The sequence below is a fragment of the Gigantopelta aegis genome, chromosome 12 (assembly GCF_016097555.1).
Source record: "Gigantopelta aegis isolate Gae_Host chromosome 12, Gae_host_genome, whole genome shotgun sequence".
NCBI lineage: Eukaryota > Metazoa > Mollusca > Gastropoda > Neomphalida > Peltospiridae > Gigantopelta > Gigantopelta aegis.
The window spans coordinates 40,380,749-40,451,168 of record NC_054710.1 but is presented as its reverse complement, the minus strand read 5'-3'; the positions used below and the strand labels follow the sequence as shown (position 1 = coordinate 40,451,168).

Below are 70,420 nucleotides of genomic sequence, written 5' to 3'. Positions count from 1 at the left end.
GTATATATTTTACTTTAATGTATACTAATACTAGCCTACATAATGTTATATACTTATTAACATTAGATCTTGGCATTTAACAATTTTTAAAGATTTGATAATTTTTAAAAATTATTATTATTATTTTTTAATACATACTTGTACATGTATTTTAACAAATAACTCTTCTACCCAGAAATGTTACAAACACCAAGAATTTTAAACATTAATACATACATTTATGGTATTACACTTACAGAAAAATTAAAGTAATTAAAAAGGGCACTTCAAATGGGTGATGCAGTGCCAATAACAAAGTCAGCTACTCGTAGGTGACAAACTAGGTAACCACAGCCTTTTTCAATGAATACCCTGCGCCAATGTTGTGAACAGTCTGGCTAGGTTTAGAATATCAACTGTCACGACAGTTGGACAACTCTACAGTTGCTTTATAATTCCCCCCACTCCCAATCCGATGGGTGTGCTCAGATTGACAACTAATCAGTGTATGATGAGAATCTAGATGTAAGAGCAACAACTAATCGGTCAGTGGAGTTGTGTATGATGAGAATCTAGATGTAAGAGCAACAACTAATCGGTCAGTGGAGTTGTGTATGATGAGAATCTAGATGTAAGAGCAACAACTAATCGGTCAAAGGAGTTGTGTATGATGAGAATCAAGTTGTAAGAGCAACAACTAATCGGTCAATGGAGTTGTGTACGATGAGAATGGAGATGTAATAGCAACAACTAATCGGTCAGTGGAGTTGTGTAGGATGAGAATCGAGATGTAAGAGCAACAACTAATCGGTCAGTGGAGTTGTGTATGATGAGAATTGAGTTGTAATAGCAACAACTAATCGGTCAGTGGAGTTGTATACGATGAGAATCTAGATGTAAGAGCAACAACTAATCGGTCAGTGGAGTTGTATACGATGAGAATCGAGTTGTAAGAGCAAAAACTAATCGGGGTCTTTGGAGTTGTATACGATGAGAATCGAGTTGTAAGACCAACAACTAATCGGTCAGTGGAGTTGTATACGATGAGAATTGAGTTGTAAGACCAACAACTAATCGGTCAGTGGAGTTGTATACGATGAGTCGAGATGTGAGAGTCAGTGGAGTTGTATACGATGAGAATCGAGTTGTAAGAGCAACAACTAATCGGTCAGTGGAGTTGTATACGATGAGAATCGAGTTGTAAGACCAACAACTAATCGGTCAGTGGAGTTGTATACGATGAGAATCGAGTTGTAAGACCAACAACTAATCGGTCAGTGGAGTTGTATACGATGAGAATCGAGTTGTAAGAGCATTCAGACTAGCAACTGGACAGTCGTAAAAGTGGTCAGATTGGTGACTTGGCAAACTTCATCATGACAGTTGGTAGTCCGACCTTAGCATTAGGAGACAATTCCAATGGATCTTCACAGACATGCACATTTGACGGACACAACAATTAAAGAGACAGATCCTATTTTTTTAACACTACCAGGTATTTTTTTCACTAAATTAGATCAGTTTTTGATTATTGAAATCAGACTTTACTTACATTTAATTTTTTCAGATTATCCATTTTTGTACAATCAAAGGTCTCTCATCACCCTGTTGTTTGTAAAACTCCAAAACGCTTTTTCCTTAACTCTTAAAAACACACATACATGTATATGTACCAAGCTCTGAGAAGTAACGGTTATAAAAAGGAAATGTTTTATTTAACCACGCAATCAACACATTTTATTTACGGTTATATGGTGTCAGACATACAGTTAAGGACCACACAGATATCGAGAGGGACCGGCCTCGGTGGCGTCGTGGCAGGCCATCGGTCTACAGGCTGGTAGGTACTGGGTTCGGATCCCAGTCGAGGCATGGGATTTTTAATCGAGATACCGACTCCAAACCCTGAGTGAGTGCTCCGCAAGGCTCAATGGGTAGGTGTAAACCACTTGCACTGACCAGTGATCCATAACTGGTTCAACAAAGGCCATGGTTTGTGCTATCCTGCCTGTGGGAAGCGCAAATAAAAGATCCCTTGCTGCCTGTTGTAAAAAGAGTAGCCTATGTGGCGACAGCGGGTTTCCTCTAAAAACAGTGTCAGAATGACCATATGTTTGACGTCCAATAGCCGATGATAAGATAAAAAATCAATGTGCTCTAGCGGCGTCGTTAAATAAAACAAACTTTACTTTTTTTTAGATATCGAGAGGAAACCCATTGTAGCCACTTCATGGGCTACTCTTTTTGATTAGCAGCAAGTGATCTTTTATATGCACCATCCCACAGACAGGATACCACGTATTTTGAAATACCGATCGTTATACAATGGCTGTAACGAGAAATAGCCCAATGGACCCACCAACTGGGATCGATCACAGACCAACTGCGCATCGAATGAGCATTTTACCCCTGGTCTATGTCCAGCCCTCGGCTATTGGATGTCAAACATTTGGTAATTTTGACGTCGTCTTAGAGAGGAAACCCACAACATTTTTCCATTAGTAGCGAGGCATATGTTATATGCACCACCCCATAGACAAGATAAGATATACCACAGCCTTTGTTATACCAGTTGTGGCGCACTGGCTGGAGCGAGAAATTGTGTGAAAACAGATACATACTAAATATGTAACATTGATCTTTTTAGCTATTATATGACGTGTGTGTATCTGTATGAATGTAGTGGAATCGTCACCTAAAGTGTTAACGTTAACCCTGACATCACTATGATCTTCATAGTAACATCCATTCCTTTAAACCTGACTTCTCCAAAGAGGTTCCAAGGTGAAATGTATGGTCAAATAATATATAAATGAGGAAATGAAGAGTTTTAACAAGAAAATATAATTTATTTCAAAATGCAGTTTGCAAATGGTCTCTCTTCTCTCTCTTTTTTGTGTGTGTATGTAAAATGCCTTTATGTAGAATGGCAACACATGTAGTATGGTAACACAGAAGACAATATATCAAGGCTGTGACTAAACAGACTAAAACATATACCACAGTGACGTAATCCATTGACCACACACAATTACTAAATACAGTCACGGACAGATTTAGGTAACGCGGTAACTAAACACAGACTAAAACATGTACCACAGCGACATAACACAAAAACTAAACACAATTATTACCGGTATATACAGTGATCAATAAAGATTTAACAGTGACTAAATGTACATTGGCATAGCCTGGATTTTATCATTCCCACTTTTACATGTGTTATGGAGTGACAGGTCATTATAAAATGGTGGTAAGGAAAAACCCTACCAAGAGAGGTGTGATAGGGGAGTGGAGGGATGGGGGGTCATTTCTATGCCAGTGTGAAAATAGTAACTTAAATACAGTCACCTAACAAACTAAACAGCCAACATAACAACCTCTCGTTAAAGCCACCATCGTTATTAAGCAGTGTAAACCTTTTTTTTAACTTTTACTACTCCTCCTTTTGTGTTAAACATTGCAGACAAATTAGGCATTAAAATTTTAATGTACCGGGGAGGGGGGGTATATGAATTTATGTAAATTTTATGTAATCTACATTTTTTGGGGGATTCCATCTCATAATCTTATTCTTGTGACCCAAAATCTGGAATCCTGGAATTTTACAGCCTGCAACTATTGTTAAAATGATAAATACATGTACAGTATGTTTAATATGTCTTTTGTCATGTTAGTGTTTGAAGTAGCTCAAGATACATTTTATGTAAAACTAAATACAGTGGATATGTATGTCGGAAAATAGGGTCAGTGAACTGAAATGATGAAACATAATGGTTAGTAAGTTATTTATTGGTCAGGAATGAAAACCCATTGTTCCTAGCATTATAATGAACTCCACTTTTATTTTTTGTTCATAATGTTTAGTTTTGTTTAACAACACCACTAGAGCACAAAGACAGGGTTTCTGCCAGAGCGTAATTAATGGATACATTGTTATAATTATTAGAAAGGTTGTAAGATAAAAGCTGCCTAAAATTGTCAAAGTACATGAAATGCAGCGTTAAATTTCAAAAGATTTAAAACCCCTAGTAGGGCACTTATGGTCGGTTTTGTTTTTATTAGTAATAATTACGTACCCTGAAATGTTTTTTTGTCAGAAAGCCTGACTGATCAATTAAACAATAAATAAAACTAGAGTACTAATGCTAGTTTATCCCCCGTCAAATAATAAATTAACACCATTCAAAATTACCTTTATACAGTTACATAAAACAAAAACAACTGTCAAAGGACAATAATACATGTAACAGTGTAGCCACCATGACATGTTTCTGGCTAATAGCTCCCATTTTAATGATCATAACTGGAGATTAATTACATTTTGTTTAAAAGATATCAGTGTCTGTATAACCAATGTATTTCTGGTCATCCTGATGTTTGTATTAGCTAAAACTGGAGTTTAACTCAAAATAAGTTTGTATCTATTTTTTTTTTAAAAGAAGAAAAGTAGAATACTATCAGAGTTAGTGCAAACTTTAGGATGACCAGGCCTGGTGTTTATAAAACTTTTAGAGTCTAGACTCGAAACTCTAACCGAGTCTGAGACACTAACGTCATGACAACGCCATACAAATTGTATGTGTGTGACATCATTAGAGATGAAGTCTGGACTCTACAAGTTTTATAAGCACGGGCCCAGAAACATACTGAATAATTATACAGATACTTTTTTCTTTTTTTTTCTTTTCTTTTTTTAATGTAATCGGTATGTAATTTTATTCATTAACTTTTTCATGTCTGTGCTGGAATGACATCATGAACAGGGTTTTTTTGTGACAGCACACCATCAAAAATTGGTTTTGTTTAACGACACCACAAGAGTACTTTGATTTATTAATCATCGGCTATCGGCCATTAAACAGATCACCATTCTGACATGACAGTCTTAGAGGAAACCCACTACATTTTCCCCATTAGTCGCAAGTGATCTTTTATATTCACCATCCCACAGACAGAAAAGTACATTGTATATACCATGGCCTTTGATATACCAGTCGTGGTTAACTGGCTGGAACGAACAATAGTCCAATGATCAATGCTAGACCAACTGCAGACAAGTGCTTTACCACTGGGCTGGGTCCTATGTCCCCCTCGCCCCGTACACACATACACACCCCTAGCACATCATCATGTGCACATTACGAAAGGGTTAAGAAAACTATCAGCCGAAAATATGTTACAATGGCTACAAATGCAGCAATATCCCTTTATGAACACACAACAATCAATACTTATCAACACAAAATATATACAAAAATGCATTAAACATATACAGACACACATGCAATGTAAGTGATTCACGTGTAAGAATCAAATTAAGAAAGAATACCTCACCCAGCCTAATCTACTAGTACAGTAAAACAGCTTAAAACCAGACACCCATGGGACTAAGTACAAAATGCAGTTTTAAGGGGTAGAGAGGGGTTTTTTTAGGGGGAGGGGGTGTATTAATAATTAAAAAGGGACCATAAAAAAAACCCATCTGGTTTTGATTGAATTTCAGTTTACAGAGTCCAGTTTAAAAGGGGTTTCGCTGTATTTAAAACAAAAACAGTCTGACAACATAAAATTTAAAGCCAGTTAATGGAATAAAAAATACCACCCACCCATTCTATTTAAAATTGTAGTACATTGACAAAGTGCAGTTTATGATATGTTGCTAGAAAAAACAAGACATAAAACTACCACACTCCACTCCTCAAGTTTATTTGAACTGATAGATGATATATACTTCAAACACCAGTAACTGAATTCAACATATTCAACCACACAGACGAGAGAGGAAACCTGCTGTCGACATTCCATGGGATACGCTTTACAATTAGCAGTAAGGGATCTTTTATATGCACCATTCTACAGACAGGACAGCACATACCATGGCCTCGTCCAGAAAATCTAGAGGCCTCGTTTTACATAGCGATCTTTTCTGCCAATATAAGCTTAAGGTGATTTTATTCTGTAAAATGGGGCCCTGAGGCCTTACCGATATATTGACTGGGCATCAGGCTAGTGTGTTACCGTTTCACGAAGTGAACTCAGCCCTAAGATACACTTCAGGGGCCTAATTCACAAAGATCTCTTAGGCTCTGCTAGACAACAAAGCATCCTCTTTGCAAGTCTTTTAGCACTGCACTGCGAGATCGCAAAGTTGCGTGAGTTCAGTGAATTAGGCCCTGGTGATAACTGATATATTGACTGGGCATTAGGCTAGCACGTTACACCCAGGCTACATCCCGACATGAAAGTATTACAAGTTGCTGGTCAATTATCACTGCGCTAGTGTTTTGCTAGGGTAATTACTTCAACAAACCAACAGAGGGTGGATTGTCAAGTTTACTGCGGAGTCAATCAGGCCCTGTACATATTGCTTTCTTTAGACAATAAACAAATTGAATGTATAACACCCATGGAACTGATCGTGGATACCAAATCTGAACCTTAAAAAATAATGGAGTTACTGTGAACTTTATTATTAAAAAAACACCAGAAAACCCAACAACAAACAACAAAGAAAGGAACAGATTTTGTGTGATGTGTTTTCACACCTGATATATATATTCTTCAAAAAATAGTAGGGGAATCTGAAATATTAATATCAACTATTAGTCCACAGACATCCTAGTAAAGAACGTTCAGGTCTGTTTATCAACACACCTAAACAAATTCCATAGTTTGCACATGCATCAAGCAGTTGCCCCATACACGTGCGTGGGTGTCATTCTCGATTTTGACAATTTTCAGGAAGGTTCATTAATCACTGGAACATTATTTGTCAATCTTTTTCATTCTGTTGATCATACAGTTGTTTATGTTTTGCTTTTAGTCAGTTTTATTGCTTGAATTTGCGATTTACTGATAAAAAAACCGTCAACTTTTAAATTTCACTTCTGATCCCAATCGTCTTTCAAGATCTTTGGTGGTCATAAAACCTACTGTAATACTAAACTACCGGTTGTAATGTTTGCCCAATTAAAAAAAGTAAAGTTTGTTTTATTTAACGACGCCGCTAGAGCACATTGATTTTTTATCTTATCATTGGCTATTGGACGTCAAACATATGGTCATTCTGACACTGTTTTTAGAGGAAACCCGCTGTCGCCACATAGGCTACTCTTTTTACGACAGGCAGCAAGGGATCTTTTATTTGCGCTTCCCACAGGCAGGATAGCACAAACCATGGCCTTTGTTGAACCAGTTATGGATCACTGGTCGGTGCAAGTGGTTTACACCTACCCATTGAGCCTTGCGGAGCACTCACTCAGGGTTTGGAGTCGGTATCTCGATTAAAAATCCCATGCCTCGACTGGGATCCGAACCCAGTACCTACCAGCCTGTAGACCGATGGCCTGCCACGACGCCACCGAGGCCGGTCTGTTTGCCCAATTAATTCACTATTATTATATAACCATTCCCCACAGCTAATATACCGTACAATTTTGCGCAACTGTAAATTCGTATTGGAGTTCCCCTACTTTTTTTGAAGAGTATATAATATAATTTGATGTTTGATTTATAATGTGCAAATATAAACAAATTGTAAATATACTCTCTTTTTTATTTTTAACATTGAGCAGACGATCATTTATACTTTTGTTCACACAACAAAGCACAGACTGGTCTTTAATTATAACAGTTGTACAACACTGGTTGGAATGGTTAAAAAACAATGGAAGTACTTAAGATCAATACTTCGAACTGAAGCACTCCTATGAAATAGTATAACTGTGGTCAAACATTAATGCAACTTGTACAATGTACATCTCATTGAGTATTAACACGTTTTTGGCCAAATATGTGTTACCATGGGAATAAGTCTGCTATGGTCTTGTAATAGATGGTCATAAACATAATTAGTACTGTTACCATGAGAACGAGTGTGTGATGGTCTTGTAACACAGGGCATTGGTGCAGCTACAATTCTAAGGGGGGGGGGGGGGGGATATAACCTACTCTGGGTACTCTACAAGTCATATCATGCAACCACAGGCAAATATAAAGGGGGGGGGGGGGGTTGGAGGGTCATGGACCTCATTGCCCTCCCCCAGATACACCAGTGATATATGGTCATAAAGAGTGTTGCCATGGGAACATGTCCACAGTGATCCTGCTTTGTAGAGCCAAACTATTGAAACAGTCTTATGTTAAAAATGCCGTTGGGCTACTGATCACTTCTTTCTGAAATTAAATTCTAAACAATAATAAATTAAAAAAAATTCAGCACTGGCATCCATGTTTTGCTAATATAACCGCCATCAATATTTGATTTAAAATATGAATTCATTTGTAAAGCTATAATTTAGAAGAGATGCAGGTATGTAGTCACATCAAACAAACTCTGTTAAAGAAGTGCTACTAAGGTCAACGACAGTCACTCTTCGCACCCTTGTTTTGGCTTCGTACACAATAAATATAATATATATCTCACTGTAATTTCACTTGAAATCCATATTTCGTACAAGGTACAATTTTTTAATCACAAGATTTTCTTCAAACACATTCAGGTGCATTAGTAATGTTGAAACATTTTCAATAGCAATTTTGCATTGGAATTTTTCCAGCATTCTTAAAATGAAAACATGTATTCAGTTTATAGTTATTTTAAGGAGATGCAAACTGACATCACGGGAATACTGATATCATTCAAATTCAAAATTAGCTATATTATTACCATGCTTCACTGGTCTACTAACCTTGACCCCTGTCAAAATTCTTTAATGAGTTTTAAAAGAGGAAAGAAATAAAAAGTACCTTTTGTTAAATATATCAACCATTACTGTTGGACAAGTTTTATTTATTGTGTACGAATACAAAATGAATATGCACTGTCGTTGACCTTAAGTAACAAAGCCATTTAGTTGAAACAAGTATAGCAGAGAACATTTTCTGCAAAGTAAGGCTGAGAAAGAGAAATACGATAATAATGGTAATTGAACTTTGGAATAGAAAACATATTTTTAACTCAGGGTTTCTACCAGAGGGTAAAACGGGTATGGCGCCATACCCAAATATTTTGCAGATTTAATTTTTTTTTAAGTTACCCTTTTGACAAAATCAATGAATCATTACTGTATGCTTTTCTTAACTCTAACCCTGAATCAAACCCATTTTCTTTGTGGGGGAGGCCCCCCATACCCCCTGTTGACTGGTTGCATTCAATTCAATAGTGCCATACCCAAAACTGTCTTTCTGACAGAAACACTGTAACTGGATTCAAAAACCAACAGTGCATTCAACAAACATCATTCACCCATTACTCAACAACATCAGAGCCATTTCGGAAATAACTTCATATTTGGGGGGGTGGGGGGGGGGGGTTATAATCTTGAAATATTTTGTAATTCCTGATGGAAGTGTTGCCATTAAAATGCCCTTGTGTGAATCTCTACCCCCCCCCCCCCCACATATACAAGCACAGCCCCACCACCACACCCATCCAAAATTTTTTTTTTTTAATTCTGCAACAAGATGTACATGATTTCTTTTGATATGGTCAGCTACAATGAAAAGACTGTTCCACAAGTTATGAATGTTGAACAAGTTGAAACAATAATATCCTGGCACTATTCAGTCTAGATATGCTCAACACCTTTACAGGAACATTCCTGAGTTTGCTGCAATTTTTAAAATGTTATCGACTAACATAGACTTTTTAATGACTGTAATTACATATCATATATATTTTTTTCTGCAGAAAATATTAGTGGCTGTATATTAAACTGTTTCTGATTGTTCTATTTGTACTAGGTTCAATTTTATTTTCTTTCCTAAAATAAGACAAAATCCAGTTTGGGCTTCTTACAAATATTAAGACGACCAGAAACACATTAAATATTACCACAGATATTCTAAACAAGAAAATTTATTTAAGATGTAAGTTTAATCATAGAAATATTTTATTAGTTGGAAACATCTTACAATGCAGCAAACTCAGGAATGTCTCTTTAAATTATTTGGAGATAAAATCCAGCTTAGGAAAGGAAGACTAGAAACAGATACTGACACTGTTCTAAACCAAAAAAAAAAAGAAAAAAAAGAAATGGACTTAATATGTACTTTTAGTCAATAACATATGCGTACGAGACAGGGGGTGGTGGGGGGATCAGCTGTCCCCTAGTGCTGGAGCAAACCTTTAAGTTACAGATATTTGGACAAAATGTGCTAACCTGAGACCTTTTAACCATGTATTTCCATCATTCTTACACTCAAAATTAGTTGTAATTCATATAAAAATGCATAGTGATTAGTTTTCTTCCCTATATAGCTGTTTGGTAGTGATGCTAATATGAATAAATGTTATCCAGATTCTGGTATTTTCTTTTAATTTGGGCAAAAGTCAGCCCCCCAAAAAAACCCAAATGGGAGCCTGTACGGATATGGTCAATGAAAATGCTCAGATGGTCAGAAACATTTAACAAAGGCAGAAAACCCGGATCATTAAATGTTTGTTCACAATGGTGTTTACTACAGACTATAATGTTTTTCAAAAGTCATGCATTCGTAGCAAGTAACAGTGATAGAAATAAGTAAAACTGTTCACTTGTCTATCTAGAAATCTACTTGTTTGCTAATTATTTTCACGTGTCTAAATAATAAATGGTTTGTTTCATTCAAGTGCAAGAACAATGTTTTTTTACTGCTCAAACTGAAACTGCTTTGAAAACAGTTACTTGTCCATAGTACAAACAGAAAGGTGCTTATTTCAAACACCGAGTGATGGTATTCAGCATGTCAGGACTGAATAATGCCAACGTAATGAACTGACAACAGCACACAAAATTTATTTCAATACTATTTCGGTCTATCTCTATTTTAATGTTATCTCATGAATCCAATTTTTTTTTTTTTTAATCTGCACTTCATCCCACACAATTTTGTTAATGTTAATCCTGAAGTAATTTATCTCCCTTTGTGATGAAGTTAAAGTTATCCTCCTTTGATACCAAACAAGTTCATCTCCACTTTGGCTTAAGTTTAGCTATTTTCATTTGTTATAAACTTAGTTATCTTCCTTTGTGCTAGTTATCATCTCCTGTGATGAAATCAGAGTTGTCTTTCTTGGTCGTGATGATAAATTAATCTTCCTTTCTTATGAAGTGACCTTTCTTTTCCCATGAACATAAAAAGAGTTATCGTTCTTTGTAACATCACTGCATTTTGAGAGTTTCTCCTCGTTAAATTCTTATCACATGATTTCTGGCACACATCTCCATGGTGATACTGCAGTACATTCACACATGTATAGAATTAAATAAAACAATTAAATGAAGCTTTCGTTACAATTCTGAATGTTCCGATTTTTCTTGATCAACAGTTTCACTAGCATCTGAAAAAGAAATGAGGATCAATATAACCGATTATCCAAAAACTGACATTTTCAACATTAGCAATCAATATTTCCAATGGGGACCCATATCGTAAACAAATTAACACTCTCCATAACAAACAATAGTTAAACGTTTCTTTGTTTAATGGCGCCACAAGAGCACATTGATTTATTAATCATTGGCTATTGGATGTCAATAATTTGGTACGTTTCGGCATATAGTCTTAGAGGAAACCCGCCAAATTTTCCCATTAGCAGCAAGGAATCTTTTATATGCATTTTCCTACAGACAGGATAGCACATACCACAACCATTGGTATGAAAAGTAGTGGGACACCGAATGGGACTAAAAAAAAAAAAAAATCAGAGAATGGGACAAATGAAGCAGTTCAATCCAATGACTTATTAATCAATGGCTACTGGAAGGAAATCTTTTATTTAACGACACACTCAACACATTTTATTTATGGTTATATGGCATCAGACATATGGTTACGGTCCACACAGATATAGAGAGGAAATCCGCTGTCACTACTTTTTTCGATTAGCAGCAAGGGATCTTTTATATGCACCATCCCATAGACAGGATATCACATACGGCCTTAGATGTGCCAGTCATGGTGTGCACACTGGCTGGAGCGAGAAATAGCCCAATGGGCCCACTGACAGAGATCGATACCAAACCGACCATGCACCATCAAGCGAGCACCTTACCACTGGGCTACGTCCCGTCCACAGCTGCTGGTGGTCACACATAATTTTTGACATACAGAAAACCCACTCATTTTTCCACTAACAGCAAGGGATCTTTTATCTGTACTTTCCAACAGACAGGACAACACATACCACAGACTGAATTATCAGCCATGTGGTACTAGTTGGAATGGGAGAAAATCCAGCGGATCTGGTTTGATCCTACAACCCAATCACAGGACGTAGCCTAGTGGTAAAGCATACACTTGATGCGCGGTCGGTCTGGGATCGATCCCCGTCGGTGGGCCCATTGGGCTATTTCTCACTCCAGCCAGTGCACCACGACTGGTATGTCAAAGACCGTGGTATGTGTTATCTTGTCTGTGGGATGGTGCATATAAAAGATCCCTTGTGAAGTTCTGTATATATACGATGCAATGCAGCTTAACTGTCGAGTCGAGTGGCATCGTGTAGTGTATATTAATAATCAAGTCATCTGTGACGGATATTTATTCGGCCCGACAGACTTTTGGCACGGCCATTGTATAGTGTCAATATGTCATAGTTCACAATGCTATACAAATGTATGTCCAGTTGAGTCACGTCGTCTGTCATCTAGGATTTAGTGACATTAATCACCCCTCTCCAATAAAATAAAAATAAATAAATAAATACTAAACATAATGACAATGGAGCTAAAACTCACCTATCTGTAAAGTTTCATCTGATTTTTTATCATCAGTTTTTGGTATTGTTGGAACCACTGGTGGTATATCTGTTAAATTAAAAAAATAAAACAAAAATGGCATTTACTTCACAATACTCATAAATCACTTTCTTTCGTCATTTCAATAAATTTATTTTACATAATGACAACCCATTTTCGGTAATGACATCACTTTCTGCATTTCATCAAAGGATAACATTCAGTTTATATCAAGCTATTTCTTGTTCAGTCAGTGTACCACAATTTGTAGATCATATCAAGGCCATGGTGTGTGCCATGGTGTGTGCCATCCTGTCTGTGTGATGGTGCATACAAAAGATCTCTTGCTACTAATGGAAAAATGTAATGAGTTTCCTCTCCAAGACTATATGTCAAAATTATCAAATGTCTGACATCCAATAGCCGATGATTAATTAATCAATGTGCTCTAGTGGTGTTGTTAAAGAAAACAAACGTTGTACCACAAACGTTGAAACAGGAGTACTGGCACATGGTTAATTATTGATGCCAAACAAGTCATAATTCTGACATTTAGTCTCAGAGAAGGAAAAGAAGGAAGGAAATGTTTTATTTAACGACGCACTCAACACATTTTATTTACTGTTATATGACATCGGACATATGGTTATGGATCACACAGATATTGAGGGAGGAAACCCACAGTCATCACTTCATGGGCTACTCTTTTCGATTAGCAGTAAGGGATCTTTTATATGCATCATCCCACAGAAAGGGTCGTACATACCACGGCCTTTGATATACCAGTCATTGTGCACTGACTGGAGTGAGAAATAGCACAATGGGATCACTGATGGGGATCGATCCCAAACCGACCGCGTCTCAAAGAAAACATGCTACATTTTTTCATTAGCAGCAAGGGATTTTTTTATATGCATTTTCCCACAGGACAGCACATACCATGACCATTGATATATCAGTTGTGGTGCACTAGTTGAAATTGGGGGAAAAACCCAATGGGTCCAATCCTGCGACCCAAGCACCTCGGTTTATAGCCCATTCATTCGCTCGATGTGCGGCCAGTTTAGGATCGATCCCCGTTGGTGGACCCACTGGGTTATTTCTCGTTCCAACCAGTGCTCCACAACTGGTGTAACAAAGGCCATGGTATGTACTATCCTGTCTGTGGGACAGTGCATATAAAAGATCCCTTGCTGCTAAACGAAAAAGAGTAGCCCATGAAGTGGCAACAGCAGGTTTCCTCTCTCAATATGTGTGTGGTCCTTAACCATATGTCTTGAGTGCATCGTTAAATAAAACATTTCCTTCCTTTATCAAATAAGAATCAAGTAAACTGTCAGGGTTGCAGAAATGGAAAATATTTAATAGAGCCCGCCAAACCAGAACCAACTAAAATTTACTAGCCCGCCAGAATTTCTACTAGTCCACCAGTCTATAGAACAATATGTTATTAAAAATAATATAATATACAGTGTCTTCACTTCAAATTAAATATATATATAGATATATTTACAAAACATTATTAAGAACACCTGGTAAGTGATCAACATCACGTGGCAAACAAAATAAAAAAATGGCAGATAGACCGTCAGACTGGTAGCTGCATTTTTTAACTCGTTCATCAGAATTTGTACTCGCATTTGGCAAGCAGGCAAGTACTTTCTGCAGCAGCCCTGAACTATGTACGAGCAGAAAGCATGTAATTCTGGAAGACCAAAACAAACATACCTAGAGTCTCTGGAGGTTGGGTTGAGCTATCGGAATCGGGTTTCTCATTCGTCGATTCTTTATCAGATTCTGATTTTTCATTGGTGGATTTTTTATCCTCCTCCGTTTTATTGGCTGAATCTTTGCCACCATCTGAGACTGTCTCATTCGATTTGCCTTTCTCACTGGGTTTTGGCTTCGGTTTGTAATATTTGGCTTTATTCACTAAATATTTCACTTCTCTGTCGAGAGCTTGAATTTTTAAAGCAATGTCTTCCACAAGTAGTTTTGGATTTTCGTGGTTTTTCAGTTTCTTTTGTTCAGCTTTACTGCTTTTCAACCAATCCTGTAGTAACAATAGAAAAAAGTATAACAATAATGTAATCAATAAACACACATATTGTTTTAATTCTTCACCATTTCCTACAAGTGAATATGTGTACCATAACTTGTGTCACAATTAGGAACTATAGTGGACCGGGATGAATGAACTTTCACCCGGAAGTCATCTGTGTAGTGAGACCTAAGGTTATAACACAGAGAAGCTAGTCTGTTATGTTTAAGGTAGTACTAAACCCAAAAACGTCCGGCTGGGTCAAAGTTGGAGGTGCACCTGACTTTTGATAGAGAAGTGAACACCACAAGTCCTGTGATTGGTTATAAATGTGAGTGTGTTAGTTGTAAAAAAAAAAGAAGAGTTTTATCTCGGCTAAAAATGTATGCAATTTTATTTCATCTAGTACCACTGTGTCAAGTAGCCTTGTGCTTGGAACATGTACGGGGTACCTGTAAAAAAAACCAATACTAAAATTTTGTGCAAAACTAGGGGTTGTTGTAAAAACATCTGATTATACTGAAAATGAGCCATGAAAGGTACCATTTTGTTCAGTTAATACTTTGAGGTAGGGGTTGTAGTACTGATATTTATGGGTCATAGTTTGGTTAATATATTGCATATAGTGTTTTTAAACACAAACATTAACATGGTCACCTATGGGATTTTATTTGGCATAGTCTTACCGTAAAGATACAATCATGAGCAGTATGTGTCTCCTGCACACACCCATGCCCCTTCCCAAGCAACAAATGATAACACTGAATTAGGTAGTTAGACAAGACTTAACTAGGGAACTTGTTCTTTTCAAAGTTTTTTGTTTTAATATGAATCTGAGAAATTAAATGTCTTGCCTACCATAAATGTATTCAGTGTCACTGACAGATGCATCCATATACATGTTTTAAAAAATTTGAAAAACTCAAAAATTAATTTTAATTTAATTTTTTAGTTATAGAGATGAGCTCTAGATAGTGTATTTCCCCGTTTGAGTATCACAGACTCTTGGTTCACTCTGTTCTAATGTCATCAAAATGTGTTACAGATTTGTAGATTATCAAAACATGTCTACTTTGACAAGTTCAAACTAATTTAATAAATTTTAATTTTCTATTCATTAACATATACCGAGATGAACATTCATATATAGGGCTTCTAGATTATGGTAGCCCCACTGCCATGGCTAGTGATCTTCAATGTTGGGCTAGTAAATAACTACTATTGTCATGCCCGATGGCTAGTGAAAAACACAGAAGTTGTCAAATGCTGTATTTAAGTGAATATGAATATCCTCACCCCTAAATCAAAGGGTTTTAAACTCAATCTCCTTCTTTAGGTGACATATCTCATTATTCCTATTAGTAAAATTGTATTTACTTCAAGTAGGGCTAGTGAATTTTTAATCGTGCCTAGTAAATGTTTTAAATCATTGTTTCCATGGCTAGTGGATTTTTATAAAAATTCTAGAAGCCCTGATATCTGTAACTATAAACCAAGTTTAATTAGTCTACGACTTAAAGTTTATGAGAAACGAAGCTAAATGTGAAACCATTATACTAAGTTGAGCTAAATGCAAAAGTTGACGTCGTTAATGTTGCCGATTTTAATTTAATAAATTTCAAATTTTTTAATTTATTAACATCCAGTAAGATGAACGTTCATAGATGTATCTACAAACCAAGTTTCATTGATCTATGATTTACAGTTTGTGAGAAATGAAGTTAAATGTGAAACTTTAACATTAAAAAATAAGCAAAATTTGAAGAAAAGTAATACCTACCTTTCGGGGGTTTTTCTTAATAAAGGAGTGACAAAAACTGGTTAGCAAGTACTATTTAATGTTTTAGTCATCTCTGGACAACAGAAAAGTTCCTAGCTAACTACACACTGATAAGACTGGGGTGGACATGACCAAACTACGTAATCACATGTCGGCAATACTCACGACTGTGTTGGTGATGAGTTTTTCCAGCGTGGTTATTTCCACCTCAGTGAACATGGGATCTTCCAATGTGGTCAGGTTCTTGATGGTTGCCAGGAAGACCTTCGAATGGTTCAGCATCGACTTCATGGCGTCGAGAGCCTTGGGTCGCTCCTGCATCTCGCGGACTCGGATAACCACGTCCTTCGTGGCGGTAACGAGTTCCTTCAGTTTGTCAGTGTACGCCTGAAATATCACACAAATCAATTAGGATCCTTTCATTGAGAAATGGAAAAATGAAGGAAGGAAGGAAGGAAATGTTTTATTTAACGACTCACTCAACACATTTTATTGACGGTTATATGGCATCAGACATATGGTTAAGGACCGCACAGATATTGAGGGAGGAAACCTGCTGTCGACACTTCATGGTCAACCCTAACAATGAAATAAATAAATAAAAAATAAATAATACATTCTTTCTTCATTATTTGTTCTTGTTACAGTATGAAAAGAAAAACTTATTTAAATTACCGTCTTCTTTGCATCGTCGGGTTGTTCGTACAGCCAGTCGGACGCGGCAGCCAGAGCCTTGACGATGACGTCACGCTCCTCCTCCGTGGAACACTGCACATAGTCCTTCTGGGTGAACTTGTCCTGTGCGTCGAAGATGTATGCCTCCAGTTCGTTCTTCGCCGCCTCCAGCTCCTTCTTCTCCTGGTCCCTCGCCTTCAGGCTCGCCAGTCTTCAAAATAAATACAAAACAACAATTACAACCAATGGAGGATCCAGAAATTCCATTCAGAGGGGACCCCAATAACATGAGGCAGAATGCCATGGGAACTTTGGGGAAGGTTTGGTGGGGGATCATAATTAAAATGAAAATTAGTATATAATAAAAATATAACTGTTGCAAAATTTAGTGGTGGGGGGGGGGGGGGCTCCACTAGATCCGCCTAAATCTCATTGGTACCAAACGTTCTTAATGGGTTTAACATGAAGCGTAAACAGTAGTCTAGCTAGCAATATTGTCCTGAACGTCGAAATGACGTTTTGCTTATTCAAGAAAAGTAACTCTGCACGCTATGCGACAGGAAGTGATCGCTCGCACTCTGATAAGCATGATCGAAAATATCTCGGCTGATGCCAAAATTTCAAAACTTTTCCATGACTTTTCAGTTTTAATCAAAATTTTAAAAAATTTCAAGGCCCTTGAAAAGTATTTTGTAAATTTCAAAACTTTTTCAGGTTTTTAATGACCGCGGGAACCCTGTTCAACACCCAACGCCTGCAGTTGTACTGGTGTAGGGCCTCCACGAGTCCATAATATGGGACTCGAGTACTCGAGGGTCAAACTCGACCCGGACCCGAGTATCCGACATTTACACTAGATGATGATGAGATTAAGGAATAAATAAAATAGCATTATACATGTTAATCCCAGCAGTGAACATGGATGACAAATCATGCCATTGTATTGCGTTGCACACATTCTCATAACTCTATAATGTAACAGACTGAAAGCACATGACAAAACGACATAAAATATATAATTAAATGAGAATGCTCTTCCTTGTACGGTGCTTGAACCGTAATTGGATATAGGCATGTTAATATGTTATCCTATCCTATCATATCCCTTACACGGTACTCGAGTCTTGTGAATGGACTCGATTCTTGTACGGTGCTTGAACCGTAATTGGATATAGGCATGTTAATATGTTATCCTATCCTATCATATCCCTTACACGGGTACTCGAGTCTTATGAATGGACTCGATTCTTGTACGGTGCTTGAACCGTAATTGGATATAGGCATGTTAATATGTTATCCTATCCTATCATATCCCTTACACGGGTACTCGAGTCTTGTGAATGGACTCGATTCTTGTACGGTGCTTGAACCGTAATTGGATATAGGCATGTTAATATGTTATCCTATCCTATCATATCCCTTACACGGGTACTCGAGTCTTGTGAATGGACTCGATTCTTGTACGGTGCTTGAACCGTAATTGGATATAGGCATGTTAATATGTTATCCTATCCTATCATATCCCTTACACGGGTACTCGAGTCTTGTGAATGGACTCGATTCTTGTACGGTGCTTGAACCGTAATTGGATATAGGCATGTTAATATGTTATCCTATCCTATCATATCCCTTACACGGGTACTCGAGTCTTGTGAATGGACTCGATTCTTGTACGGTGCTTGAACCGTAATTGGATATAGGCATGTTAATATGTTATCCTATCCTATCATATCCCTTACACGGGTATTCGAGTCTTGTGAATGGACTCGATTCTTGTACGGTGCTTGAACCGTAATTGGATATAGGCATGTTAATATGTTATCCTATCCTATCATATCCCTTACACGGGTACTCGAGTCTTGTGAATGGACTCGATTCTTGCTAGACTTGGCCCGTGCTCGAGTACTCGAGTACTCATGGAGACCCCATACTAGACCCCATATTTAACAACACACTCAACACATTCCATTTACGGTTATATGGTATCGGACATAATATGGTTAAGGACCATGAAGATATTGAGGAGCGAACACCACTGTCGCCACTTCATGGGCTACTCTTTTCTACTAGCAGCAAGGGATCTTTTATATGTACCATCCCATACACAGGATAGCACATACCACAGTCTGTTTATTAATGTTTATTGCAATTAATTTTTGTGTATTTTTAATGAAATACAAGTGCCCAGAAAATGGTGAAATGCCCGAAAAGTGTTTGGTCTACCATGCCTTGCCAAATTTCTAGGGAAGTCACTAATCTTTTATATGCACCATCCCATAGACAGGGTAGTACATACCACAGCCTTTGATATACAAGTCTTGATGCACTGGCTGGAACGAGAAATAGCCCAATGGGCCCACCGACGGGGATCGATCCTAGACTGACCGTGCATCAAACGAACACTTTACCACTGGACTACATCCTGCCCCTTTACCATCAGAGAATTATCGGTAGATATCGTGTGCAAAACATGGACACAATAAGTAGTAAAATACACATATTAAGACATCCTGTTTAGAAAAATGTTGGGGTTTTTTTACAAATCTACAATAAATGAAATTTAATTGTTATTCTTTTTTAAGTGTATGTATTTCATGACATAATCTTTGCATTTTAAAACAAAAATTCACTAAAATGTTTTCAAACCTGATTTAACTTTTTGATAAATTCTAATAAAGGATGAAAACAATAAGAGTCATTTCCTACCTCTTTCTAGACTCTTTCATGTTATCTTTCGGGATGCCCGGAATGTCAAACGACTCAATCTCCACAGTGATGTTTTCTTTAATCGTCACAATCTTCGGCTTTTTAGCTTCCTCTTCCTCTTTCTCTTTTGCTTCTTTTTCCGCTTTCTTTTCCGCGTCAGATTTTTTATCTTTTTTATCCTTCTTATCCTTGCCTTTCTTCTCTTTCTTTTCTTTCTTGTCCTTCCGTTCGTTCGTTTTATTTGCTTCGTCTTTCTGTTTCTCCTCTTTGTCATCAGTTTTTTCTGTTTGTTCATCAGCTGGTTTTTCGTCACTTTTCTAAAATTACAAATTAGATTAACATTCAATTAATAAAATTATTATTATAATTATGTAACTGTGAATCAGCTGTATGTATATATATATAAATGTATGATCAGGATCAGTCAGTTAAATATTTGATTTTGAATTAGAACATTTTATTACACAAACAATAAAAGAACAACTTAAGTGTCCCTCTCCTATATACGTACAACACAAGTAAAACAATCTTACATAATTATATATAAACAATATATTTAAATGGCGAAAGTTGTCTGCAGAAAGAAGGACATGTACGAAATATTAGAAAGGAAAATTGTGATGCAAGAAAAGCCCAAAATGAACACATGCAGTCAAACAGTGTTTAGTTTTATACTGAGAGCTATGGATTGCTGGTTTTTTGTTTTATTGCTTATTGTTAAACCAGTTTCAACACCTCTTTCTCCGTCTTTTTCTCTCGTTGTTTCTCCTCTGGTGTATCTGTCGGTTTTTCCTCTTTCTTTTCCGACTCTGATGTTTTCGACTCAGTGGATTCCGACTCTGATGTTTTCGACTCAGTGGATTCCGACTTAGATGTTTTCGAGTCAGTGGTTTTCGACTCAGATGTTTTCGAGTCAGTTTTGTCTTTCGTCCCCTTCTCCTTACTCTCTTTGTCAGTTGTACTTTCCTCCTTTTTCCCCTAGCACCACAACAAAGAAAGCACAATGTTTTTTTTCTTACAGTGACACTTGTAGTAAAGGTTGGTGATGTAACTAAGATGCAATACCTTTTTAACCTTGTTAGACTGAACTTAAGAATTTTTAGTTGCACATTCAAAAATAAGATGGCATACCGATAGACATAACACTGTCCAAGCTGTTAGGAAATATTTGATTAAATGTCATCAGGCCGAATATTTTGTCTACTGATTTTTTTTTGGGATTTTTTTTTTTGTATATATATGTAGAAAACATTTAAGACCAAAATAAATAAATAAATTTTAAAAAAAGAAAGAGAGAGAAAGAAAAAAAAAAGAGAAGAAATTTGAGAAACAGTCATTTGAATTTAAGCAAGTTACAGTACATGAAAACAATTCAGTCAACTAGTACTAATTATCCAGCAGCAACTCCTAAATTTTCTGGTTAACTTCCAAAGTTGCTGGCCAACTCCCAGTTTCTGGTTAAAATCAACTCCCAGAGTTGGTGGCTAACACCAAAAGTTGCTGGCTAACTCCCAGTTTCTGGTTAAAATCAACTCCCAGAGTTGGTGGCTAACACCAAGAGTTGCTGGCTAACTCCCAGTTTCTGGTTAAAATCAACTCCCAGGGTTGGTGGCCAACTCCTGGAGTTTCTGGTTGACTTCTGCAGTTGATGGGGCTTTTTTCAAGTTTTCAGGGGTGGGAATTGGTGAACTGTAAAAAAGAGGAAATCTAGAGGGGTCCCGGAAATTCTTGAAATCCTAGGTTAAAATCTGTGCCATCTGACACATTTTGGAGGAAAGAACGATTAAAATGCGAGGAAATAAAATGTTCCATGAGAGGAAAACAGCTGATCCGAGGAGAATTCCCACCCCTGAGTTTTACTAAAACGCTTTACTCTGGTTACAACACCCATGCAGGTAATCTGTGAAACCACCCACCCATGTCTGGTTGACTTTACAGTTGGATTGTGTACTGTATGTATACAGTCGGTGAAACAGGTTGGGATGACTTTATTGTTTGTTTGCGTACTGTAACTAATACTGCCCACCCCAACCCCTAAAAAAAGAAAAAAAGTTTCGAGTTACAGCTATATTCTGAGCCAGTTGGTTTACCCAATTTAAACAGACTTTAAAACAGGCCTATTTCTATGGATATAATCACAGATAAAATGAATGAGAGAAAACATTACTACAAGTGACACTATAAGAATTAAACTAAAAAAGAGAACAAAAACATCAAAATGCAAAAATGAAAAATAAATCTTACATGGCAGTGCAAAACATAAAATGCAACAACATGCAAAATGATATAATTGACATATGCAATGAAGATATAATGACTTGCACGACAACTAATATATTAAATAACAACTAAATATTGACTTAAAACTAAGTATTTTATTTGTAAATATTGACTTAAAACTATGTATTTAATTTGTAAATATTGACTTAAAACTATGTATTTAATTTGTCTTCAACACTACTTTATTCAACAAGCTTTCTTGTGGTCAAATCATACTTGTTATCAATATTTTGACGTACAACTGAATTATGGAAACAGTAATTTTTCAGCATCCAAACCAGTTTGAAAAATATTTTATGCATAAAGATACAAAGTGCAGAAATCAATTAAAGACCCCAAAAAAATCACATCCATGTGCCAACCATTAAACAAACACACACCCTGCTCCCCAAAAAACACATTTTGAAGTAAAGTATTAAAAATGTAACAAAACTTAAAACAGCAAAATTGAAGGAAATGTCACTTTATGTTGTATGATCATATACCAAAGTCTGCTAGACAATAGTTTTGCCAGAGGTACTAAGTATTTTATGTATTACACATGTAGTGTTGTTTATATAGGATTCAAAAGAATTATCATTAATATCATGCAAAGCTATTAAAATGGCTTTAATTTCAATACAAAGGATAATTTAATATTTAAAAAAAAATTCTTCTTTTTTTTTTACTTTATATTTTTAATATTTGTGCAACAAAAAGATCATTTAAATTAATATACAGATGCACAAAAATTAAAGTTTATCTGTAATCACTAAATAGCATCGCTTCAAAAAAAATCTGTTACATTTTCTATAGAGGATCACACAGATTATAAACATCTGCAAAATTCACAGCAACAACATTCATGCATCAAGAAAAACCTTTTAATCCAGTTTGGACTTTTAAGCACGATTTTAAGAATTTTCCCATTTATTAATTGGAAATATTAATGCAACCTGCATTTTCTCACCCTTAATTTTCACATCAGCCTCTATTTTAGACACAATGAAACATGTACAAGAAATCATGTGAACAGCCTTGAATTTATATTCTTTTTTTCTTACCCGCTACATGTTTCCATTAGTTTCAAGGGATCTTTTATATGTACCATCCCACAGAGAGGATAGCACATACCACGGCCTTTGATATACCAGTCATGATGCACTGGCTGGAACGAGAAGTAGCCCAATGGGCCCACCGACAGGGATTGATCCCAAACTGACCAAACTAGTAGGGACACTTATAGTCTGTTTTGTCTTCACTGCGTACCCTCTAATCATTTTCTGTCAGAAAGCCTATCAATGGAATTCATTTTGATACTCACTTTTCTTCCGCCGATTTCACTGTTTAATAAAAGAGAGAACAAACAGTATGAATTACAACAGTTAAAACATTTTGTTTACCTCGGCGTCAGGTGTGTGATCCGTTTCCACGACACTGTCCTTCTTCTCATTCGATGTACCAAATAGCCCACCCAGAGCACTGCCAATTTCTGAAAAATACAACACACATTTTTTTGGAAAAACTGGCTAAAACTGCCCTACCAACATCAAATGAGGTTTAGTGATGCTTGCATTTTACTATAGCAGAAAGTTTGAGGTGCACCATCAAATAAAAGCATCTGCAGCTGTGATTGGCAGTACTATGTCATTGATTATCGGTGTACTGCATGGGTGTTGATATATATATATATATATGGGTGTGTTAATATTATTGGTGTACTGCATGGGTGTTGATATATATATATATATATATATATATGGGTGTGTTGATATTATTGGTGTAAGGAAATGTTTTATTTAACAACGCACTCAACACATTTATTTACGGTTATATGGAGTCAGACATATGGTTATGGACCACACAGATATTGAGAGGAAACCTGCTGTCGCCACTTCATGGCCTACTCTTTTCGATTAGCAGCAAGGAATCTTTTATTTGCACCATCCCACAGACATGGTAGTACATAGACATGGTAGTACATAGACATGGTAGTACATAGACATGGTAGCACTGGCTGGAATGAGAAATAGCCCAACAGGGATCAATCCCAGACCGACCACACATAGAGCGAGCGCTTTACAACTGGGCTACATCCCGCTCCCTTATTGGTGATGTTGATATTATTGGTGTACTTACATGTGTTTGTTGATATATATATATATATATATATACATATATATGGGTGTGTTGATATTATTGGTGTACTTACATGTGTTTTCTTATATATATATATATATATATATATATATATATATATATATATATATATACATATATATGGGTGTGTTGATATTAATGGTGTACTTACAGGTGTTTGTTGATATATATATATATATATATATATATATATACATACATATATATGGGTGTATTGATATTATTGGTGTACTTACATGTGTTTGTTGATTGATATATATATATACATATATATGGGTGATGTTGATATTATTGGTGTACTTACAGGTGTTTGTTGATATATATATATATACATACATATATATGGGTGTGTTGATATTATTGGTGTACTTACATGTGTTTGTTGATATATATATATATACATATATATGGGTGTGTTGATATTATTGGTGTACTTTGTGTTTTCTTGTAGTTACATGTATATTATATATATATATATATATATATATATATACATATATATGGGTGTGTTGATATTAATGGTGTACTTACAGGTGTTTGTTGATATATATATATATATATATATATATATATACATACATATATGGGTGTGTTGATATTAATGGTGTACTTACATGTGTTTGTTGATATATATATATATACATATATATGGGTGTGTTGATATTATTGGTGTACTTACAGGTGTTTGTTGATATATATATATACATACATATATATGGGTGTGTTGATATTATTGGTGTAGTTACATGTGTTTGTTGATATATATATATACATACATATATGGGTGTGTTGATATTATTGGTGTAGTTACATGTGTTTGTTGATATATATATATACATATATATGGGTGTGTTGATATTAATGGTGTACTTACATGTGTTTGTTGATATATATATACATATATATGGGTGTGTTGATATTAATGGTGTACTTACAGGTGTTTGTTGATATATATATACATACATATATATGGGTGTGTTGATATTATTGGTGTACTTACATGTGTTTGTTGATATATATATATATATATATATACATATATATGGGTGTGTTGATATTATTGGTGTACTGCATGGTTGTGTTGATATGCTGCTTATATCAGTTTTATTAGTCAATGTTAACATTATTGGCCATGGGAATTGATTTGGTCTAATGGAGCCGCATGGAGACTCCACACTCCACAGCTAGATGTAGTCTGTAATGAGCATTTGCACCAACTCAGTCTGACGCATCCATTTGGCACCAACTCAGTCTGATGCATTCATTTCCAATAATTCATCCTATGCATTCATTAGGCGATTGTCGAAAGCATTGTAAAGCCTGAAGTCACCACACCACCATTTTCCATAACATTAAGAACTACTTTTAGCAGCTCAACAGTCATCTTTGAAAAAAACATTTTAACATAAAAATCCCCCCCCCCCCCCCCTGCTTTAGATAGTAGTATTCAAATTACTCCATGTTTTGAAATTATTGACATTACTAAATAACAATTGTGCATGTGGTATATACCATCTCTTTTGAAGAACAGAAATGAGCAGACATAACTGGCTTGACATTTTGTGGTCTACATATATGAAATTTTAATTTTATGTCATTTACCTAATAATTGTACACGTTTGTATATATTGAAGTAGTAAGTGTATTTGAATGCATATAAAAGTAAATTGTAGTCGTTGTTTCAGACAGAAAGAAATTTTTGGATACAGTGCTATGGAATTGAATGCAACCACAGTTAACAGGGACAATGGGGAGCCTCCCTAAGAAAAAAAATGGGTTAGGTTTAGGGTTAAGAAAATCAGTGTCGTTAATTTTGTCAAAAGGTTAACCTAAAAAAATAAAATATGCCAAAAAAATTGGGTATGGCGCCATACCCGTTTTACCCTCTGGCAGAAACCCTGGTAGTATGACAACCTGAAACACCTTGAAACTAAGAGTAATTCACTAATGGAATATATTCAAGAACTGTATGTCACAACTCAAGTCTGATGTGATTGGGCGTACAGATTCTCACATATGTTAAGAATCTCAACAACTTACTTGACCAAGCTGATTCGTCCTTTTTCACCTCTTCTGGGTCCTGCATCTTCTCAAATACCGATTCAACCTTAAAAACAACAACCCCACAACAAATAATAATAAAATGTTAACACAAATTTCATACATCTCAGCAGAAGCTGAGCACCATTGGCATTAGTTTATCAAGGACTATAAATTTAAACCCCAGCAAATATCTGATGGACATTTTGGGTCGACGACAGGTACACAACTGAGATATAACAATCGAGAATTTTGAAGCTTCATCCCGAGTCTAAATTTCCTCCACCTCGGGTGTACTTTTTCTATCCCACATGAACACATAATGATGGAGTGTATAAATACAAATCTTATTATTGTGATATGGGTTTCATTTACTTGAATACCACAGTAAGCAGATTCTCTCTAACAAAACTGGGCTAGCTTTGCCACTCGACAAATTCACCAATTGACCATTTTAAATACACTTTGTTATTTTTCTTTTAATTTGGAAAAATAATTTCAAGTCTAAACATTAATATTTTGTTAGAAATAATGGTGGATTTGTGCACGTTTGGTAGTTTTATAAATAATCTGGAAAAACTTTCTGTATAAACAGAAAAGAAAGGAAGGAATTGTTTTATTTAACGACACAATTGTTTTATATGGTTAAAGGACACACAAATATTGAGACAGGAAACCTTTCGCCATTCATGAGATATTTTTTTGTGATTCGCAGAATGGATCTTTTATATGCAGGACCACACAGGACAAATACCACAGCCGTTGATATACCAGAGAGGAAACCTGCGACAGGGATCGATCCTAGACCAACCGCTTCATGAGAGCTTTACCACTTTACACTGAGAAAAAGCTGTGTAAATGAGGACAGACCTTGTCTAGATGCAGCAGCCCACTGTCGTCCATGCGGAAGTGCGCCTTGATGCCCTTGTTGTCAGAACTCTCCCCGTGTTTCTTGTACGCATCCTCCACACCCTTCAGAGTCACGTTCGCCAGGGTGAGGGTCTTAAAAGATCTGCAATCAAAACGAGCAGCAATGAAAACATGTGGGAAACTTAAAAAATTTAAGCGGTTCCTGTGAGCTTTTTAGAGAGAGAGAGAGAGAGAGAGAGAGAGAGAGAGAGAGAGAGAGAGAGAGAGAGAGAGAGAGAGAGAGAGAGAGAGAGAGAGAGAGAGAGAGAGAGAGAGACACACACAGAGACAGGGCCGGATTTAGACCTTAGGGGGCCTGGGGCACTTCAGGTTCGGGGGTTTTAACATAGAAATTAAATTACATGACAAATAAGAAAATGAACTAATTTTATAATTATTACATTTTTTATAAAGGAAGTCCTTAGTCCGGGGGACCCCTCTGGCAGGGGGATCCGGCCCTTTGCTCCCTCATAAATCTGGCACTGGAGTGAGAGTGAGAGTGAGAGTGAGAGTGAGAGTGAGAGAGAGAGAGAGAGAGAGAGAGAGAGAGAGAGAGAGAGAGAGAGAGAGAGAGAGAGACAAAGGGAGAGAGAGAGACAAAGGGAGAGAGACAGACAGAGACACAGAGAGGGGGGAGAGAGGGGGAGAGAGGGACAGAGAGAGACAGAGTAAGAGAGAGAGATGGAGACAGAGAGACACACAGAGAGGTTTTTATTGTTTACACAGAAACCAAAATAAGCAAAGATCCTTAATATGCACTTTCCAACAGACAGTAAATATAATGGCTTTTGATGTAATCATTGTGTGTGTGTGGCAAACATTTAGTACATCAACACATCATACCGTGGGCAAATGTTCTACCAATGAATTAATATTTCTTACTTTTGATCTTGCTCGGGTAAGAAGCTGAGGTCGCCGTAGCCGACAGTGAAGCTGAAGTCTGCGTAGTGTTTGTTGAAGGTCATCACCTTCTTCTGCGGGAACGGGTTCATGCGGCCAAACAGAGTGCGGCGGATTATCCTACCGGCATCCATAGTCTCCTCGGCGTTTCGATGTTTCTCAAAGTCAACCTGATCACAGACATGGTTGGGCATGAGAATTTTATCATTGATAATCTGTTATATAATCGGTTTGCATTAAAGTAGCGTCCTCATTATGCAATTTGTCGCACTGACTTGCCACATGCGATTTGTCATGAAAAATAGAACATGTTCTAACCGGAACAACTCTGACACAACTTGTCATGTAAGACTGATTTAGGTGTTCACACAGTATGATTCGATCAAATGTGACAAGTCGGTGCGACTAATCGCATAATGAGAACACCGCTTAACTTTAAAATTAACCAATCCATTAGAATTACTATATAACAACTTTATCACCGATGATCATTTATAATCAAATTGCACTAACCAACTGGTTAGAATTATATTAATTTTATCATCAGTAATCTGCTATTATCAGTTTTCTTCTATTATCAGTTTTCTTCTATTATCAGTTTTCTCCAATCATCAATTTAAAAAACACAGGCTTCGTAAATTTGTCCCTTAATGAATTACTTCAAAGCCTGCAAAAGATTTTTAAAATACTAACCACAATCGGGTAAATGGTTCCATCCTTGACACTGAACGTCTTCACTTTGAACCCCTTGCCGAGGTAAGCAGCCTGGTACACTGCCCCCATAGCGGCCGCTTCATCCGTGTTAATACTCTTCCCTAGCTCCTGTCTGGAAAACAAAACATCCATAGTTCCAGATATCCATAAATGAAAATAGTGAAAGTCTAATTCAGTTCACATGTTCATGTGGTTTACAGTTTTTTTGTCATTTAAAAGAAGGAATATTTGAAGAGTTCATTTCCAAAATGCAATATACACCAATTTTCACATTTTGGAGTTGGTGGTAAAGATATACTGATGTTAGTAAAATGCAAAAATATGACAATAAAAAGTTAGTTTGTTTTGTTTAACGACACCACTAGAGCACATTGATTAATTAAACATCAGCTATTGGATGTCAAACATTTGGTAATTCTGACTCACAGTCATCAGAGGAAACCCGCTACATTTTAGTCTGACTCTGACAGAGGAAACCAGCTACATTCTGACTCATCAGAGGAAACCCGCTACATTTGTCCTAATGCAGCATGAGATCTTTTATATGCACTTCCCCAAAGACAGGACAGCACATGCCACGGCCTTTATCCAGTTGTGTACTGGTTGGCCAGTATAACAATCAGCTGAATGGATCCACCAAGGTGGTTCGATCCTGCGACGCAAACACCTCAAGCGAGCACTCAACCGATTGAGCTAAATCCTGTCCCGATAAGAAAATAATGTTTTAAAAATAATGTTCCGATCGATACCTATTGAACAGGGTTTTAAAAACAGCTTCATGTTTGTTATACGAAACCCCTACATTAAAAAAAAAAAAAAACACACACACACAAAGCAACGTTGCAGAAAAACAATATTTGTCTTTGCCATCGGTTTTATTGAATCAGATACAGTCTAAGCATATTTTAAACTATACCGACTCCCAAGCCATTCTGTGCCAAGAGTTGATTATTTCAACATCTACAATGTGGTTCTCGCTGGGTGATAATTAAAGAAGTGGAGAAGATCCCCCAACCTTCGTAAAAAAAAAACCCACACACACACACAAAAAGTGGAAAACCATAAAAAAGCGATGAAGAACAAAAACAGTGAAAAGCTTGGTTACTATATATCGTTGTGTGTTGGTCAACTTTGCGGAAAAAAATACTCCTTATTTTGCCTGTCAGTATTTGGTACAAATAGGTTGGTACGAAATACAAACAGTCATCTTTTATGTACCATTAGTTGAACCGGAGATGTTGTCGGTCTGACATTCTCCTGACATTCATAGGCATTTGTTTTGCTGAAGCGATCAAAGTTTTAATATTACTAGTTTAATTAAGATTTCAAGATATATGATAAACAATAAATATTTTTGTAACGTGATCCTCTAATGTGGAATTAAAAAGTGGAATTAAAAAATGTCTGTTCATTTTATTTCAATCTTCATCGAATGAATCGATCACTTTGATATTGCCAGCTAATTGTTTCACTTTTGTAAAGGCTGTGTATATATTATTTGGCACCAAAGATAAATGATTTTAATGATGAACACTACCACTTCCGTTGTTTTTATAAGCAGTGATAGCTCCTCAAAAAATATTTTATAAAGAATTGCTGAATAAACAAATGACAGAAAGTACAAATCATCACTTACAACCAATTCAATCTGCAATTGAGGACAACATATCAGACGATAGTTAGTGGATACAAAAGAGAGAGCGACCGTTCTTATCACGTGACAAATCTGGCGCCAAATAAGTGGGGTTTTTTTTTAGTCTGACATTGCCAAATCGATAAAAAAAATTGATGTTTTCATTACTCAAATAAAATATTATTTTTATTGTGTGTATCATTACGTTACAGTAACTGTCGTAAGCTATTGAAGTTTTTCATCAGATGCTGTTTTCATACACACCGTGGGTTGTTTCCGTTGATCAATTTTTTGTGTGGAAAAAAGTGTGTATCTGGAAATAGTGGAGATGGTGCTGTAAAATATAGTAGGGTGGGGGGAAATAAAGAGGGGCATAGGAAAAAATAAAGGTGGGCGGCAGAACATTAAAGGAGGGTGGCAAAATGCTACAGCGGGGCTTAAATGGAGCAGCGAGAACACTGATCTAGTCGAGATAAAGATAACAAAAACCCACTTCCACCATCATAAGTTACTCCTACCTATTAAGCAGCAAGGGATCTTTTTATGCATTTTCCCATATGCAGGAGAATACATACCATGGCTTTTGGTGTACCAGTCATGGACCACTGGTTGGGACAAAAGAAAAAAGTCCATCGAGGGTGATCGATCATGCAGGGCTTCTCGAATTTTCATAAAATCTACTAGCCACAGGATCAGCGATTTAAAAAATGTACTAGCCCCGATTAAAATTTCACTAGCCCTACTTTACTTAAAAGTTAATACAATTTTACTAAATACTAGTAATAGTCAAATATGTTGCCTAAAGAGGAAGACAGAGCTTAAAAACACTAACATTGGGGGGGTGGGGGGTGGGGTTGGGTGGGCAGGAGATTCATATTTACAAAATAAGACTTAACTGCAACATGTGACCCAAAAAATTCACTAGCCATCGGGCATGGCAATAGCAGTTATTTACTAGCCCAACATTGAATATTACTACTCTTGAGTGCCTAATAAACATAGGGGCTGAATAAGCATAGGGTCTGGAAAATTTTCTAAAATCAATTAAAAGTAGAGTGCGGAATTAGCATAGGGTCTGGAATTTAGCTAAACTGTAAAAATTTCCTAGCTAATAAAAACAATTTGGTTTGACGTAAAAATACAAATAAGTGTTTTGGAAATAACAAAAATATACTATTGTTGTGTGTACATGTGTACATGTAATTTAGAAAACAAGCGGCTCAGAAATAAATAACTTGTAGTAAATTCCATAGAATGAAAAAATGTGTTCACTATAAACATGTTTCTATTATCTAACTGTTACAACTGTGTCACTGTCACAAACAATTAATTAAAACTTTAAGTGTGTTTGTACATTTAAATGAAATTATGATAATTAATGTGAGGCGAGATTGCAGCTTTGACAAAAAATCCAAAAGTTCCATGCAAGAAAACCAAAACAATCAGGGTGGATGGCAGCTCGCTAGATTCATCTCCTATATTTAACACATGGTCAATTATAACAAAACGTAATTTCATCAACTTAATTTTTACCAGTATCATTCTTTATTTTTAAAGCATAGGTGGGGACACTTATGATGCCAGGGTCTGGCATGCATAAATCTCAGCTGAAGATTCACAAACAACTTTGGTCATCGGCCATGCCAGCTGTTAGCGGAACTGGAACGCGTTAGGGGATGTAACTCTGCCTAATTTTTCTCACTAATTTCTAATAAACTCTATTTGCAAGTGAAAATAAAAAGGTTGAGTGGAATTTGTAATTAAAATGAGTGGAATTTGTAATGTAAAAAAATTTATATAAAAAGAGGAAAGAATGTAGATAAAGTTTGGGCCAGTTCCCCTTATCCTAAAGGAACTGTACTTTATCTACTCTAGTATACATAGCTTAACAAAAAGTCATATTTACCTTTAAGAATTTGGTACCCCGTCTTCAATGTTTGGTGAAAAGATGAAGTGTTGAAGTGTAATTGATTAATTTATATAAAGTCCTTGCATGAACTGTTGCATCGATTTACAGGCGAGCACTCAATCAAACGCATCCTAGGAATTTACCCAACCGAATAAAACCGAACCGAGCCGAGCGATAAAAACAAAATTGTGGCCAACAATGTTCGGAAACGTGTGTTTACATTTTGTCGTAGAGTAACATACTTTGTTGTGCCTTAATGGTTCAAATGATCAATTAAGCAGAAAAACAATGTATGTATATTAATAAATAAATAAATGTATTATCTGACCACAAAAGTTGGCATTTTATTTGACAACTCAGAAAATTGTAAATTCCGTTTAAGATTTGCAATTCCGTCCGCGATTCCGTGATCGTGGAAAATCGGTACCCCTAATAGAGGTTATATCATCAGTATATGGAAGCATTTGATAAATTAAGAATTGTAATAAGCATTGGGTGCTGAATTAGCGTAGGGGTTACATTTTTTTTTAGATGTAATTAAACGTAGGGTGCTGAATAACCGTAGACACCAAATTTTTTTCACAAATTTAATAAACGTAGGTGTACGTTTATTTGGCACTCGAGAGTAGCCATGGGAGTGAAGCTACCATAATCTAGAAGCCCTGATCATGTGACCCACCACACCTCTGGCGCATGCTCTACTACTAAACTATACCCCACCCCTACTGTACAATGTCCTTTGATGCCAAACACAATATTGATCCAGTTAACAAGCTTATATTACAGTCGGTCTGTTTACTAACAGCATGAAATGAATATTCTAAAATAGATTACACTTACAACAAAGTGAATTGCATGGAACATTACAAGATAAAATACATTTACCATATAACAGGATTCTGAAACTTGCAAGAACAATGATTTCATTAGTTTGTCGCTCGTTTTAACTGGTTTTGAAAAAAAACCTTTTTTGTTTGTGCATTAAATTTAGGACATTATTTACACACACATTTGCAATTCTCACTGGCTGGAACAAATATATTATCCATGTGGTATACATGTATGTATGGAACAGAAAATAACTAAAATCACCTAACCGAAACATTTCATGTAAGCTGATTGGCTAATTAATATTGTTATAAACTGATTTGGTGTAAGCCGATTGGCCAATAAATATAGCTATACACTGATTTGGTGTAAGCTGACTGGCTAATAAATATAGCTATATACTGATTTGGTGTAAGCTGATTGGCTAATTAATATTGTTATAAATTGATTTGGTGTAAGCTGATTGGCTAATAAATATAGCTATACACTGATTTGGTGTAAGCTGACTGGCTAATAAATATAGCTATATACTGATTTGGTGTAAGCTGATTGGCTAATTAATATTGCTATATACTGATTGGTATAAGCTGATTGGCTGATAAATATTGCTATGACTAATATTTTTTTATTGAGTTGTATATTTGTTTCATATATAGAGGCTATTTCATGGGGGTTTTCAAATATGATTTTTATGTCAACGAGTAATGTGTAAAAACCATATTTTCACGAATTTGCGAAGCAATGAGTGAAAATATGGTTTTCGCACATCACGAGTTGACAAAAATGGTCTATTTATTATATACATATTTCCTAATTTTTGACAATATCTTTCACTTCTTGGTAATATCTTTACCGTATCCTATCGAAAACACATAATGTCATGATATATTTCTTCCTATGAAACTTTGCTAAAAAATTTACTTGACCATAGACTTTTAAAAAGAAATTTGAACAAAATTGATCTTTATTAACATTTATTTAATAATACTGCGGTGCAAACATACCTGACAAAACAATCATCCAAAAATTCCCACAAAAACAAAACAAGTCGAATGCCGTTAAATTCTTACACTTACACTCGATGACACTACATTGTGTCATCATTATTTAGCTTCGTATTCAATTCATTTTAGATATTTTATCGTAATTGTACTTCGTATCCCTTTTTACAGTTGTTTAAATTACATTTTTTTTTTTTTCAAATACGATCAGATGCACTGGTAATCATTAAACTTAAATACGAAGACAAAGGGAGATAATTTAATCATGAACTTTTACAAAAAAGTAAATACGATTTCTATACTTTTCACAGGATATGACTTTTATGGTTTCCGTAGATCTATATATTTCATTGCTATGTATATAATAAATATATATACACGTTTTAATATGTGTTCAATGTTTTTGTTGACATAAGATTAATGGTTCTATAAATAAAGATAAACATGAAAACACAATGAAGACCTAAACACACAAGATGTTGAGTGTTAATTTGTTGTGTTTAACAAAACCACTAGAGTACATTGATTTATAAATCATCGGCTAAAGGATGTGAAACATTTGGTAATTCTGACAGTCTTAGACAGGAAACCTGTTACATTTTTTCACTAGTAGCAAAGGATCAATATATGCACCATCCCACAAGACAGGATAGCACATACCATGGCCTTTGATATACCAGCACTTGCTGGAACAGGGATCGATCCTAGACCGACCGTGCATCAGGCCTCAGGGCTATTTCCTGCCCCCCCCCCCCCCCCAAGATGTTGAATGAGGTCATATATTGAAGTGTGATTGAAACATTTTGATGGAAGGAAAGAATGTTTTATTTAACGATGCGCTCAACACATTTTATTTATGGTTATATGGCTTCGGACATATGGTTAAGGACCACACAGATATTGAGAGAGGAAACCCGCTGTCGCCACTTCATGGGCTACTCTTTTCTATTAGCAGCAAGGGATCTTTTATATGCACCATTCCTTAGACAGGAAGGATAGCACATACCACGGCCTTTGATGTACCAGTCGTGGTGCACTGGCTGGAAGGAGGAATAGTCCAATGGACCCACTGATGGGATCGATCCCAAAACGACCGCGCATTGAGCGAGCATTTTGATGGTGTCTTCTGACAAATCTACACACGGTAAATATAACATTAAGTTTACAATTAGTGGTCACTTCATTCCAGTAGCAACAACAGGGCTTTCTGTTATAATTAAAAAGACATTAGACAAAGTACGAACCTTTCTAAGGCAACCTGTTTCTCTCTGGATGATGTGACAAAAGGAAAATGGTTTTGAAAAGAAACAAAGGGTAAAATTTGTATACAAATTTAAGTTACATACATTTACATATACCAAACAATGACTGCAAGATTGCTAAAATGGCAGTCACGCAATGTAAATAGAAAATGTGCAAATTAAACAAAACATTATTATGCACCAAATCATATATTTATGGGCCCCTATCTTCTTCTTTCTTTTGTAATGGCCAGCCATATGGTCAGCTTAATATGGTCTGGTTGAAAATTAAACGGCTGAATTTATGAAGTATGTTTTTTTCTTAAACATGGTGATTCTCGAATGCTTGTCTTCAGAATTATAATAATTCCAGTGAGCTCTTTTCTGTGCTAGTTTTGATTTAATAAACTAGTCTGGGAGTGGCAGTCCTCTATGGAGCAAATGAATGAATGAATGAATGAATGAATGAATGAATGAATGAATGAATGAATGAATGAATGAATGAATGAATGAATGAATGTTTAACGACACCCAGTCTTTTGAGCAATGCAGAAGGATGTATTGTCTAGCAAAGGATTTCCTTGGGAGATGCTGTCCTCCTATAGTAGGAATCATTAGATAGAAGCATTATGCAGAGATAGTAAAGTTTGTTTGTTTTGCTTAACGACACCACTAGAGCACATTGATTTATTAATCATCAGCTACTGGATGTCAAACATATGATAATTTTTGACAGTCATAGAGGAAACCCGCTACATTTTTCCATTAGTAGCAAGGATTCCAAACCGACTGCGCATCAAGCGAGCGCTTTACCACTGGGCTACGTCCCGTCCCTGAATTTGGACATACATTATCACACATATATCTATACAATTGTTTGTTCATTGAACATTATGGACTTGTCGCAAACAACACAATAATAATGAATGGAAGTTGGTTTAACAACACATCAGAACACATACAACAAAACGTAGATATCTTGGTTACAGGGTGTAATATAGGAAGATTATGAAAAGTCAACAAGGAACCCAATCCTATGACCCAAGCACCTCAGGCAAGCTCTCCATCAACCAGTATATTCCACTCCTTATTGCTGGTTTCTGCATGTTATAGTTTGTCTTGTTTAACGACACCCACTGGAGAACATTGATTTGTTAATCATCGGCTATTGGATGTTTTATGCATGTCATGCTTGGGGATAACACATAATAAGTTATGAAGGTTATGAAATGTTAAAATAAACAAACCTGTTGACAAACTGCATCAATTCATCCTGGACCTTAGGCATTCGAGTGGCACCTCCCATTAGAATAACATCAGTTATCTCCCCCTGCCGAGAAAACATTTAAATTATACTGACAATACTGACCTCAGTGGTTTCCTTTCTCTTAACCAAATGGGATTAACCTTTGGGATACTGCAGGCGATATGTGCACAGATCAATTTATATTTCCCACCATTTTGCAAACAGAATTTGCACTAATAAAAACAATAGCCAATTTTCTTTTTCTGAGAATTTTCACTTGAGTTGACATATTTTGTCAAAACCTCATGAAAATTTTATAGATAATTGTTAAATTTATTATTTAATAATATATTTAATCATTTTATCAACAATTAAAATCATGAAATAAAGTGATATGACTCGAAGTTCATTTCCAAAACAATCTGGAGTTAGCAAAACAATGACTCAGAATAATGATAAATAAATAATGACCATTTGGTCAGAAATGTACACAAGTAAACCAAACTTTATCAAATGTTTTGGCGTCATTAAAAAGATTAACTGCTCTAAAATATCAAAAATATTATTTCAAATACTTTTTCTAAAGGAGGGATGTACTCAACACATTTTTATTCACTAGTGAAAAGGACCACACAGATACCGCTACCATGGGCTACCTTTTTCTATTAGTGCAAGGGATCTTTTATAAGCACCATCCCAGACAGGACAGTACATACCACAGCCTTAGTTACACCAGTTGTGGAGCACTGGCTAAAAACAGAAACAGCCCAATCAATCGTGCATTAGGCAAGCACTTTACAACTTGAAGGAAGGAATTGTTTTATTTAACGACTCATTTTATTTACGATTAAATGGCGTCGGACATATGGTCAAGGATCACACAGATGCTGAGACAAGAAACCTGCTGTCACCACTTCATAGGCTACTCTTTCCAATTAGCAGCAAGGGATCTTTTATATGCACCATCCCACAGACTGGATAGTACATACCACGGCCTTTGTTATACCAGTTGTAGAGCACTGGCTGGAACAAGAAATAGCCCAATGGGCCCACCGACAGTGATCGATCTTAGACTGATCGCACATCAGGCGAGTGCTGTACCACTGAGCTACGTCCCGCCCCTTTTACAACTTGAATTTATCGATTTGAGCACAAACATATTGCGGAAAACAAATTTCCATATCTCCCAAGTCCAAGGGTCACAACTGGTTAAACTGTCATGAAAGTAAAACTTGAGCTTCAACATTACATCTGAAAAACAAAATGTCCGAAAAACTATATGTGGGACAGACAGACGGACTGACGAATGAACAGACAAATAGAGGGGGACAGACGGAGACGAAACCTATAGTCCCCTATACTTAGAGTATCGGTAGAGGACCATCACAGACGTACCATTGTTATTTCTGAGATTTTGAGAGCTTCTTCCATGGGCTTGGTCACTTTAGTGAGCAGATCACTGCACAGTTCTTCAAGTTCCTCTCTCGTCACTTTGTGTCGGAAATCCTTCTCATCTAGTAATCCTTCAACCTGAAAAAAAAAAATCAAATTTAAAACATTTCACGGAGAACTAACTCCTTCAACCTAAAAAGTAACTCCTCATTATTACAAATAAATGGGCATGCCATGAATTGTACACAAAATTGAACAAGGGACTTTCAAAAATAAAATGTAAATTATTATTTTTTAGCTAAATAAGATTTTAAGAAATTATTCCCAAAATCGATCCTATGACAGCTACCACAGACTCACAAAGCTACACCTTGTTATTTTAACGAGATTACCTGAGCAAAATGATCATTGTTTGCACTCAGCACTTTCTTATATTTCAATGAATATATTCCTCAGATCGACCCCATGACGAACCTACACGGGGCCTGGTGCTTATAAAACTTGTAGAGTCTAGACTCGAGACTAGTCTGTAACAGTAACAGTGTATGGTAAGACATCATGGCAGTCTGGCCATAGCACAGGCCCTGTGTAATGAGATTACCTGAGTGTGACATCATTCGCACTCAGCACTTTTGAGTCAATGGACTTTTCAGATAAGCACAGGCCCTGTCTTTTTTCAATGAGATTACCATGAAGCTACACCTGGTTATTTTGAGTGTAACGATCATTGTTCGCACTCAGCACTTTCTTATATTTCAATGAATATATTCCTCAGATCAACACCACGACAGTCACCACAAACTGACTAACCTAACTGACTAACCTACACCTGGTTGTTTTAACGAGAGTCCATGAGTATAATGATCATTGTTCGCACTCAGCACTTTCTTCACTTTCTTATATTTCAATGAATATATTCCTAAGATCAATCCTATGACAGCTACCACAAACTCATGAAGCTACACCTGGTTATTTTAACGAGAGTCCATGAGTATAATGATCATTGTTCGCACTCAGCACTTTCTTCACTTTCTTATATTTCAATGAATATATTCCTAAGATCAATCCTATGACAGCTACCACAAACTCATGAAGCTACACCTGGTTATTTTAACGAGAGTACCTGAGTATAATGATCATTGTTCGCACTCAGCACTTTCTTATATTTCATTGAATCCCATATAGGTACCACAAACTGACGAAGCTACACCTGGTTATTTTAACGAGATTACCTGAGCGTAATGGTCATTGTTCGCACTCAGCACTTTCTTCACCCTGTCGCTCTCCTTCAGCAGTTTGGCCATCGCGCGCTCGTTGGTGAAAACATCCGTCTTGGTCTTCTTCTGTGCGTTGAATGCCTTCGCTAGGTGGTCGCGAAGACGCATTGAGATACCAAGACCTCCAAACGTCCGATCAAATCTGTAAACACCAAAACAGTTTCTTTAAATATTTTTTTATCTTTAATAGTAAAAGGTTCATGTGAGCTATTTATCCAAGAACAAAAACAGAGAAGAGATTTCGGGTGGTGCAAAAAAACAAAATCAAGAATTCCTAAAACAATATGGACAACCTTGCAGTTACAAATAGTAAAGGATTATCCACGAATGAATAAATGAACAAAATGTTCAATTGCACATGTATGAATGAACCAAATAGTCACAAAAAAGAAAGTTAAAGTTAACAACACCACTAGAGCACATTGATGTATTAATCATCGGCTATTGGATGTAAAACAAAATTAGTAATTCTGACATATAGTCATCAGAGGAAGTCCGCTACATTTTTCTAATGCAGCAAGGGATCTTTTATATGCACTTTCTCACAGACAGGAAAGCATATACCACGGCCTTTGACCAGTTGTGGTGCACTGGTTGGAAAGAAACATTTCAAGTGTTTTTTTCATGAGATCAACTCAAAGCATATTTTTGCAGCAATCATGTACCTAACGTGTATAATTACCTAAATCTGGCTAAACATTAGCATACATGTACCATTACAACTATACCTTCCTAACATATGCCGAGAAAGTTGCAGCGAACTTGAACAGTAAAAACAAAGAAACGGTCTACCTTAGAATAAGCGCGCGATAAATCGTGTTGGCCTATGCTGGACTACTGGACTATAGTCTGTCTTGCCTACGATGAATTGTGTTCCAGGTGTTTTCTAAATCTATTAGAATTTTTGTTTTAATAGCGTGTGACACACAGCTTGCTGGACTATTGCTGGACAAAACACAGAAAATAAATGCGTCATATTATTCATGCGAATAACACGAACTTGCATTTTTCGCATTAATTTCAGGATCTACAGTACCGTATATTGCCGTGTATTAGCCGACCTCTTAGTTTGACCCTAAACATCTAGTACAAAATCATCGGCCTTGTGTATAAGCCAAAGTCATCTTTTGTTCAGCTGTATGTTGTATCGATTTCAATAATACTGTCAACAAATAGACTTGTGCTTTTCTTGTTCATTATATTTGCTTTCCCTTTAATTATTACAAACACGGTAATCGCGATCGCAATCAATGCGGCAATGCTAACATCTACCATGCCGTGAAAAATAATTTAGAACTGATAAAGCATAACAGAAAAATAAATAATTCAAGCTGTAACAACATATCACTGCACACAAGTAATTAATTTATTCACTGGACAGCAAAAAGTAAAATCATTGAGGCATGTTTAATCCCCTACCACACACACACAAACAAAAAGATCATGCGGTCCGTGACTGCAGCTGTTCACTGTATATGGTATGGTCATGTGACAATAGTGGGAGTATTTATTGTCCTGAAATTTATGTTTTGTTTTTTCAATCGGTAATGTTAATAATGAGCTTTATTTATGGCATTACTTTACAGTTTAATGCACCTCCCAACAAAACAATAATATTAGAAATATAATACTTGTTTGAAGAAAAAACACCGTTTTGTATCTTAAATTTGCTATATGAAAGACTGGTCCCAGCACAGGTCAAACAAAGATGGCGGACAGTTGGAAAGAATACATTTTTACCATTGAAATGACAATAAAACAAGTAATTTTTTATTATTATTCATCAAACTTATAATTCATTCAAGAACAAAAAACTGCAGAATATTGCATGATGGGGTGTTTTATTTATACTGTGCACAAATTATTGTTAAATAATCAGTGAAAGGCTAAGGGTCTGGTCAAAATTTATAAGTCACGGTCGGGAGTATTTTTGATCAGAATTTTATGCTCCAATTTGTTGCCTCCGTGTATAAGTTAACTCTCTTCTTTTGGAAAGTGTTTCTAGACTTCAAAAGTCGGCTAATACACAGCAATATACAGTATATTGATGTCCATGAAATAAATACAATGTTCTTACCCAACTCCTTTGATTGAAAGCTGTGGGTGTGTGTCTACTCTGGTTCCCTCTTTGACTTTCACAACTTGGTAACCTGTAACAAACACAAACATACAGTGATAAGTAAGATTAGTTTTCAAGCTGGGGATATTAATAGCATTCAACTAATTTTTATCTTTTTTAACTAAAACTTTGTTTTATTTAATAATATATCTACAAACCTGTAAAAGCAGGGCTCACCCTGAACATTGCCAAATTAGCAAACTGCTCATTTTTTATAAAAATGGCGACAAAATTTGACCTAAAAAGAAAAGGAGGGGTGGGACGTAGCCCAGTGGTAAAGTGCTCACTTAATGTGTGGTCGGTTTGGGATCGATCCCCATCGATGGGCCCATTGGGATAGTTCTCATTCCAGACAGTGCACCACGACTGGCATATCAAAGGCCATGGTATGTACTATGAGATGGTGCATATAAAAGATCCCCCGCTACTAATGAAAAAATGTAGTGGGTTTCTTCTGTATGCCTATCAAAAATTACCATATTTGACATCCAATAGCTGATAATTAATCAATTAATGTGCTCTAGTGGTGTCGCTAAACAAAACAAACTTTTAAACTTTTGACTAATAAAACATTCCTTAAATCAACCAAATTTTAATAAATTTCAAGGAAATATACATTTCTGAAAATTAGCTACTAAAGTAAAAAATTTCCAGAGTGAGCCCTGAAATGTTTACGTTTGTTTTGTATAACACCACCACTAGAGCACACTGATTTATTAATCATGGGCTATTGGATGTCAAACATTTGGTAATTTTGACATAGTCTCAGAGAGGAAACCCGCTACATTTTTCCAGTAGCAAGGGATTTTTTAAATGCACCATCCCATAGACAGGATAGCACATACCACGGCCTTTGATATACCAGTCATGGTGCACTGCCTGGAACAAGAAATAGCCCATTGGGCCCACCAATGGGGATCGATCCCAAACAGACCGCGCATCAAGTGAGCGCTTTACCACTGGTCTACAGTAAAGTTGATGGGAAACTGCAGGTGTGTACCACAGATAACCACAAGAGACAAGCATGTATCACAGATTGGCAAAACATGGACTGGTATATGGATGTGGACAGTAAAAAAATTAAAGATATGAGGTGCTGCCATATTGCAAAATAAAAATAAGATGGAATTCAAAGAATAAAAAAGGGGGCAGTAGGATAAAAGAAAAATATACTATATAATTTTCTTTTAATGTACTTAGCATTTAAATCTCCTCACCAACAACAGTGGCTACAGTGCTAGTGGCTCCCATGTCGTAGAACATGTAATACTGCATTGTAGAATTGAAGTTCTTTCGTCGGAACACACCAAAGTTGAGTGCAACTGGAAGGAAAATAAAATTGATGATTAGTAAATCAAATATTCAGTATAAAGACCCATCACCAGATATGATGTGAAATCTATAATGTGAAATGTATACCAAAGTACTAAAAAGGACTCTCTACATATTTCTAGTTCTAAAATTGGATTTTACCTCCCAATAATTTCATATATACATATACGTTGAAACCTGTCTAAACCGGACCCTGAACATACCGAAAATCATGTAAATTCCATGGTCCCAAATTTTCTCTTACTTAAACCATGTATTAAAAACCTGATAAACCTAGAACCTTTCAATTTAAAAAATCGGACTGATTTTGTTAGACAAGTTCAGGGCTCGAAATGCAGGGTTAGTACATGCACCGGTGCATGCTGATTTTTGCGTGTGCATGTAACTTTTAAAACTGGGTGCACGCGGTGCATGCTAATATTTTTCAAGTACTGTGTATTACGTATACTAGTATCCTGTTGTCTACCAGATTCAGACTCAAGTTGTTGAATTTTGCGTATGCATTTCGTAATCTGTTCGCCACATGAAAACGATAACTTTTATGTTATGGGCACATCCATTTTGTATCCCATAATCCTACTTACAACAATGGCGCCCTTTCAGTCATTTCCGTGAAATATATTTGCGAAAATTGCCAGCAATATCTCGGTTATATCCATGAACGGTATTAGGGAAGGTGGTCGAGACTGACTTTGGGGTATCCACGCACATAACACAGTTCTTGTCGCCATTGACAAATTGAATTCCGCCAGATCTGTGATCAATACAAAGCACCGTAACTGCCTTGAACATTTTCGACCTCAGATATGGGCACTTGATCAGATGATTGTGAACATGCAGGTGCGTTATTCGCGTAGTTGACTCGAAGTCAGCCAGTGATTATTTCAATCGCAACTTCTCGTCGAATTCCTTAGGCTAATTTATATTATACCAACAGATCTTATCGAGTTAAAAAAGTTGATAACTTGCTTAATACAAAACACAAATATTCGTACGTTTTTGTAATAGGCCTATTATAGATTTCTGTAAGGCGTTTACTTTGGGTGAAATTTTCAAATTTGATCAAGAATCAGTAATAAACACAGTTGTATAACGTTCCAGTACTGTTAATAAATAAATATAGGTATTGCCGAATAATTCCGAATAGCATCGTATAAAAACAAAAAACGAAGTTGGCTTATTTTTGGTTCATGCAACTTTTTTTTTAGCATCCACCTGGTGCATGTAGATTTTTTTCTTCATTTCTAGCCCTGAAGTTTCACTGTGCACGTGCACGTGTATATACAGTGCTGTCCGGTGTATCGGCGCACCTATGCTTTCAAGGACTATTGTCTATGTGAAGATTGTAAAATATTTAATAAAATGGGTCTCTCACCAATGAAGAAGTGCATAATCTGAAATACACTACAAACTCTTTTATGTCTGTAGTAAATAAACATTTTAAAATGGTGCATAAATATAGGCACCCCCTTGTATCCAAAACGATTTGCATGTCCGGTGATTCGGCACAGTAGATGTAGATCGTTGACCCCGCTATTTATAAACCGCCCATGACCTCACTTTTAGCCCATAAACGCTACACTATTGTCCCAGAATTATTTTAGTACTTTTTTCTTTTGTCGTGTTAAAAATATTACTATGAAAATGAACGATCACATATGACCCATCTCATGATCAGTTTCGGAATCGTTTTCTTGAGTGGCACAGTACTGCAGGTGCATACATGTTCATTGTCATGCATGGCTAAGATGCCTACATGAATTTTATTTTTCTCGGGTAGATTGTGCACACACATGGATCTTATTTCGCTTCTATTTTTTATAACAATGTGACAGTTGTGAACTGGAATGACTGTCAATTAAGGTGTAAAATTTTCGTTTTGTTTGTATTTGCCTGTGTTTTCTTTTTCGGTTTAAATAAAAAAATAACCGAACAAAAATAATTCCATTTATACTGTTTACTATAATTTTTAAAATGCGGGAAAGGTGGTTTTAGACTGGTTTTAACATTCTTAATATCAATAAGGATGACCTACTTCGCGTTTATAAACACGAAAACAGGTGAATGATTTATTTTTAAATTATTATATAATTATTGATAATTCTAAAAAATAAAAAAAATTGCACCCGTAACAATAAATATGTTGATACTTGATTAACCACTGAAAAGGAAATTGAACTTTAGTTCGTTAAAAACTCCGACAACATGACAACTTCCTAAGCATACTCAAGCAAAATACCAAGTGCGCCGAATCACCAGACGCACCGATACACCGGACACGGTTGTATATATATATATATATATATTGCTATAAAAAAGAAATTGAGATAATAAAAAAAACCTAGTAAATATAGACATTGGTATTCTAAAAAGGGAAATGTATTCAGTTTTTAAAATGGCTGTCCATGAATTAGTCTCAGGGTAGTCACACCCCATCACTTCTCTAGGACTAGTTCTCTAGAAGAGTAATTTTTAGTTCCTTTTAGCTTGTAAATTTGTATGGTATCAGTATGGTAATATCTTAAAAGGCTTTCCATAATCTAAGTCAGGGGTCCAATTAATCACCCCCCTCAATCTTGTTCACTTCGATGTGACGGATGAGGTTTGAAGGACAACTAACGATACGTACATCACAGCTATAACACAATGCTGTTTCTTGTTCTCAACTTGCAAACTTGTTTTCAATAACACTATGGTTTAAAAATCTTCCATAAAATGATTAAATATTGAAAATGGGTAATAAATAGAATACCAAACTCGCTACTCGGCAATACCGTTTATCTTGCACTCATGAACTAATGTTGTCAGAGGCTTGGGAAGGACAACATCAATTGTGCAAGATAAACGGTATAGCCTCGCAGCTTGTTAGGTATTCTCTAACTATCACATGGGTATTTCTGTGCCAATAAAAGCACACAAAAACACACCTGCTGCGTTGTTGCTCATCAGCTGCAAAACGTTCAGTTTGACCATCTGGGCGGCGTGTAGCACGGCCTTCCTCTCAACCTGGTTGTAGTACGGGGGCACGGTTATAACAACGTCAGTGATTGGCTGTTCTGTGGGAGTAAAATAACAGATTCTGAGAGTACTGCTAAAGCACTTTATTATCCATATAGTTCAAGATATACAGGGAAATACAACCAGTATGACACACGTGTGTCATGATTTCATGTGCACAACAAATTAAAGTAAAGTAAATTAAAGTTTGTTTTGTTTAAAGACACCACTAGAGCACATTGATTTATTAATTATCAGCTACTGGGCGTCAAACATTTGGTAATGTTGACATATATAGTCTTAAGAGCAGCAACGGATCTTTTATATGCTTCATCCCATAAACAGGATAGCACATACCGCGGCCTTTGATATACCAGTCGTGGTGCACTGGATGGAACGAGAAATAGCCCAATGGGCCCATATGATGGGGATCGATCCAAAACCAAACATGCATCAAGCAAGCATTTTACCACTGGGATACATCCCACCCTTTTCCTTAAAGAATGTAAGAGGTACATGCATGAGGCTTTTGAAGAATTTTAAAGAAATTCTGTGACTTTATATGACAAAATGTATTAATGTTCCATGTCTTTTTAAAGAGATTTTAATTTTCCATTAAATACAATCAAAATAAATACAAACTATGTGTGCTGATTAACCATTTGTTGCAAAAAAAAAACCACCAAAGAAAGCCATATCGGACATTTCCGTAATCAGAAGTACATCAAGAATGTGATGAGCTGTTCCAAATGAAAAAAAATACAAGAAAGAATTTTTTTTTTAAATAAATAAAAATATACCAGCAAAAGCTTCGGCATATTCTTTTGCGGAGTCGAGAATCATTGCCAGTAGTTCCTCAGGACTGTAGAACGTCTCTCTGAAATAGGGTCAGAAACAGAAATGTTACAACACAACTTAATCACTGGCTACTGAATGTCAAACATTAGATAACTTTAATACAATCATCAGAAAAAACCCACTAAATGTTGCCATCAGTAGCAATGGATCTTTTATATATCAACGTTTCCACAGACAGGACAGCACATACAACGGCCTTTGATATACCAGTAGTGTGGCACCGGTTAGGATGGGAAAAGAAGACGACTCTACAGTTGAGGGTTCGATCCCACGACTCAAACTAAATCTTGCCCACATCATGCAATAAATGAGCAAGAGGTTTATTAGTAAAACCAGATTTTTATATATCCATTAGTAGCTGATGTATTACTAGATTTTAATCCCCTTGTGATCTCAAACCAATCAGCTATCAATACCTGAAAATTACTGCGATGTGCCGCCATTGTTGTCAAGTGAAAATACTTCCCGAAACCCACTTTTTCAACTCAAAATTCTAAAGTTTTAAAATATACGTACCTTGATTTTTATGTATTGTATTATACTTTTCACCCACAGCTCCTTACACTGTGGTTTTACATAAATATATATAAATAATATTTTTATATACTTACCATTTGTGACATCCAATAGCAGATGTGTATTTTTGTGCTGGGGTGTCGTTAAACATTCATTCATTCATTCAAAATTCTAAGGTATAATCCCATTAAAAAAACAAAATCTAAAGAAACAGGAAGTTGACTTGTCTTCCATTTCCTGTTAATAAATCACTTCTGGTGAGTGTCATGTGCAAAACTGCAGGAAATATGAATTGGGGAATGTACTGTATACAGTATGTCGACTGACGTGACTTCGGGCGAGATATCTCGCCTGCAGTAGTCAGAAGGCTAAAGTCCGCCTATTTGCTGTCTAAGATATGGTTATTTCATCACTTAGAGAGACTGCTGCTTCCACATAGGACCACGACACTCGGCTGTAAGTGAACATAATAAAGAATACATACTCGTCAATCTTGAACAGCACCGTTCCTCTTGTTTCATCTTTCAGGATATCGTAGTAAGGAAACCGTTCTTTGTACAACTGGACTTGTGGATCGTCAAAGTCACGTCCAATTACGTGTGTCAGATAGGAGAACGCTTTTCGAGGAAATCTGATGCCCTAAAACCAGAGATAAATAATAATGCAAGATAGGCAAAGACAAGTTCCAAACTTCTGAAAACTGCTGACCCTAATTTCTGAGATACATTACTTGTATGTTTTAAAATTTCAAGGATGATTCAAATTACAGTGAAACTCGTCTAAACCAGACACCCTCGGGACCAAGTAAAAAGTCCGGTTTTTAGAGGTTCTCTATGTACAGATATCTAAAAAGGGACCATAAAACATGTCCAATTTTGAGACAATTCTGGTTTACAGAGTGTCCAGTTTTGAGAGGTTTCACTGTATTTTACAGTAAACTGTTTTAATTTTATATTACTAACATTCTATATATTACAAAAATCTACATTTTTATTTTTAAAATACGACCATGGTTCACTAAATTTTCCTAGCTATATCAAGCATACTGACGTACTGTGTTGTATGCTTCGTTCGCGAACTGTCTTTCACCATCTCGGAAGGCAACAATTGTTCTGGTTTTTCGTGACGATTCTCTGAAAATATCAAATACATTTTAATACATTTAGTCATTGATAATAACTATTTTTACACAGACACATACAATTCCCCTGAAATGTAAGTTAAAGTTTGTTACTGTTTAACGACACCATTACAGCTCATTGATTTATTAATCACTGACTATTGGATGTCAAACATTTGGTAATTTGACACACAGTCAAAGGAAACCCACTACATTTTTCCATTAGTAGCAAGGGATCTTTTATATGTACTTTCTCAAAGACATGAAAGTACATAGTATGGACTTTGACCAGTTGTGGTGCACTAGTTGGAAATGAGAAAAAACCTATTCAATTGAATGGATCCACCGAGATGGTTCGATCCTGTGATGCATCACCTCAGGCAAGCACTCAACCGACCGAGATAAATCCTGCCCAGTTATAAACATTATAAACTTTAAGTAAACACAATGATCATGTAGAACAGTTTAATCAATTTAATTACAAATAATTAACATCTTCAGTCTATATCATCAGATAGGTGAATATTACTGGCACTTACAACTTCACCAAATATTAATACATTTTAGACATGTGCAGGAATGTATGCGTTCGTTGGGGTGGGATAGAGGGATGTGTGTGTGTGTGTGTCTAGACTGTCTCTAGCATCTATACTGTATAAACATGAAGTTAAATGCAGATCACAAGTACTTACGTATTTAAGACTATTTCCATGGGTACACCAGGCTGAAATGATATTATAAAACACATTGGTTATTGCAATAATTTTTCAGTTTGTTGAAAAATACGACATAGAACTGAAAAATTATTTGCAAGTTTGCTTTAACTAAAATACACTTTACACTACTTTTTATTTAAATGCCGTATCTTTGTACAATAATATCACACTTCCTTTTTGGTCACTGAGCTATGAAAATCTACTAATAAACATGTACCACAAGTTTTATCATAGATTGTTTAACAATATCACAGATTTTGATTGAAACTTCAAAGTGTTGTCCACACAAAAATTGCTGATGTGAATATTTTACGTCAGCTTTTACGTCAGCACTGCTGAATGCTGAAGCAATTAGCAAGGGCAGCCTCTTAACAATCACTGACAGTGCTGTACTTACCTTAACGATGGCAATTTTCATAAACTCTGCTCCCAAATCAATTGACATGACAGCCAGACCAACTGAGGAAATCAAAATAAATAAATTAAATAATTAAAAATGTTTTAAGTTTCTTCGTTGCAGAGGAGGAAATAATCTAGAAAACAAAATATAATAAAATACAGGTTTTTCACTAATTTTATCTTTTTAACACACATGTACCTAGTGATGGGAATCGGTTGGGATTTCATCATCGATTATCAGTTATAATCGGTTGGCACCAACCGATCGATTAGAATTCCATGACCGTAAGGCTGCTTTGAATTATAAGGACCATGTACCTATTGTCGTATGCACCCTGCAAATGGCTAATTATACCTTTATTAACTATTTAATATATTTTTTCTTTATGTACACATGAAAACAAACCCAAACCATAGTATATTTACAATAATTTTATCATGCAAACTGGAGGAACAGATACAGTTAACATTTTCCCCACACAATCGATTATATGATTTTTATAATCAATCATTACATCGTAAGAGCCAATCTGATCAATTTTCAATTATAATCGATCAGTGGAACACCACTACATGTACCTATTCAATATCACTTTTGTTTATGTACATGTATGCATGAAAACAAGCCCAAACCTCAGCAGATTTCAAATATATATCACCATGTAAACTATAGGAATAAATGCAGCTAATATTTTACTTATAATAATCTATTTCATATTTGATTATCATAATGCTAGAACCCATTTTCTATATAGTATTATAATCAATCAAGAGAACACATTTGGTGTATCGGATAATAATCACGATTTATATACTTTGTTAGCGGCCAAATTTCATGATTTTTGAAGACCTTTAAAATATTTTTTTCATGATCCTTTATAAGATCTTTAACAATCCTTATTAAAGATTAAAAATTCATTATTTCTTAAAATAATAAACAACATAATATTATATTTATACATAAAAAATACAAATACCTCTTTTTGTGTGTTATTTCAATCAGTGGGGAAGGGGAATAATTTTTAGCCATTTATCATTGTTTGTGTCTCAAAACAAAATTCTATAACTATTTTGCCTTTCGAAGCCTGGAAAATTAAACTTTTTGCTAATTAAAATATTTTTTTAGGTGTTCTAAGTCACATATGAATATGAACCCCAAATATACAAGTAACAAATGTATCTAAAAGACTTAGTATACGAGTAATGCAAAGTATATAAAAGACTGAGTATACAAGTAAACAAATATACCTGAAAGACTGAGGAAGGAGGCCAACACTAAGCTGACAACCATCAAGTGTCGACAGCTTGAAGCCATTCCGCCTGTTAACAGGTGCACCTGGAAAAATATAAACAGAACATATTATCATTGGTAAACTGAGAAAATATAAACAGAACATATTATCACAGGTAAACTGACAAATTATAAACAGAACATTATTATAGGTAAACTGAGAAAATATAAACAGAACATATTATCACAGGTAAACTGACAAATTATAAACAGAACATTATTATAGGTAAACTGAGAAAATATAAACAGAACATATTATCACAGGTAAACTGCCCTTCCAATTGAGAAAATCACCTCACAAAAACAATGATGAATCAATATTACTCAAATATACCATGCCTCAACATTTGTTGTTCACCACTAGAGCACATTGATTTATTAGTCATCAGCTATTGGATGTCAAAACTTTGGTAATTTTGACATATAGTCTTAGAGAGGAAACCTGCTATATTTTTCCATTAGTAGCAAGGGATCTTTTATAAGCACCATCCCACAGACAGGATAGTATACACCACAGTTTTGATATACAAGTCATGGTACACTGGCTAGAACTAGAAATAGCTCAATGGTCCCACCGATGGGTATGGATCCCAAATCGACAGCGCATCAAGTGAGCGCTTTACCACTGTGCCATGTCCCACACCAAAATTTGATAAAAACAAAAAAGTTATATTTTTGCATCACATGCACAGAATTGCCATTTAGAGATAAAACTGATATTTTATGTTAGATGTCCCGGGGATACCAGAATTTAATTTTGGATTCCACACTTCAAGAACCCAGTATCCAACCGGGATACCATATAATACTAAATTCTCAGGTGGGATACCAGATTTTGAAATGTTAGTATCCAAATGGGATACTGCCCAAAAAATTTAATCTCAAACACTGGGTGGTGAACATGACGTGTTGCTTTTGATTTAACAGCAGAAATTAGGGCACCGAGACAAAAATATGTTTGGTTACTAAAATCAGAAGAAGAAAAAACTTTCATAAATTATTTTGCCAAAACCTCAGTTCTTTATCAAATTATTATTCTCTTTTGCAATTAGGGACACATACGACTTGGGAGTGTATGGGAAGGGCATGGTGGCAAATCAGGTATGAAAGTATGGCGTTTTTCTTGCCATCGATAACATTTTGAAAAGTATCGATGGCAACTGTAAAAATTTAAGAAATATAACATGCTCAAACAATGTAATTATTTGGTGGATATATCACTTGCAAGAAAGGATTTGTTTAGTATTACTGATTTAATTTAGAAGGTTTTTTTTGGGGGGGGGGGTTCTGCTGCGACCACAAGTACATGCATAGATGCAATATGGTGTCTCATCCATTATCACTGCGTCAGGGACCCGGGACCTCAGGTCCATGAGATCCCTGACCTGTCCTTATATGTTTCAACATGCAACTCTTTCTTACAGTGTGTTTATATACTGTAAATCAAGAAATGTTAGCAAGCATAAAATATTAGCAAATTTAGTGAGGCCCATACAAAACGCTAAATTTCATGACGCTAAATTTAAAGAGACATACAACACACTGTTCAAAAAAACTTTTGTGCGATTGTTTTGTCTGTGATTAACTGAAGACACAACAATAGTTACATACTATTGATTAAACCAAAAGGATAGCAAACAACAATGTGGTTAGTTAGCATGAACATTACTGCAACTTTCTACTAAACTCAAGTTGTCTGTGTCCTGCTTAACATTAAGGTTTGTCAAATAAAACATGATTTCAGCTGATCCTACAACCTGAGCTTATTTGTTTTTTCAGTTTCTGATATGACGACCTCACTAAACTTCTATATTGCTAACATGTCACTTATTTGGATTTCGCTAAATTTTCAAATCGCTAATATTTTATGATTTACAGTATTCATTTAACCTGACTACTACCAGTTGACATACTGTACCGGTACACTATAAACTTGTACCCACTCAACAAGGTTTTTGTCAAAAATTAATCCAGTAGTCTAAAGGTTAAAGTACGACTGCATCTTATATTTCTTAACCAAACTATTTTACCATTAAGACCATTCATATAAAAGACAACTAATAAGACATGAAAACTGTTACATATATTATATATACATGTTCCAAAAATGTAATCCGTTAGCACTGTTTACCGAGGATACCATTTTGTAAATTGCCTTAAATAAATAAAAAATAGCATTTTTATCAATAAGCACAACTAGCAAACATAAAAACCTATGTCTTGATAAAACACTGCAGTGTTTTGTTTTGAAAAGTTCTGGTTGTATTCTAATCCACTAAATGTTTCAGCTACCGAAATTTGTGACTTTAGTAATATCTATGGCTGATGCAACAGTTCTTGACGTTCACACGTGGAAAGCCTGCTACATTACAGCCAATGTAGTACTCATTTGAAGGTTAGAAACAGAAATAAAGAAACAGTCATTTGCATAACAATTACCTGTTCATAAACATTGATATATACTTTAGAACCAACATGAGTGTGCACACTGAAACATTGCCATGTTCAATAAAATAAAATAAAAATTTAGGGCTACTAAAAAATTGCATGGGCAAGTGCTGATATGACCCGCCTGAATGGCAAGTCCAAAAAATTCAAAGTGAACACTGTGAAACATTGCATCGACCTTGATATTAGGCCTAGTAATCAATCCTAATTTTCGTCGACTCTAAAAACAACAACTACAAAAAGATGCCACGAGATCTGGTAAAACTACCAGAAGACCCGGAACATTGTGCGATTTTACAAATAATTTTCATGCTTCCGAGGAGTTCCGAATGAAAAGCTTCCGATATTGAGAGCCATTCGGCCGATTCACAAGTTTCGAATGAATCTAACAACACGTTGGTTCCGAGTATTTCCAAATTAATATCCGAGAACTTGTTGCAATGTAAGCCAATGGTGTCTTCCAGTTCCATTTACAAAGTAGAATTCAAAATAGGTGATCAGTGTTCTCGCTGCTCCATTTAAGCGGGGAACCCCGCCCCGCTATTCGATTTTTGCCCCTCTTTATTTTCCAGCACCTATCTCCGCTATTTCCAAATGCACTTTTTTCCACACAAAAAACAACGATCAGTCTGCACACTGGACATCAAAGGAAACAAACCGCGTTGTGTACAAAAAAGCAATTGACGAAACATTTACGACAGTTACCGTAACGTAATTTAACAGTATTTTTAACAGCCTCTATTTTGTTCAATATCTGTATCCATTTGTATGTTTGATAAAAGTTATATTTTATGTAAGCAATGAAAACATTTTTTTTTTTTTACGGATTTGGCAATCTCCGATTGAAAAAACCCCTCTTATTTGGCGCAAAATTTGACACGTGATCAGAACGGTCATTCGGTCTTTTGTTTCCACTAACTATCGTTTGTTATTTTGTCCTCAGTTGCAGATATAATTGGTTGAAACTGATGATTTTCACTTTCTGTTATTCTGTTTATTGAGCAGTTCTTTATAAAATATTGTAAACTTTTCATTTTGAGGGGATATGAACGCTTATAAAAACAACGGAAGTGGTAGTGTTTATCATTAAAATCATTTATCTTGAGTGCCAAATAATATATACACCGCCTTTACAAAAACGAAACTAAATTCATCGATTCATTCGATGAAGATGGAAATAACAAAAATGTATCTGACATTAGGAGATCAATTTACAAACATCTTTATTGTTTTTTGTATATCTTGAAATCTTTATTAAAAATAATAATATTAAAACTTTGATCGGTCCAACAAAACCGGAACTGCCCATGAATGTCAGACCGATATCATCTTCGGTTCAATTAAAAGACGAGTTTTTTTATAAACCCCATTGCACTTTTTTGTAGGCAAAATAAGGAGTATGTCTTTTCTCAAAGTCTACCAACACACAACAATATGATAACCAAACTACTTCCCCCACCCCCCCCACTTTTTTTTTTTTTTTGCTCTTCGTTTATTGGGTTGTTGTTTTTATTTGTGTTTTTTTGAAGGGTGTGGTACCGACCAGCCGCCCTCCTTTAATTTTCACCCAGCGAGTACACTGGTGAATTATTTTCATGCATTCACTCTTCTGTTGTCAGATTTCAAGCCAGCTGTACAGCAGAAGTAAATGATGACGATATCACTGTGGATGATTTGAACGTAACTGTTGGCTAGCTGGCCGAGCGTTTCTGTATTAAATACATCAAATGTTCTCACACAACTGATGAACACCATCATATACCTCCAGTCACCCATGCCAAAATGTGATATATTTTTTTGTAATAAAAAGTTTTCCCTACCTACCTACCATACAAAAAATTTGGCATGTAACAGGAATCATACTTTTTTTTTTTTACTTGGCCTTATTGATGTCATATTTTACCAATAAATTAAAACTATTTTGCTTTATTGTTGTTCATGGTTTTGTTTGGGTTTTGTTTTTTTTCATTATTATTACAGGGAACATTTTGTTTTCAAAATCTTGATTAGCGACATTTATTAGCAACTACAATGTGCAACTACTGTTTAATATTTTAAAATTGTGTAGCGATCTCTGAATCTTGCATAGCCAATCGCAAAGCGATACTGAACAAAATGTTCTCTGTATTATTTTTCGGTTGACAACTCTAAGTGGAGCTTCGACAGTATTTTCGTCTATGAACTCTTTCTTCTTTTCTAAATTAAATTTTCTAGGGGAAGGAGGGTTTTCTATCTTGACTTCGATGTATCTATGTAATTAAAGGGACATTCCTGAGTTTGCTGCAATTTTTAAGATGTTATTGACTAACAGAAACTTTTGAACAATTGTAATTACATATCTGATATCAAATATAGGAGAAGCCACGGTGACGTCACGTTTTGATCACGTGGTACCGCGTGAGCGCTGGTAGGCAAGAAACCAGTTGACAATACTGGCATTAGTAGTAATGAACAATCGAATGTTTTTCCGTCAATTAAATCAGTGTAGACTAGTTTTGATGAATGGTATTTTGTCATGGTAATTTCATACGTTGTTGTTAGATGCACAAGTCACTGTAATAAGGATTATGAAATTAGTTTCATCAAATACAGTGGAAGCGAAACGTTGAACAGTTAAAGCTGACAACAATCAACTTTGCCCATCCCACAACGGAGATCGTCATTTTATACAAGGTTTGTTGTATGTTATTCATTCGTAATACTAATATACGTCAGTATTTATTGAAATGAAAATTGAAAAGATAATAAAATAAAAAATAATAATAATAAAAGCCCCCACCAAACTGACATGGAAACAAAGATATTCTGTGAACAGTAGGCCTACCAAGTCAATCGACAAACAACGTTTTATGTAACTTTTTGTTTGTATTGACAGATCCATTATAGTGGGTAAAACAAAAATCTGAATATATTTTATATTGTATTATGCCATAAAATATGTAGGTGGCTGGAGTATTTATATTTTTAATTAAATAACAGGGAGCTGTGTGTGTGTGCGTGCGTGTGTGCAATCAAGCATATATATATTGTTTCATATGAAAATGGTTCTGAAATATTTCCATTTATTAATTATATTATATGTTAATTATAATGTTTTACTTTTTTTTTATTGAAGAAGTGATCCACAGGTGTATTTGTAATGTGTAAGTTGATTTTTTAATAATAAAATAAAAGGTATAAACATTTCAGGGTGGGATATCAGATGTATTAAATCATTTGTTTGGGATTAAAAATAAATAAATACTAATAATAAAACTGGATATTGATCCACAAGTTGGTGATAGCCACCATATTTTATTAAAAACATAAATTATGTTACATGCATTTATTATATAAGTTATCTGAATTTGTTTGCAGCAAATAAAGAAAGAAAAGGGGAGCTGATTGTATTTATAAGTATTATTGTCATCAGTGACAGATGTCAATATGTCTTCACAAATACATTTATGTGTATTCGAATATTTCAATAATATTCAATATACACAATATAAAACTTTCATACTTATATATCATAGAAATTTACCAATTTTCTTATTTTTTTCTAGGTATCAGTGATCCCTGTTTGTGGACAAAAAGAGAACCGGCAACTCTAGGATGAAAAATGGACCTTTCACGATGAATTAAGGGCATTCAAGTTTTAGGGTGAATTAAGGGATGCTAAGGAGAACACTGGTATTAGATTCAGCGATTCTTTTCTACAGTATCTCATGTTTCTGTGCATACGAAGGATACCAGAACCTTTTTCACTGACTTTCCAAACTACCATATGCAATATTATTGGGGCTATTCAGTATGTGATGATGACATTGATAACACTTGGATTTAATCTTTTTTTACCAGGATCTCTATTTTCTAATAAAAACAGACTTTACAAAATCAATAAAATTATATCGAGAAACAATAGACAACACATATTTATTATTTTCTTTTTCTATTATCATTATAAACCAATGATCAAATGATATTTGCATTGTGTTAATGTGTGTCTTACATTAAAACATTGTATTGTTACCATTTACAGTAATTTGTTGTTTTAACTGGTTTATTAATCAGGTTGAAAGTGATAGCCTTTGAAACTGTGCCTCTTGTCAAAGGTAACTGACACTGTTTTAGATTTGAAAGGAAGGAATCTTTTATTTAACAATGCACTCAAGTCATTTTAATTACGGATATATAGAGTCGGACATGTTTAGGGATCACACAGATAATATTAGGGAGGAAACCTGCTGCTGTCACACAATGGATTACTCTTTCCGATTAACAATAAGGGACCTTTTATATGCATCAGCCCACAGACAGGATAATAAATAGTGTAGCCTTTGTTACACCAGTTGTAGAGCACTGGCTGGAATGAGAAACAGCCCTATAGGACCACCAACAGGAATCAATCCTAGATCGACTGCGTATTAAACTATGTCCTGGCCTGCATGGGATTAGGCAATTAAAATATTAATGGCAATTTTTATGTATATATATATATATATATATATATATATATAAAAAATAATGCTACAAAATGTTCTGAAGATGGAACCACAAAGGTGAGGGACCAAGTAAATTTGAGATGTATCCGGTTTAAAAGGCTAAGTTCTGTACTAATATTTAAAAAGGGACGCTGTAGCTAGAGGGAGCAATGTATGTGTGGTCATGGAACATGTATGGAAACTAAATTTAGGTTCCTCCATTTTAATACAATGTGTTAATATGTATCCGATATCAGCAAGTTTAAGGAATAAAAACGGACTTGATAAAATTAATAGTTTTAAAGTTTTTGTAAAGTTTTCTAATAAGATACTTGCTTAAATTTATTGTTGATGAAAAGCCTTACAAATGAACCAGTAGACAAGTCTGATGTGTTATATATATATAACTACTGTCTATATATTGTCTACTGGTTGTTCATTTGTAACAAATGTTCATATATATATATATATATATATATATATGTGTGTGTGTGTGTGTGTGTGTGTGTATGTGTATGTGTATCTATATGTACATATATATGTATATAGGCCTACTCGTTTTATTTTATTATTTTTATTTGTGTGTGCGCGCGCTCGTTTGTAATGCTTTACTTGAAATATGGACCAGACGCTTTAAAAATACATGGACTAAAAATATTTATTCAGGTGAAAAGAAAAAGAAAAAAAAGGAAGTTTGCTATAGTTTTGAACTCGGTCAATCGTCAAATTTTATGGGTGGAAAGAGTACATGTATCTCCTCCATACAGGAGCTATGTAGAATAGCATTCCCGTGCTACAAGCGGTAATTTAAGCACGTGTTGGCCATTCTTTGCTATTCACGCTACGCTAGTTCGCTTTGTTACTAATGGCCATTATGATAGACTTCTGCCTACCAGATGCGCGCGCATGCTGATACGTGACGTCACTTCCCTAAACACATGGCTTCTCCTATTAGTGGCTGTATATTAAACCTAATTTTGATCGTTCTAATATTTTTACTAGGTTAAATTTCATTTTATTTCCTAAAGTAAAATATTACTTTTTCGTACACATGAAATTATTTGAAGACAAAATCCAGTTAGGGCTTCTTACAAATAAACTGAAATATTAAGATGACCAGAAACACACTGATGATTTGACATTCTAAACAAGCCAATAAATTTAATTTGTAAGTTTAATCTAGAAATATTTTATTAGTCAGAAACATCTTACAATGCAGCAAACTCGGGAATGTCTCTTTAAAATGAGATGTACTGCACAGAGCTCAGCTGGGGGCTGTTATAATTACAACACTCATCGACTTCAGTCTTCAGTCTGCCCAGCACACATTTCTGACTACACGTGTTTGGACGCTCTTCAAAAACCAGACGTAAACAAAACAGCACGAAATCATGCATTATCATGATTATGTGATTAACACCGCGTTAAACAATTAAACATCAAAATCAAACTCACCTGTCTCAACCTCAAAAATAAATATGGATGAAAATACTGCAATTAACACCCTAGATAAAATAATTCGTATTTTATCTAAGCCAACATGCAATCAGCCGGTAAAATTTACACAGTGTGTGAATGTGGCCCTTTTTGATTGGTTTTTTCAGCAATTTCCTTTTTACTCAACACGTACACATCCGGTTTGTTGTTTCTTATTTCGATTTTAAAATTCTGAGCACCTCCAGAAATATTCGCAAGATTGGGCAAGACGTTTGGACTGGTAGTCTGGTACATGCATATTCATTGATATTTAATGAACATACATGTTTGTGATGTGGTTTAGGGGTGGGATGGCTAATCAAAAAAGAATATTTTTCAAAGATCAGTATGCAAGTGAACTAAATATAACTAGTAGTACACTGTCAAACAATACATCTCTTTTTAGTAGGGGCGGAACGTAGCCCAGTGGTAAAGCGCTTGCTTAATGCGCGGTCGGTTTGGGGTCGATCACTGTCGGTGGGCCACATTTACAAAGTCTGTTTATGTCTTACACGCGTGTTACTACACACATTTACAAAGTCTGTTTATGTCTTACACGCGTGTTACTACACACATTTACAAAGCCTGTTTATGTCTTACACGCGTGTTTCTACACACATTTACAAAGCCTGTTTACGTCTTACACGCGTGTTACTACACACATTTACAAAGCCTATGTCTTACACGCGTGTTACTACACACATTTACAAAGCCTGTTTATGTCTTACACGCGTGTTTCTACACACATTTACAAAGCCTGTTTATGTCTTACACGCGTGTTACTACACACATTTACAAAGCCTGTTTATGTCTTACACGCGTGTTACTACACACATTTACAAAGCCTGTTTATGTCTTACACGCGTGTTACTACACACATTTACAAAGTCTGTTTATGTCTTACACGCGTGTTACTACACACATTTACAAAGCCTGTTTGTCTTACACGCGTGTTACTACACACATTTACAAAGCCTTTTTATGTCTTACACGCGTGTTACTACACACATTTATAAAGTCTGTTTATGTCTTACACGCGTATTACTACACACATTTACAAAGCCTGTTTATGTCTTACACGCGTGTTACTACACACATTTACAAAGCCTGTTTATGTCTTACACGCGTGTAACTACACACATTTACAAAGCCTGTTTATGTCTTACACGCGTGTTACTACACACATTTACACAGCCTGTTTATGTCTTACACGCGTGTTACTACACACATTTACAAAGCCTGTTTGTCTTACACGCGTGTTACTACACACATTTACAAAGCCTGTTTATGTCTTACACGCGTGTTACTACACACATTTACAATGTTAAAGAATATGCACTTGCGTTTAAGAAAAAACAGGCTTTGTAAATTCGGTCCACTGTTGTTTTGTTTAGAGGACACTAGAGCACATTGATTTAATTATTAATCGTCGGATATTGGGTGTCGACAAGTCTGTGATAAAAGCGAAACTGCCAAGCATGGATAGACCTGCAGAATTCTTTGCAACGGGGGTTCTAAAACTATTTTTACATGAGAAAAACATGTTTTGCGCTTAGAAGTAAGCACTTTAAATTGATAATTATTTTTGATACTCCAGAATCCCCTTGGGTTCGCTTCTGATTTCTAGTAGGCCTGAAAAAATTTACATGTATATCCAGGGACGGGGGGGTGGGGGGGGGGGGGTGGGGGTGGCGGCGGTTCAACTCACCGGAGGGAATTAGCGCTATAATTTTGCTTAAAGTAAACACTGAGGCAATAACATAATTTCTACTAAAAAAACCCTATCCCTTAGATGTAATTCAGGGGCGGATTCAGGATTTTGTAATTCTAAAACGGCTTGTCGACTTCCAGGGCAAATGAACAGAGCATTAAAAGGGGCATTTCAAACGGGAAGGGTATGTGTGTCACGAGACCCCTGTGACCTCCTTCAGAATCCTCCAGAGCAATTCGTCAACTCGTGGCTAAATGACATAATAAATGCATTGTGTCGGGGTTGGATTTAGCTCAGTTGATTGAATACTCGCTTCTTGTGCTTGCGTCGCAGGATCGAATCACCTCGGTGAATTAATTAAAAATATTTTTCTCGTTCCAACAACCAGTACACCACAACTGGTCAAAGGCCGTATTTTGTGCTTTCATGTCTGTGTGAAAGCTATAGTGTATACAAAAGATCCCTTGCTGCATTTAGAAAGATGTAGCGGTCGGGTTTCCTCTGATGACTATGTGTCTGAATTATCAACTGTTTGACATCCAATAGCCGATTATTAATTAATCAATGTGTTCTAGTAGTGTAGTTAAACAAAACAAACTTTAACTTTAATAAATGTTTCCTATCCACAAATTGTGAATTATAAATACCTATGACCTGGTAGTAAAAATTATTTTAGAGCCATCAGTATCTTTAAAACTCCAGATAGTATAGGGCCTAAAGATTCGTTAGTCCTGGAAGCAAAGTAAAGTTTGTTTTATTTAACGACGCCATTGATTTGTTTATCTTATCATCGGCTATTGGACGTCAAACATAATAATGGTCATTCTGACACTGTTTTTTTTATTTAGAGGAAACCCGCTGTCGCCACATAGGCTACTCTTTTACGACAGGCAGTAAGGGATCTTCTATTTGTGCTTCCCACAGGCAGGATAGCACAAACCAATGCCTTTGTTGAACCAGTTATGGATCACTGGTCGGTGCATGTGGTTTACACCTACCCATTGAGCTGTGGCACTCACTCAGGGTTTGGAGTCTGTATCTAGATTAAAAATCGCATGCCTCGACTGGGATCCGAACCCAGTACCTACCAGCCTGTAGACCGATGGCCTAACCACGACGCCACCGAGGTCGGTTGTCCTGGAAGCAGTTACCACGAACTTCGTTCTGCTTTAAGATGCACGACTCAAGTCAGTGTTCAAAATACTACCGTCCCGAACAGTTTTTGGCGGTCAACATCACCACGAGCCGGGAGATTTTATTTTTGTCTGTTGGCCCGACGGACCGGTAACTATTTTATGTTCCGGTCGTTTATTCGAGGATCGGCGGAATTGATAGTTTATCTGATTGAATGTCCGGCAGGAACTTCAGCCAATAATTTCGACTCCTGCAAGTTATGGGAAATTAACAGAAATCGAAAAGAGAAACCCATTGTGTGGTTTCCTATTTCATTATCTGTGTGGCCATCAAGCATATAATGTTTATATAAACGTAGATAAAATGTGCTGAGTTCGTTGTTAAATAAACCATTTCATCGTTATAGTTCGTCTACGACTAGGTCCACTGAGAGGCGGAAACTACACAAATACCATGCTTTGTTTACATCGGAAATATGAAAGTAGCATTTGCGTTTGCGCAGCACCACCATTAAATGAACTGGCTAATCAACGCGTGGTACTTACAGTAGTTTTTGTAACTTTTTGCAAAAGAATAATTATAATATCCATTATTGATTGTTGAGACAACGTTGTAAGAATTTTGTTTAATTACTCTCTCAGGGTTGTAGAATTTTATAAAAATCCACTAGCCATGGGATCAGTGATTTTAAAAATTCACTAGCCCTACTTTAAATAAATACAATTTTACTAATTGTAATAATCAGATATGTCATCTAAAGAGGTGTATAGAGCTTAAACCCCCTTAGATTTGCGTGGGAAGAGGGGACAGGATATTCACATTTACAAAATCATCCTTAAATGTGGCATTTGACAAGGGTATTTTTCCACTAGGCGTAGGGCTAGTTATAATAGTTATTTACTAGCCCAACACTGAATATCACTAGCCATGGGAGTTGTGCTACCATAATCTAGAAGCCCTGCTCTGCAATCGGATCATGTAGTTTTAAGTTTAGAATTAATTTAATGAATCTAAATCAGTAAAACCAGAAACCAGGGTCTAACCCATAACCTTAAAGGTTACACACCACAATTTATTTTTGTAGCACTTCAATTCAGGTATTTCTGTCTGCTTTACCACATTTATAAATAAATAAGAACAGTCTATTTACTGTCACACCTATCAATATACATGTAGTAATAAAATCTAATAAATGGTTTTTTTAGGCATTAGTTCGACCTGTATCCCCCTTTCAATGGTTAGGGTAGTTTTAGGGATAGGGTAACTAAGGGTTAGGGTTAGTCTTTAGAGCCTTTCATATAGAGGAGTATGGGTCGAACTGTTTCTGTTTTTTAAATGCTTGAATATTGTCTGTAAAAAAACAAACAAATGACAATATGAGCTCTTTGTGGAAATCAGAATTTATGTGTGTGTAGTATGCATACTTATCTTCAATATAACTGATACGGTAGGACACTTTAGGATAATTTGTAAAAACAATATTGCCAAATGTCAATAAACAATAAGAACTCTCTCTCTGTCTCTGTCTCTGTCTCTGTCTCTGTCTCTTTCTCTTTCTCTCTCGTGGAGCCACAGGTCAAGGGGCCTGTTATTGTACTCAGAAGGGAAGGTAACATTCTAAATGCCATGTTTGAACACCCTAAAAGTCAACATTTTCTTGTGTTATCCCCTCCCCCGTCCAACTTTCAAACACACTCTGTGAAAGAGATCTTGATGAAATATTAAAATGAGTGTAACTGTATGTTGGACACCAAATAGCAGTAATTTAAAATGTGCTGAGGTGTCATCAAACATAACATTCCTTTTCTTTTATGCTGACTAAACACCTTAATTTTTTCACAGATTGCCCGAGATGGATCAGGAAAGAGCCAATGTTTTGTTTCGAGAAGGAGCCATGTTGATCTTTTTGGATGTTCCTGAAGGTACTGAATTCGGAATTGATTATAACTCGTGGAACGTTGGACCAAGCTTTCGAGGAATTAAAATGATACCAGCAGGTGTTCATTTTATATACTACAGGTAGGTCTTAGATTTATATGACCAGTATATTTAGCCAGGGTCTCATGTCTAATGGAGTTGTGTGAAAAAATAACACTAGTAAATCGTACTTGAAATATGTTTTCAGTCTGGACACCAAATGAAGGAAGGAAATGGTTTACTTAACAATGCACTCAACACATTTTATTTACAGTTATATGGTTGAGGACCACACAGATATTGAGGGAGGAAACCTGTCATCACTTCATGGGCTATTTTCGATTAGCAGCAAGGGATATTTTATATGCACCATCCCATGGACAGGATAGCACATACCACGACCTTTGATGTACCATTCATTGTGCACTGGCTTGAGCGAGAAATAGCCCTATGGGCCCACCAATGGGGAAATATATCCCAAACCAACCACGCATCAAGCGAGTGCTTTACTACTGGGCTACGTTTCTCCCCAAGACACCGAATGATGCAGTATAACACTTAAAATTAATTTATTATAACTGATATAATTAAAGGAACATTCCTGAGTTTGCTGCAATTTTTAAAATATTATCGACTAACGGAGACTTTTTGACGACTGTAATTACATATAAAATATATTTTTTTCTGCATAAAATATTAGTGGCTGTATATTAAACGTGTTTCTGATCGTTCTAATATTTGTACTTCGTTAAATTTCATTTTTTCGTACGTATGAAATTATTTGAAGACAAAATCCATTTTGGGCTTCTTACAAATATTAAGACGGCCAGAAACACATTGAATATACAGACATTGATATTCTAAACAAGAAAATATATTTAATATGTAAGTTTAATCGTAGAAATATTTTATTAGTCTGAAACATCTTACAATGCAGCAAACTCGGGAATGTCCCTTTAAATATATATAGTAGGAATTTTTAACACAGAAATTAGGAGTTTTCAATGCCACTTTCTTTTGGGAAGAGACCCATGTTCGGACCCACATAGCGCTTGGATAAATCATTGATGATGTAAGATTTATGACCGAAGATAAAATTTAAATTTTTAGAACAAAATATTCGCAGACCAGTAGCTTATGAGGTGGAAGTAGATTTTTCTCTCTATTTAGACCAAGTTTTGAAATAACCATATGTTAAGACACTAGTGCTGCAACGATAAACCGGTATACCGGTACACCGCGATAATTGATCAGCTCGATACAAACCGCGGTACAGTTTTGCGTATCGCGATTTGTATACGCTATTTTTGTTCCTTGTATCTTATTTGACTTGAAATAGGCAAACAAACAAACAAACAAAAACCACATCATTTTATTAATTGGTGATGACAGAAAATGTAACAATCACGTCAAGCGTAGTCGGCTTACTTGTTGGCATACGAAGTGATAGGTCGGTTATACTTGGTTCTAACTTCTAAACAAAACGTGTTAAAAGTCCAATGAAAATAACCAGTTAACAATAATTACAAATAAATGTTTTGTTACTTACACATTATCATTCATTGTTCATTTACGTTGGAATACGGCTACGGCTATCATCTTCAAAGAAATAAACCAACAAATGAGAATCACACTTTGCTGTTTTTCACTGAACTCTGAATACTTCGGCCGATCGTTCAAAATACTTCGGCCGATCGTTCAAAATACCTCGGCTAATAACCTCGGAAAAGCCCGATAGTAAGGATTTCCGAATGTGACAATTTATAAATAGTTTGACACCGTCACACCAGTGTTCTAGTAGACTAGTATTGTGTTAAAAAATAAAAATATGGCCTAAAATATTTAGCCTGACAGCTGAAACTAATAAAGATCATTAAAAAGTTATGGCTTCTGTTTTTATTACAAAAACAACCCATAAATATTAAATTTAAATAATATCAACTATATTGCAATACATATTGCAATACAGTTTCTTATATCGCAATATATCGCAATACGGTTTTGACCGTATCGTTGCACCCCTATAAGACACCAAATACATGTAGCCATAGTTTAAAATATGCTGCTCAAAACGTGTTATTAAAGAAATATTCCTTTTCTTTTCTCTTTTCTTCTTTCAGTGCATGTAACAGTACTGGTCAGGTGGCTCCAAGAACTGGCTTCTTTTACAATTTCCAGCCTCATGAGATTGTCGTCAGGAAGTGGAATAAATACAATGAAGGTGAACAAACATAGGAAAACTGTGCACTACATGTATCAGGGGGGCCAGACATAGCCTAGTAGTAAAGCACTCGCTTGATGCACGGTCGGTTTGGGATTGGTTCCCGTCAGTGAGCCCATTGGGCTATTTCTCAATCAAAAGCCATGGTATGTGCTGTCCTGTCTGTGGGATGGTGCATATAAAAGATCCTTTGCTACTAATTGAAAAAAATGTAGCAGGTTTTCTCTCTAAGACTATGTCAAAATTACCAAATGTTTGACATCCAATAGTCGATTATTAATTAATCAGTTTTCTCTAGTGGTGTCTAATTTTTGTTACATTTATCACAAAACAAGTTTTGTTCATAGAGTTAGTGTTTATCCTAGCTTGTTTTATTATAGAACAGGGCTAAACATTGACACAAATTTCTGAATCCGATTTGTGCCAGGTTTCGCGCAAGCATAAAACATCCAAATCTATTTGGCTTCATGTGAAATATTTCCATAAATTTATTAAATTTAATAATCAGTGAGTAAAACAGAATTTAAAAAAAAAAAAAAAAAAAAAAAATAGTATGGTAGCTATTCAGAATAATTGTTCAGTCATTTTGTTCTAGTACAGTGGTAGTTGTAACATAAAATTTTAAATGGGAATATCTTACGAATGGATTGTAAAATGTTACTGTAGTTTCGTCTGTTCTAATTTAGATATAGAGGAAGAATCGGTATCGCCTGAGGAGCTAGAAAGATACGACTCCAACAAAAAGGAAATGGATCGTTTTCTCGGCCCATATCCATATGAAAGGTGAGGTCCTGTTTCATGGTACATGGCAGAACTTAATTTGGTTATAACATCTGATATGCAACCTCGGCAATTAAGAAAATGTCTACAGCAAAACACATGCCTTGGGAAAATAATCAATTATAGTCCACAGCAAAAATAAGTTCTGTGAAGAATTAAAAACTCCACGTCATTGCAGATTGCCATGGGCAGTTGCAGTATTTGGATATACACTTTCTGTCATTGATCTCTCTCTCTTTGAATGGCTTTGAAAAACTAACTGCTTTAAACTATTTTAGCGTTTGCAGAACTTTACAAAAAATGGATTTCCATGACAAATTTTATTTCTCCTCCCTCTCTCTTTCTCTGTCTCTCTCTCTCTCTCTCTCTCTCTCTCTCTCTCTCTCTCTCTCTCTCTCTCTCTCTCTCTCTCTCTCTCTCTCTCTCTCTCTCTCTCTCTCTCTCTCTCTCTCTCTCTTCTTCAACTCCCTCCCCATCTCTCCCACTCCGACTCCATTTAAAAAAAAAAAATTGCATTAAACTACGTGTATTATATTGTTTGCAGTTACAAAAAATGGATTTCCATGACAAATCATATTTCTCCGAGCCTCCTGGAGAAGTTGTTGCCTGACTGTAGAAAGATTTCGTCCGTTACACAATTTGTGTCACTGCCCAGCACCACACAGTCACGAAAATCTCAAGCCGAACAGGTAAACATGTTAAAAAGTTGTTCAGTTTGTTTGATTTGTTTAACGACACCACTAGAGCACATTGATTTATTAATCATAGGCTATTGGATGTCATACATTTGGTAATTTTGACATATAGTCTTAGGAAACCAGTTACATTTTTCTATTAGTAGTAGGGATATTTTTATATGCAGCATCCCATAGGCAGGATAGCACATACCATGGCCTTTGATGTACCAGTCATGGTTTACTGGCTGGAGCAAGAAATAGCCCAATGGGCCCATCGATCCCAGACAGACCACACATCAAGCGAGTGTTTTACCACTGGGCTACATTCCCCTAAGTTGTTCAGAGTTTAGATACCAATTACAATTTAAAATTACTACTTGTTTGTTTATACTTATTTTCTTTCTTATATCTAATTAATGTTCGAGCACGCTGTCCTGGGCATACACCTCTGCTATCTCAGCTGTTTGTCCAGGACAGTAGGTTGGTCTTTAGTGAGAATAATCTGGTGTTGCGGCCTTACAGCAGCTCATTGAGTCTTTAAACTTTCTCTGAGTGGATCTGATACTGGGATGCGAACCCAGTACCTACCAGCCTTGAGTCTGATGGCTTAACCACTACACCGCCAAGGCCTTTAGAATTACTGCTTGAGAGTATACCATTATATATGCTTCTATCATATATGCTGGTTATGTACATCATTAAAATGCTTATTCTGTGTCAATGAGAAATCCTACAACAGATGTTTGCAGCTTAGGTATTATTGTTAAACATTAATTCTGTTACGAGCAGTCATTTTAATACTTCAGCCAGTGTGTTGGCATTCACATTCATAGGCATCATTAAAGCATTGTAACTAAATTTGAATATTAATTTACCTTTTGAATCTGATTTAATTACTTTGTCTCTCTCTGCCCTGTCTCTCTCTCTCTCTCTCTCTCTCTCTCTCTCTCTCTCTCTCTCTCTCTCTCTCATGAAGTGGCAACAGCGGGTTTCCTCCTTAATATCTGTGGTACTTAACCATATGTCTGACGCTATATAACCGTAAATGTTTTGAGTGTGTTGTTAAATAAAACATTTCCTTCCCCCTCCTCTCTCTCTTTCTCTCTCTCTCTCTCTCTCTCTCTCTCTCTCTCTCTCTCTCTCTCTCTCTCTCTCTCTCTCTCTCTGTCTGTCTTTTCTTTCTATCAGAGCCTCCCTTAAAATTTTGAAGAAAAAAAATGTTTTACAACCCCGCAGTTCTTAATCCAGCTCCTGATTCTAATTATCAAATCTTACAAGCCATGTGCACTTTCATTTTACTTAATTTTACAGGAAAGAATGGACACAGATGCAGACGACAGCAGTGCACCCAAAAAGCCAAAACTTCCCGACATGCAGGAAAAGCCAGGCACACGGATTCACTACACGTGTATCGAGAAACACAACTACCCCTCGGGAGCTTCGGCTGCCGAGATCACCAAATACAGCATGGATTCCTCGTACGCCTTGGAGCTCATCCTCACCACCAGATACCCAGACAGTCACACGGACATCCTTGGCGAGATCCAGTTCGCATTCGTCTGTTTTCTGGTCGGTCAGAATTACGATTCGTTCGAGCAGTGGAAGAAGCTGGTTCACTTGTTGTGCACATGCGAGGAAGCATGTAAGAAACACATTCACCTGTTCTCACAGCTCATAGGAGTGCTTCATTTCCAGATCCGCGAAATTCCCGAGGACTTCTTTGTCGATATTGTGTCGAAGAGCAACTTCTTGACGTCCACGTTACAGCAGTTTTTCTCCACTCTAGAGAACGGAAATGTTGACGTGGCATTACGGAGAAGGGGGTTGAAGTTCCGGGATCATTTGACGGAAAAGTTTAAGTGGGATTTTATTTCTGATCCGGAAGAGGATGCACCAGTTGTCGTGGAAACTGATACAGCTACTGCTATTTCTGCCAGCTAGAGTCGAACATTTAGCAGTGTTCGACAAATCCAGTAGCCCTCGGCCCTGGCTAGTGACTGTTTGGTCTGGGCTAGTAAACATAACCAACCAAATTACTATAATACATTGGACACTATACAAGGCTTCTGTAAGGGCTAGTGACTGTTTGGTCTGGGCTAGTAAACATAACCAACCAAATTACTATAATACGTTGGACACTATACAAGGCTTCTGTAAGGGCTAGTGACTGTTTGGTCTGGGCTAGTAAACATTACCAACCGAAATTACTATAATACGTAGGACACTATACAAGGCTTCTGTAAGGGCTAGTGACTGTTTGGTCTGGGCTTGTAAACATTACCAACCAAAATTACTATAATACGTAGGACACTATACAAGGCTTCTGTAAGGGCTAGTGACTGTTTGGTCTGGGCTTGTAAACATTACCAACCAAAATTACTATAATACGTAGGACACTATACCAGGCTTCTGTAAGGGCTAGTGACTGTTTGGTCTGGGCTTGTAAACATTACCAACCAAAATTACTATAATACGTAGGACACTACCAACCAAAATACTATAATACGTAGGACACTATACAAGGCTTCTGTAAGGGCTAGTGACTGTTTGGTCTGGGCTTGTAAACATTACCAACCGAAATTACTATAATACGTAGGACACTATACAAGGCTTCTGTAAGGGCTAGTGACTGTTTGGTCTGGGCTTGTAAACATTACCAACCAAAATTACTATAATACATATACAGTGCTTCTGTAAGGGCTATACTGTTTGGTCTGGGCTTGTAAACATTACCAACCAAAATTACTATAATACGTAGGACACTATACAAGGCTTCTGTAAGGGCTAGTGACTGTTTGGTCTGGGCTTGTAAACATTACCAACCAAAATT

General features: G+C 36.0%; 2 protein-coding genes across 4 annotated transcripts; one reads left to right on the top strand and one right to left on the bottom strand.

The window, feature by feature from the left end:
• Positions 1 to 9,805: 9,805 nt before the first annotated feature.
• LOC121386650 (hypoxia up-regulated protein 1-like) lies at positions 9,806 to 59,256 on the bottom strand. Of its 3 annotated transcripts, XM_041517627.1 has the most exons (26): positions 59,130 to 59,256; positions 50,721 to 50,808; positions 49,471 to 49,532; positions 49,050 to 49,081; positions 48,292 to 48,370; positions 47,722 to 47,876; positions 46,664 to 46,740; positions 45,794 to 45,922; positions 42,752 to 42,856; positions 41,493 to 41,565; positions 39,371 to 39,557; positions 38,142 to 38,276; positions 36,748 to 36,830; positions 35,504 to 35,527; positions 28,868 to 29,000; positions 28,157 to 28,344; positions 27,236 to 27,377; positions 26,366 to 26,432; positions 23,569 to 23,657; positions 20,642 to 20,884; positions 19,907 to 20,223; positions 17,201 to 17,411; positions 16,691 to 16,912; positions 14,433 to 14,757; positions 12,705 to 12,773; positions 9,806 to 11,305 (listed from the first exon to the last, which is right to left on the bottom strand). In XM_041517627.1, the coding sequence occupies exons 2-26, from the start codon at positions 50,785 to 50,787 to the stop codon at positions 11,256 to 11,258; spliced, it is 3,264 nt and encodes a 1,087-aa protein (XP_041373561.1). In that variant the 5' UTR covers positions 50,788 to 50,808; positions 59,130 to 59,256; the 3' UTR covers positions 9,806 to 11,255. The 3 variants fall into 3 exon arrangements, with proteins under 3 accessions (XP_041373561.1, XP_041373563.1, XP_041373562.1); XM_041517629.1 differs by lacking the exon at positions 20,642 to 20,884; XM_041517628.1 differs by lacking the exon at positions 35,504 to 35,527.
• A 3,243-nt stretch (positions 59,257 to 62,499) lies between these two features.
• LOC121386483 (protein AAR2 homolog) lies at positions 62,500 to 70,068 on the top strand. The gene is made up of 6 exons (XM_041517398.1): positions 62,500 to 62,607; positions 63,838 to 64,014; positions 66,033 to 66,133; positions 66,820 to 66,916; positions 67,458 to 67,602; positions 68,902 to 70,068. The coding sequence occupies exons 2-6, from the start codon at positions 63,848 to 63,850 to the stop codon at positions 69,529 to 69,531; spliced, it is 1,140 nt and encodes a 379-aa protein (XP_041373332.1). The 5' UTR covers positions 62,500 to 62,607; positions 63,838 to 63,847; the 3' UTR covers positions 69,532 to 70,068.
• Positions 70,069 to 70,420: the final 352 nt, after the last annotated feature.

Bases quoted from the DNA above. Each gene is read 5' to 3' on its own strand.
- LOC121386650 (XM_041517627.1), bottom strand. From the start codon at position 50,787: ATGGCTTCAAGCTGTCGACACTTGATGGTTGTCAGCTTAGTGTTGGCC. The intron at 29,001-35,503 runs GTTCGTACTTTG...TTTGTTTTCCAG, and splicing joins AAACAGGTTGCCTTAGAAAG to ACAGGAGCTAGGGAAGAGTA. The intron at 14,758-16,690 runs GTGAGTATTGCC...TTGTTACTACAG, and splicing joins AACTCATCACCAACACAGTC to GATTGGTTGAAAAGCAGTAA.
- LOC121386483 (XM_041517398.1), top strand. From the start codon at position 63,848: ATGGATCAGGAAAGAGCCAATGTTTTGTTTCGAGAAGGAGCCATGTTG. The intron at 66,134-66,819 runs GTGAACAAACAT...GTTCTAATTTAG, and splicing joins GTGGAATAAATACAATGAAG to ATATAGAGGAAGAATCGGTA. The intron at 66,917-67,457 runs GTGAGGTCCTGT...TATTGTTTGCAG, and splicing joins GGCCCATATCCATATGAAAG to TTACAAAAAATGGATTTCCA.